Raw genomic sequence first — 66022 nt, forward strand, 5'->3', positions numbered from 1 at the left:
ATGCCCAATCTGTGTGAAATGTGTGGTCCTCTGCAAATGAGGACAGCTTCAGTTTTTACACTTCAGGGTGGACTTGCATTTCTGATAAGATATTATTTAGTTATTGTTTTATGCATAGGTTTACCAAAGTGTAGATATGATCCAAAGGTCAGCGTGCAGTTTTGGATATCGAAGGGGAAAGTGTAGATTATTAATCTGCAGGTGCTGACCACTCTGACCGGTTTGTCATCATATACACGACCTGTGTTGTATAAGTAGAGATAGGGAGTCCGGGGAGATTTGTCCTCGTCCATGCTGGAAAAGAAGAGGAGGAAAAAAAAAAGGTTATTACACATTAAAATAGTAAGTGTTCCACTCTGACTCTGACTCTATTCATTGTTTCTCTAACCAATAACTAATCAATTCCGCAAATGTGTAAAACAGGGCACAGCTATTGTCTGTATTGTTAACTTATTATTACATATTAATAATAAACAATTATACAAACTACAGTATAACTATTTTATCTTTATCTATTTTAACTTACAACTCTGAGATGATGACATCTGGGATCCAAAGCTTTTCTCGAGGGACCGAGACTCTTTTAGTTCCACATTCCTTCTCATCCCAACTCAGTCCCTCGATATCCCACTCCTACATAATACAGAGGAAAAAAAACGATTTTAATGGTGTCACTATATTTTAGATACTTTAACTTACAGTAAAGGATAATCTCTCTCTCTCTCTCTCTCTCTCTCTCTCTCTCTCTCTCTATATATATATATATATATATATATATATATATATATACGTATATATATATATATATATATATATATATATATATATATATATATATATATATATATATATTATATATATGTGTACAAATCCCATGGAAAGACCACACCAAATAATTTATGTATAGGCCGGAAATACAGGATTCCCACACATTCCCATGCATACAATTCAAAACTTTTCCATGACTTTTCAAGGATAATCAAATTTCATGTTTTTGTTACTGAAGAAAGCAATGCACTGTTATTTGTGTTTATTCCACATATTTATTTTGTGTGTATTCTACGCACGGGTGTAGTACTGGGGGGGAAAGCCAAATCTCCATTTAAGGAGGCTGGTGGATTCCCAAACCATCACATTTTGAAGGCTAAAACCAGTCATGCAACGGTAGTTTTTGTGCCTAAACCTAACCAACAACAAGAGCAATCGTTGGGGTCCACTTCCGGTCTGTCACTGTCTCTGGATCAACTTCCATTCCCCATATTGTAAGATATACAAATTTTTGTGCAGAACTTTTTGTACAATATCCTATGAACCTGTTGATGAGAATACATTGACAAGTTGCATCAGTCATTAGAGCCTTTATATATTACATGTACTTAATGTATGTTATTCAATCAGATCAGGTCAGATTTAAACTCTAATCAAACATTAAATTAGCTGACTGGCTTACATATAGGGAGAAACTTAACGAGGGGAGACAATTAAAAAACGTATGTGACAGAAAATAAAACTTGTCAGCATTGACACATAATAAGTCATGTTACATCAACAGCTACAGATATAAATTCAATGTTATGTTACATAACGTAAAGGTTATTGTACCAATTAAATTAAACATAACAAAATTCTATGACTAGATTTTAAAATTCCATGAGTTTTCAGAGTTTTCTATTACAGGCCGAACCCTGTAAATGGCTTATTCCTCTCTGACTAAGAGAGCCAAAGTGAAACTGGAACTTCTGTTTTCTGTTCCAGTCGTAACAAACAGCTGTAAGAAACAATAAGAAGCCCAGCCTTGGGCGTTACTCAGCAGTATGTCATGTAATGGTAACGTCATGGTAATTTTCTTTTAATACAGCATTACAGTATAACATTACATCAGAGATTACATCAGTTATGACTCTTTTATTGTTTTCCAAAAAAACACTGAAGTACGGTTGCAGTCGATGACATGAAACATGCAAAGAACATAGACACTTTTATTTATTTTTACTGTTCTTTCGCCTTCAATAATAATTCAAAATGACTAAATGGATGGAAAATTATAGGATATCAACTTTGTCTTATCTCTAAGCAGAGAAAAACATGTTGTATGTAATGTTTAACACATAATCAACATTTGATCAACTTTCTGTTGGACTATTTACATTAGTAAAAAGAAACAAAGATCATTCTTGTGCTTGATTTTGCCTCCTATTGTATGTCTCAGCATTTTGACAATTTTCAGAAGGGAAACAAACAACAATTCTGAACCAAATGCTTTGAAACTTACCAGGACTTGCCATATGAATGTGGTCAAGGACTGGGCTTTTTCATCCTAAGAATAAGACATGTTGTGATTATTAATGATGAATACAATTATGTTTGTTTATGTGCAGGCATGAATACACATACTCATGGACTCACCACACCTAAAATTCCTCTTAGAGTTACTTCAACTGTTATGTTCAATGTATCTGAAAACTTCTTGACGGGTCGCAGTAGTTTTCTAGGAAACAGTTCCCTCTCAAATGCATCAAACAAGGCTTCAGGAGTTGGACTGGTACAGTTCAACGCGGCAACAAAACCTGAGTTAAAAAATAGAAATAGTACATTTAAATTCATGAGAAAGACCAAATAAATGTATCTTAATGTTTTTTGTATTTTCTCAAATGGAAATATATCTTTGCTGTACAGAATGGATGAACTGTTATCAAAATTCTTAATATCAGTTGCACAGTACACTGATCCATTTAAAATTGAATATAACCATCATTTACACTTCTAAACGCTACAGTTTTTTTTCTTCATTTTTTTTAAGTGATCCGGTAGATTAGATTTTCTGTTTCTTATTACTGTTGAAGTTGGGAAAAGACACAGACAATTTATTGGGTTTCAGTTTAGTTTGTGTTTTCTTACATATACCTTAAAACCTAAAATGTACCACAGCTCTCCAATAGAATATGTTCCTTCCAGCTTTTAACAGAACTTTTTAGTTTTTCTTTTTCTTTAATTCAGTAGTTCAAAATGATTTTTCCTTACCTTGAAGCAATGAAAAACAGATGACAATGAGCGCGGCTTTCTTTGATGCTGACATCTTGTCTGTCAGCTCAACCACCTTCATAACTTTCCCATAATTTTCAAAGCAAAAAATAAACAAATGGCATGTGTGGTTTTTCCTTCAAAATTACTTGTGACAAAGAAAACTAACAAAGAAGGGAGTGTCAATATACCTGGAGGGTAACATGAGTTTGGTCCTGTGTGTGTGTGTGTGTGTGTGCTGTATTGGTCTGTTTGCAGCTATTTGTGTACAACGGGATCCATCTGCTTAATATTTTTTGTGCACATGTATGATTGTATGCTCAAGGACCTGTTTGCAATAATTCACACACTTTGTAAAACCTGTTTCATTGACCGTTTTATACCATCATTGACTGCTAACTCCCCATTCCTCTTTACTGAATGGTAGGGGCCTCAAGATATCAACAACAAATCACAAAGGTAAAAACATTTCCTTAAATCGGCTTGGTTAAAAACAAGCCCCGCAAAATCTGTTGCAAGCCACACTTTGGCCTTTTTTGTGGCTTAAAAATTGACGTTCATAGAAAAGATTATCTTAATTTGCAGATTAATCCCACATGTTATGATCCACTAAAAGTAGATATGATATGAGATTAATAAATCCCTGTTTTTGTTAACTTCACTGCCTTCCTGAGCAGAGAGCTGGGACAAAAAGGGAATATTTTTTTCGAAACTTTGGCAAGACTGTAAATAGGACAGTGGCAGAAAGTGCTGTAGGGCAGCGCTTTCACAAGGTGTTGGGAGCGTACATAGAATACAGGGGCGGCTGCTTTGTTGCGCACCATTCGGCAGGCTTCAAGTAATACCTTCGTGTCCGACAGCAGCTCACATCAGTCGATGTCCTTTTAGGAGCTACTGGCCGGGGAATGTCAGAATCAGGTTTATATCTAAGTATGTTGGACATACAGAGATTTTGACTCTGGCTTATGCTTTGCTCACAGTTTCCAAACATTTAACAGGACAAACCTAAACATAACAATAACAATAACATTTACATAACAATAACAGAACAACACAGAACAATAATTTAAGATAAAAAATAGAGGTAATATTAAAAATAGGTTAACAAGTAAATATGAGAAATTTAAAATAGAGAGATAAAATAAGTGTGTAAAGTAAAGTGACCAGGCTGTTATAAATATCTTTGTTATATTTGTTATATGAATGTTCATTCAAAACAACAACTCCTAAAGAGGTAAGTGTTGATGCTGCAATAGCATCAGATATATCTGAACTGAAGAGTATTTCTTAATTGAATGAAAGAGCAAAGCATAGCACTGAAGGCTTTTGGCTTCAAACACAATAGAAAATTGTTGAGACAAAGCTTTAGATTGTAATGGATAACGTGTACAACTTTATACAGTCTACTCATCTGGTTTTACACTTCTGCTCTGCATTTATTGAGTCATCTATCTGAATGTAATCCAAGTAAATCCTGTAAACACACACACACAATATTATTTTCATAAAGACCAAGGTGGCTTGCTTTATTACTCTCAAAATTAATATTTTTTCTTAAATGGCCAACATGTCACAGTTCAGTCATCCAGCCCTCAGTAGTTTTCCATTGATCCACACCCACCTCGTCAGTTCACTCTACTCACCTGTGCACACAGCTGCCTCTTATCACATGCAATCAGCCCAGCATATAATCACCAGCTCCACGCTCACTCCTTTGCCAGATTGTTCTATGCCATGTGAGACTTTCCAGCATTCTTCTGCCTGTCTTCCCGGTACCGACCTCGCCTGTCCCGGATTCCCTGCTTTGTCTGCATCCTGGTAAATCGACCCAGCCTTCTGTCCCTGACCAAGAGTTTAGCCTCACCTCTCCGGATTCCTGTTTAGCGTTTTCCAAACTGTTTGCCTGTCTGAGTAAACCCTTGAACTTTTACCACTGTTTCTGAGTCCTTTGTACTGCAATTGGGTCCATACACCACCCGTTACACAACACAGTTAAACTGTGTTATTACATGTTCATATGAATAGGAAATGCAAAAGAATAACTGGGACAGTTTATTTTCATAATGTATTCTCTCATATCCTCAGCCCTGGCTCCCGTTTTCCAATAACAATCGATCAGAGAAACAAGAAGAGTGTTTTCCACTCTTGAGAGTGACACTCATTTATCTACATTCATACATGTCATCAAGAATGGCTTCAGTTAAAATGCTTTAGAGCTTTAAACGGATTTCACAATCATTTAGCCATACAGTAGGATCATTTTGTTGGTGGAAAATATAATTCTGAAGACACATGAGCATTGATCTGTTTATCAAGAACATCCAGGGTAGACTGATCACCTTAGGTCCAATGTTTTTTTGAAGAATACAAATGTTAATTTGTGTGTGTATTATGCTTGTCTGTCAATGCACAAGACGAGTCAACAGGAGTGTAAATATCTGGGAGATAATTGTTTCTGAGCCTCAATTTACCTTCATATCATTTAACACGATAATTTTATACAAAGGGAAATAACACAAAACATTTAAATTCATTTTGAAAAGGGCAGTTTAGGTGTGATGAAATATTACTTTTCAAATTAAATAAAATCAACCATCTTTTCTTATACTAAGCTTATAATTTCTTATAAGCTTAGTAATGATTGACTTAGAATTGGAATATGAGGACAGCATATTAACAAATACTAATTCAGAAAAAAAATCGTCCTCAATAACAGACAAACTTAAAAGCAAAGTCAGGATGTGTTGTATGACTGCATCCAGATGACGATGATGGTAATGAAGCTGACTGATATAAAGAGGATGTAGAGGCTGAACAGCAGGCGGTCAATGATGAAACCCACTTGGATCCACTCCTCAGAGCTCTGGCTTCTGCCCAGCTGCTTCTCAAGCTGGAGGCGGATGGCTTGGATGTGCCTGCCCAGGTTCTTTAGCTCTTGCAGGGCCTTGACCTCATTCAGCCTTCCCTTCTGTTCTGGAGCCTCGCTGTCCTCTGCCGCCAGAGAGGAGACTGTCGTTTCTGTTGCACAGGAGATGAGGAGGGAGGTGATGGCAACCGTGACTGTTTATATTGGTCTGTGCAAAGATTTTCTGCATTAAGACTGCAGCTGTGTAAAACCGCATCCCAGGTCTGACATACCTTGTGCGCCAGAATTTTGGATGACTGTGTCTTCTAGATCTCTGGGCATTGGAGAAAGCCATACCAGGTTGCCAAGGATGTGAAGAACAAACACTCTGACCCAGTGAGGGACTGGAGGGTAGTGAACAGAGCCACACAGCAAGTTTGTGATAAGGATAGTCTCCAGTAGACTAGCCACCATCAAAGCCAGGCACAGACCAAGGAACACGTCTGGGATGAAAATAATAATACATGCTTTAAAACTAAAAATTGCTTAAAATCTTTTAAAATCTCCACAAAGCTGAGTCACAGACAAGTTAAATCCAGGCAGACAAGTCGGCACACTCTTTTTAGATACAATTTTTCAATCAATTTGCTGTCTCTCCCATGTACCCACCTTAAGACCCGTGGGGATCGAGCTTTTGAGTCTGTAACACCTGAACTATGGAACGCGGTGCCTGCACCCGACCAGTCTGTGGTTTCTTTTAAAAGGCGGATTAAGACATACTGTACCTGTTTAGACAGGTGTTTAGTTGACTTGTATGGAACAGGTCTATACTTTGTGTTACTGTGTAATGTTATGTATTTTGTTACTTCCATGATTGCCTTCTTGTAAGTATTTTTATGCCCTTGTTAACAGCTTTGCAACTTATATCTTTAAAAATAGGGCAATAATAGGGCAATTGCGCCATCAAAGCAGCAGCTATGGACTAACACTAGCATTTATTTAGAGTTGTGTGTCTGTCCTGATGAATGTACGTCCAATATTCATTAATTTGCCTTTTGGCTCTGCTTTGGTTCCCATCGTTTGAGGGAAGAATTTGTCACTTTAGCCGCTAAACTTGACTATATTTAAAGCTATTTGCTAGCTTTTTGAAAATGGTACACGAGAGCAGTGAAAATTAACAAAAATTGTAACTGGAAAGCAAAACAAAAACAAAAATGAAAAAAGCCTTAAGCATTTGAGTTCATGACTACAATTATAATTTATGAGTCTTTTAGGAGGATCCTCCTAATATAGACCCAAATGTGAGAATGTGATCCAAAATGACATAACTAGTGACCATACTAATACCATATCATTTAATTTTCTGATTTTTAGGCTCCAAGGGATTTTTGCACTGGTAGAACGTATTGTCAACTGACTTATGAGAGGTATGGTGTTTCCAGTCGTAGGCAGTAGGTCATTCATAATGAGAAGGAAAACGGTGTAGCCCAGGATGAGGGTCATCTTGAACAGGGACCGGTCCACACTCTGTGGAGGCAGCAGGAAGCTGAAGAGGTCCACTGTGATGAGGAAACAGCTGGGGATCAGGAGGTTCACCACATAAAGGGTTGGTCGACGCCTCACTGACACCTGTAGCAGTGCCACCAGATATACAGCAGCTGTTAAACCTCACTTCTCAAGTTTTAATTTCCACAGTACATCTAGTAATTAGCTTATATATTTTTGTATTTTCTCCATTTTACACTTCCTGTAAATATTTGTAAGTCTAAGAAGTATTAATACGGCAGAAGTATTTGGAAAATTATTTTTTCAAACAGGATTTGATATAGAAATTTAAACCTATATTTAAAAAGCAAGACAGCATAGGTAAAAAAAAAAAAAAAAACATGTGGACTGTTTAATGCCTAGTATAGGGCTTTTCACACTGTACTTAGAGACTACAATGTGAAAAGCCCTTATAATGGTTTTATAGACAGTATTTATGTGCAAATGACTATGTATGAGGTGTAGGTATATTTTATATCGTAAAATATTTGATGTAGACTAAAAGACTTCCCAAAAGACTTCCAAGTCCTTTCCTCCTTCTGAATCTTTCTGTTATCTTTCTTGTGTGTAAGTAAAATAAAACACTACAATAAAGTTACAGTCTACACTCAATCTCCGAACCTGTCGGCTATGGCTATTTATCTGATGACAATTTAGCCTTTCAATAACAAAATGATAATAAAAAGATAAATAGACAATAGCTGATGGGTTCCAAGATTGCACTTTGGCCAATGTGTTTCTCTTTTGCTCTCCACATGGACTGTTTAGCTGCATTCAACCAAAGCCTTCTCAAATGTGATTGGTCAATACCACTTGGGCAACAAATGCTACCCAAATCTTGTTCTGTTGCCTACAGATTCTACATTAATATATGTTTAGAATCTGTTTATGCAAATTGGTATACAATATTTCCTTACAAAGAAGCGAATCTCTTGGTACATTTCTTCATCCCCAGCTGGTAGAAGGAGTTCCTTTACTGTGAGTCCAACTAGTTCCCACTCACCCATAGTCGTCATCACTTTTTTAGAGTATTCTAACATATACTCTACAGTGTCTTCTAGGTTAATCTGCAGATCAGTCACTGTAAGAAAAATATAATACAGTCAATGCTTTTGTGTGATTTCATCCATTTATATTGACAATTACGAAAATGCTGATCTGCACTATTTAATTTAGATTTGTATTAAAAAAGATGACCACAACATATCAATCTGTAAATCTCAAGTATCAACACATCCTCATTAACTACAGACTAGATTGTTTGCCACTGATTCCCAAAACGGTTTCTATGACTATAGGCTAGTATTACATCTTGTAAAATGGTCACACAGAGCCAGTTTTAAACACGTGACTGTAACACGCAATCATTCAATTAAACAGGGTTAACCGCGACTATACTTGGCCGGGTTTGAAAAAGATTAACGTTTGGCTTTAAATTAGTACTTTTGTAGTTGAAAACTGAGAAAAACCATTAATATCAACTTCCTATTTCACAAGCGGAGGGATTAATAGTTTAGAATGTCCAATTAGTTTTTTGGTTTTATTTAAGGTTGGACTTTTTGATTCCATTTTATCTTATCTTTAATTCGTTTCCATAGTGTGTTTGTTAGTTATAGTTTAGTTTAATTTTTTTAAGAAATGTATGTTTTTGTGAGGGCCAAGTATAATGTTTCAGAAGTGTGTAGCTACATATAGATAGAAAGTACATGTTCGGAGAATGGCCTTAAGGTTTAATGCTATATCTTAGCCTTTAAAGCTATTTTAGCCTGTGAAGCAATTGCAGCAGAGCTGATTTATTTTCAGCATAGCTGGTTTAATTTCTTCGGTTTAATGTCTCGAAAGTCTCCTTTCTTCAGTATTGAAATATTATAGCTAAAAAATAATAATAATAATTTCAGTTATTTTTTTATTCATTTTATCAGTTTTTTAACCTAGCAATATAGTTTTCGTTTAGTTTGATTTTTATTTATTTAATTTTTTTCACTGCTTTTTTTCTTTTTTGTTTACTATAATAACCCTGTAACAGTGGTTCTCTGTGGGGAAAGTCATGTTTGTTTGACCCATGGACTGCCTAGACCTCCTAACTAACTACACACGTAAATATGGGTCATAGGCTGCTTGCACGATCAACCTATACAGCTTTTTGGGGGGTCAGGAGCGGATGGAAGTATTGTGTAAGTTCAAGACAAAACAAGATTTGGATCAGTTTCTACTTACCCCGATGTAAGTAGGAGTTGAAGCTTAAACTACAGTTTTGGATGTCAAATGGAAATGTGTAGATGTCGAGCCTGCAGGAGCTGATTACTTTTACAGGCTGCTCATCAAGCACAAAGCCATCAGAATACAGATACATGTATGGGACAAATGGAGCTGAGTTCTTCTCCATACTAAGGAACGGGAAAAGACAAAGAAGCCAGTGAATATGATTGGTATTATTTACTTTCTTTGTAAGAAAAGGAATGGCCAGCTTTTAGTAAATAGACTAAGAAATAAAAAGTTTTTAAGTTAAAGGAGCTCTACTCGAAATACTGGGGAAAGTTGCTTCCACACAGATATCACCCCAATACATGAAATAAGTAAAGGAGCTTCTATCTCAACAAACAATAGAAACACAGAGGGAGTATGACTTCATTCTCGGCTGAGGTCGCCATTACTTTACTATATCTTTCCATAGAAAATAGTTGTTTGCTACTGTACATTAATGCTTTGAATGACAAGTACAGCCCCTTTAATTGTATGTTTATTTATTAAATTTGTGTTGAGTCCCCAAAAAAAACATATTTATCATGGTTATTCACCAGTATATGGTCAATCAAGCTCTGGCCAGTGATAAAGTCTCAATGGTACTTACAATTCATTGATGACCACATCTGGTACCCAGAACAGTTTCCTTGGAATTGTAATCCATGAAGAACCGCACTGTTCTGGGTCCCACCTGACAAACTCATTTCTCCATTCCTGCAGCACAGATACAACACACACACACACACACACACACACACACACACACACACACACACACACACACACACACACACACACACACACACACACACACACACACACACACACACACACACACACACACACACACACACACACTTCACTACATGCGTTATAAAACGACAGCTTGCAGGTGATGTTTGGTTAAAATATATGGGCTCTTCTTATTGTTTTTTTGGTTTATTACTGTAAATCATGTAATATCTAGTATTCTGTTGCTGGTATATAAGGTAGAATCTGCCCAAAAACATACACTATGACCCAAACTTTTGTTTTTAGGATTCTCAAGCCTGGACAGAGATAAACAATTGTATCATTGCTAGTAAACTAAGAAGTTGATTGTAAGGGAATTACTTACTAAATATTGCCAGATAAACGTTTTCAGGACTTGGGCCTTTTCATCCTAAAAAAGAACCAACATTCATATTTTTTTTTTGCATTCCTTCTTTACAGACATTTTCACACCATATAGAAACTCAAAAAGATGAAATCCAGTTAAATTGCTCACATAAAGTTAAATGCAGAGTAAGAGAAAGTTAATAAACTTTATAAAATAAAATGAATCAGTTATTAATAAGTTGATATGTTGATTAAACTCCTTACACTTGAAGAAACAATCAGACATGGTCTACCAGTGGTTTGATTTTAGATAAATATAGTGTCACTTACCACTCCAAAAATGCCAAACAGGATGAAGCCAATGCTTACATTGGTGGGGGTTGACGTATTCACAACAGGTCGAATAGAGCTCAGGCTGAGGACCGGTTGGAGAGCCTCCAAAAGGGAAGGTGGGTTAGGTTGAGAGCAGTTCAGCATAAAGGAACTGCACGGAGCTATGGAGAAAAAATCCATGTGTCATTATGATTTTTAACTAGACTGGCCGCACCAACTAGCAGCTAGAAAGGTATTTTTCTGTTGCTGCTTCACTGTGTAGATGAAACAAGTTTGTTTTAATAATCCATAACCTTAAGTAGGAAGGTTATTTACGGAAACCCGGAAAGCCAGATGAGAAGAAAAAACAGATGATCCATTTTTGAATCCTGATCTAAATTGTTTTCTCTCCTGTGTTTATGACTTAAGATCAAGTGAAAAAAAGATTTTGAAACAGGAAATAATTGTCTTTTTGGAGGTCAGGATCATTTGTTGTCCCATGACACTGTGCTCTGGGTGCTGATTAAAATACATTTTTAGCCAAATAAAAGACATGGCCGTAATGTTACATAACTTACTAACCCTCAATGTACCTTGTCAGAATGTACCTTAGCTAGAATACGGGGGTAGGGGTGCATGGAGAAAATGAAAATAATATAAAAACTTATTTAAGAAAGATTAATTGTCAAGATCCCTGTCCTGTCAGGCTCTTCCCTCTTCCTTTCGTTTGAATTTGTCTCCCTCTGTCTGTTTCTCCCTGCTTGTGTCTTTTCCTTTGTGTTGGTCTGGCAGAGCTGGTAGGCGTGGTTCCGCCCAGCTGTGGCTCATCCCCTCATCAGCGTCTACTGGATAAATAGCCGGATATGGCTCACATTCACACAGTTCCTGTTGGTCCACCACCCGTCCTTGTTTGTCTCCTGATCCCCGCGTTTGTGCTTTCTCATCTACACACGGACCCCGTACCTGTTTTCCCTGTTCCCTGGATATTGTTTGTTATTTGTTTTTCTATTAAATATTCATCTAAATCGTACTTGTGTCTGTGTCTGCATTTGGGTCTCGCTCCACGAAGTTATTCCCCGCACCGTTCATGACATTATCCTGGCAAAACCTTTTTGTCTTTAACACGGGAGAAAACATTTGAGATCAGACAGAAAATGGATCACCAGAATTATTTTTTTTCTTCTCACTTGCCTCTTAGGGCTCCTGTAGATAGACCAAATCTACTGATAAAATAAGTTATAATGTTAAATAAATATATATATATTCCTTGACTTGACTTGGTTTGCAGAAAGTGACCTCCTTTTGCCAAAACAGTACAATGCCTCACTTAATTCAAAACCTTTTGATTTCCTTTATATGTTAGGATACCAGGCATACTGGCTTGAATCATAACTGTGAGATAATTAACTAGAAATCGATAACAAGTAGGAGATTGATATATTTTCATGCTATATCATACAGTAGGAGCTGTACTTACCAAGCATGAGCACAGAGATGAAGATGAATAGAACCTTAGAAGGCTTGACTTTCAGCGGGCAGCACTAAAAACATTAACATTGGGTCAAAGGCGGTTGTTAGTTTCAGTGGTATGCTGTTGGTTAGGGCTGTCCTGTAACTGTCCTGTAGAGTTGTCTACACACATTTTAGGTGGCAAATCCAGACATGATCTGGATAAGTATGCAATGTCACTGTACTTGAAATGAGACATGTCTGAAAAGACCCAAATCCCACACAGTCCCAACACTGGAAAACCATCAGAATATATCCAGATATAAAAGAGGTGTTTTGTTCAATTTAAAATCCAAAGGTAAAGTGTGAATTTTCAAGATTGCCAACATTAATGGGAGATCAATTAGTGTGGATTAGTAGATTTTTGTATTACAAAACACTTACAGATATGTTGTTTACCTACATGCATAATGCTTACAATACATTCTGCCAGTTCTGCATATTCAGATAGTTAAATACATGATATTTATTTTAAAACTACAGGGTAGAATTTCAAATGTATTGGAATTTGTTTTTAGATGTTTGGAGTAGAATTGACTTATTAGGACATCTCATGGGGGTACATATATTTTATAGGAGTTTGGATACAAGATATATATAATATATTGCCAAAAGTATGGCAAATAGCCCTTGCCCTAACCTGTATGAAACCTTCAGACATCAGTGTGTGGCCTCACTATTTCCTGAAGCAATGTTCCAAAATTTTGTGAATGGTTGTCCACATGGTTTTGGACGTGTATCGTACCCTTTTTAGTGTGTCAAACGATTTGTTCACTCTGTGTTACTATGAACTTGAAAACAAATATTTATTTATTTATATTATGTAGTTTTAAAGAGTTGGTTTGTGTAAAACGAATCTATGATAGAATATATGATTCAATATCAATAAATAAATAGGAAAATAATTGGAACATGATTTTTTTGTTTGAAATGAATGTCAATCGAAAACTGAATAAACGTTTTGAAGTCATTTTATTTTTGCATACAAGGGTGTCTTCCATTTTAGAATGGCACAATATAACACAAATGGTTTAGAACTATGTTTTATTAATGTAGAAGAGTTAATTTTAATGTCCAATAATGATAATGACATTTTTTCTATGATTACCAGTAATACAATAACTTTAGAATACGTATAAATGTCTTGGCTCAAAACAAAACAGCAAAATGATCATGCGTTGATCCAAATTCATCAAACGTATGAGTCACTAGCAGAGCCACTTAAAACAGACAGCAGTTGATTACTGACTGTATGAGTTCGCCCAGATAATGACAATGGTAATAAAGCTGACTGATATGAAGAGGATGTAGAGGCCGAACAGCAGGCGGTCAATGATGAAACCCACCTGGATCCACTCCTCAGAGCTCTGGCTTCCGCCCAGCTGCTTGTGGACCTGGAGGCGGATGGCCTGGAGGTCCTTGCCTAGGCTCCTCAGCTCCAGCACGGCCTTGTCCTCAACAGCCTGACCCCTCTCCTTTGGGAGCACATCAGCACCTTTTGGCTGTGCCACGACAGCATTGAGTTTCATGTCTAGGTTTCAAGGTAAAAAGAAGGTTGAAAATGTAAAAATGATCATTACTTTTACTCCTTCAGTATGGTGGAGTGTGGATAAACAATCATATAGATCCATCCCATTTACTTTGAACTGTATATGCAGTAATTGTCTGTAATCATACTTTTCTACATTTCTTTCATATATTTAACCACCTGAATCTCTTTCTTCTTTAGGCTTGTATGGAAGGCAAACGAGACGGCCAAGAATTTGTAGAACAAGCACTTGGATCCAGTGAGGGACAGGGGAGAAGTCAGCCGAGCCACACAGCAGGTTGGTGATGAGGATAGTTTCCAGTAGACTGGCAACCATCAGAGCCAGGCAGAGACAGAAGAACACATCTGATAGAATCAGACAAGGGAGAGGTTTGACAGTGTGTTATATTATTTACTGTACATTCAACAGGAGGAGAGCTGCCTGTGCTCGTCAAACATGAACACCTCTCTGTGCCCCTTCTGGAAATAGATATGTTAATTACTGCACATGTAAATCTGAACACTGTATCTGTTTATGGAATGAGGCAGGGGAATCACAATTGCAGCCAGGTTTAGTACTTGTTCACGCTACCTGCCCCAAAGCCCCATGTCCTTATGATCTTTTTGAAGGGTGAATGCTTCTGCAATGAATGAAAGCTTAATTATGGCAAATGGTCCACTGAGGACCACAGATCCTTATTTTTTTTCCCTTTTAGACTCATGCAGATACACTCTATATTAATGGTTATCTCATTCATTGATTTGCGTGTAATAGTTTGAAGATAGAAGGCTCATTATGATTACATCATTCTTTGCACTTGTGACCATAAGATTGCTGGAAGCTTACACACCTCGCACAGCAACTTGAGGAGTCAAAAGATTTATAATTATTTCCAGTAACAACTACAGCAACAACAGAATACAACAATCTCATTTTAAAGCAGGATACATAAGTAAAATGTTTCAATAAATACAGTTTGCCTAATCTAAATACCACTTACTTATAAGAGGTATGGTATTTCCAGTGACAGGCAGCAGGTCGTTCATGATGAGCAGGAAGACAGTGTAGCCCAGGATGAGGGTCATCTTGAAGGAGGACCTGTCCACACTCTGGGGAGGCAGCAGGAAGCTGAAGAGGTCCACTGTGATGAGGAAACAGCTGGGGATCAGCAGGTTCACTACATAGAGGGTGGCCCGGCGTCTCACTCTGACCTGCAGATTGAATTAACAAAACAGTCGGGTACCTTTTCTGCGCATATTTGAAAACAAGAATTTTTTTGCTGTGAAATACTGTTCTCATGACTCGGTCCCCATACAGGATCTTTACTGTAATTGAACAATTAAGGATTTGAACGGCAGTGCTGTTTCTAAGTGTGTTGGACAAATGCGGGTCAAACGTTTTAGACGAAATAACCAAATAAGAAATTCTAAAACATAGATTCACTTCCAACCCAAACATATATTCTTAGAATCTGAGGCTGAAATGCAATTTAAAGACATTAATGTAAACCTACATGAAATTCAAGTGTATCAATGTCAACACCATTTATAAGTCCTGGGTCACTTTTGTGGGTGTTAATATCCAGCAGCTCCCACTCCCCCATAGTGGTCATCACATTCTTGGAATTCTTTGTGATGCTATCTCCATCCCATTTAGGATTCAGAAAAATCTGTATGTCCCTCGCTGGGGAGAGAAGAATAGAGAAGTATATTATCCCATTAAGTCAAGGCCACATTACAGAAGTATAGTATTTGCCGTCCGTCACTGGCAATAGATAATCCTCCTTCCCATCTGTTCATCAATTAATCATCCAAACTCTGAGGTCACAAGGTCAATAATTTTTTTCAGTAACTCTAAAACAGCATTTATTTTTACTGCATCAACAATAAAACAGTTGTCCAGAAAAACAGTTAAAGTATAACTTTCAGTTACTTCACCAAAAACAACTTTATTAAGCACAATACACAAAAAATGTACTCTTGGTGTCCCAAAATAGAAGCTGACATCAGACATGGTGTTTCAACATGCATTATTGCTTACATAAAGGAAAAACTTACTGCTTCTTACATTATTTTGTGGATTTTGTTCAAACTGGCATGCAGAAGTTATTGAAGTAGTCAGTAACTTTTTTTTTTGTTCTAATATATGCTGACACTGTCACTATATCCTGACAGCACTATGAAATCATAGACTGTATAAAAAATGGACGTAGCCTCTCCGTCGAGGTCCGTTCTCTCAAATTGATCCAATCATAATCGCCTCGGGAGACACCCTCCTGTCAAACTTTGACTCATTTGCCTCATTTCCTCTTAAAAAAAAGAGAGTGGGGGGAGGGGAGGGAGATGTGTCTATTAGGCCGAGCCTCAATTTATTTATGACTTTTAACCTCCAAAAAAATAAAAACTACCTTGGTACAAAAAAATTCACCCTCCTCGGTTTTGTCATGGAGATATGGCCTATGAATACAGACTAGAATGTTTTTTTTGTACCAAGTCTTGAATAAGTTTAATTATGCTGTGAAAACGGTCTATTTAACATTGGGGTTAATTAGAAATTGCTCTATTATGAGACCTGTCCCTAGCGCACACTCGTTGAACTGCAATTTTTGGCACTTTCTTATTGGATCAACCAGGAAATCGCTGTGGTTGGGGCTTGTATGAGACAGAGTATCTGTGAAAAAGTCATGCACCTCTTCATCCACCTGCTGCTCCCTGAATGATCCTAATGGCATTTGCAAGATTCAACCACGATGCAGTGTTAATGACTGCTTGTGAAGTCCGATTTAACTGTGAAACTAGGCAGCGCTGAATAATATGAATCAACATTCTATTACTGTATTGTCTATTTCTGGTGTATTCTGGTGTTTTCAGAAACATATTTTAGTGAACTGCTGTGAAATGAGAAAGTTAGTGACAAAATCAAGCCAAGCCCTGCCCACTGGTTGACCAGCACAAATGAGTCATACGGTACATAATACATAATCTTGATTTATATTTGATCAGTGCTGCCTAGTTTGACAGTTTGATCAGAGTCCATGAACAGTCATCGATACTGCATTTGAGACTCCTCGGCTCTTATGGTTTATTTAAGGGTGGCCATGAAGATGCCATTATGCGTAATCAGAGAGCAACAGGTGAAAGCAGGGGCACATGAGTTATTCACAGTTTCAGCTTCAACTTTACATGAGCTGTTCCCAGCATTTAATACATTATAACAGCAAACAAATATTTTCTATGTAAATTTATAGTGGAGTAATGACATATTGAGCAGAGAATTAAGTCACTCTCTCACACTCACAAGCTCTGTGTGTGTTGCAAGCCAAGTTTCTCTTTTGTATATAGACAGTCCGGCTGCATTTGCATGTAAGTGAATGGGAGTATTTCACAAACTGAGGAACAGACTGTGAAAGCTGTGTGTAATTCCAGCCTACTGTTTTTCAGTGTTTCAACAGCTCCTTTAAATACAGGAAAAGAAACATCGAGTGATGTGGCTTACCATAGTGGATGTAGGAGTTGAAAGTCATAGTGCAGTTTTGTATATCGAATGGGAAGGTGTAGATATTGAGGTTACAGGAGCTGACAACTCTGACCGGTAGAGCATCGTGCACCCTACCATCGCTATGAAGTTGCACATATGGGACAGAGGGAGCTGTGTTTTCATCCATACTGCAAGACAACAACAAGCAGAGATCTTATGAGTAAAATTTCTCATCATCTTATAAGTATAACATGTTAAACCAAAACCTGATGTACTAAAAATACAGAAATGAGTCACCTGTTTTATCAAGTGACGTTTACCTTCTGTACAACAAACATGAGCACAGCAGTTTATTTTGAGACAATCCCACATACACCTTCTTGCTACCAGCAATCCTGACTAGAGTACCAAATGCGGGTTAATCGGCAGCTGAAAATAGTGTTAAAAATGCACAATTCACTCCAGGTTGAATAATGTTTGGAAATATATACATACTCACAATTCATTGATCACAATATCTGGCACCCAAAACTTGGTTCTGGGAAGAGAAATCATTTCGGTGCCACACTGGATTGGATCCCAGCTGACAAACTCATTCATCCACCACTAGAACAACAAAAGTGGTGTCAGTGCTCAGAGCATGTAACATCCCACAATTATCCCTACATTACTGACTAAGACAAGAAGATTAAGTAGATAAGTACTTACATAATTTAGCCAAATGTAAGTGAGCAGGAGTTGAGCCTTTTCGTCCTGGAAGAAAAGAAGAGCTGCTTTAAGGCACACAAAGAGTGGCAGTGGTTTCTAATGGGTTTTCTGGTGACCACACAAATCCAAAAGAAAGTCTCAGTGCAGTCCAGAAACATAAAGTGGCTTAAATCAGGTTACATTTGGTTTAAGACAGCGGCAGAGTAAGCCTAAACATACCACTCCTAGTATCCCATACATGGTGAAGTGTGTGCTGACGTTGGTGCAGGTGGTCATGTTCATGACGGGTCGTATGGAGCTCAGGTTAAAGATTGGAGTCAAAGCCTTCAGCAGGGCGGGTTGGTTCGGCTCAGAGCAGTTCACCTTGATGGCACTGCCCGCAGCTGAAGAGAAGATTCAAAACTCCCATCAAAAGTCCCATCATAAACATATCTTGGCTTATTTTCAACAAAACACGAACTAACAAAATGGATTAAAAATAAAGTCTCAGCTTCATTTTCTAGAACTAATTGGGATTTCGATTAACTCGTTTCATGCAAAATACAAAAGTATTAAATCTTCTTTACAATATTGCACACACTTACATTGTGTACATGCAGTACACAGTCCCCTGCACATTTTCATTCTATGACTTTAATAGTTATATTATTTGAGATGTTACCAAAAGGCTTACCTGGTATAAGAATGAAAAACATGACCACAGTGGGCCTGACTGATGGAGGGTGACACTAGAATAAAGCAACAATTACAATAATTATTTAAAGTGTTTATTTAAAACATTAAAGCCATTGATAATTAATTATTTACGGAAAAGGCTATCACTTACAGAGAGGATTTATCATGACTTGTGTTGTATTAAGCCTTGGAAATATCACTTCATAACACACAGGATATGCACCAGAAAGATACTTTACCTTCAGTGTAGTTCCCTTGGGTATCATGATGTCAAGATCTAAATATTTTTCTTTCTACAGTTATCAGATGGAAACAGGTTCCTCAGTATGTCTGGAGAGGACACAGAATAATGATCACATTGCTTTGTGGGATAATTCGCTTTTAGTTTTCAATTGTGTGAACAAGAGAGTCATCTATCCATAAATAACTACTGCCCAAGGCATACCCACCACTTACCTGGCAAACTCACCCTTGCAAGACTAAATTCAGCCTTAGTGACCAAGATATACAAAATGCCAGTGTAAACCGAGCGTGATGTGGACAAACCCCTTGCAAATTATTTGGGAAATGGAAAAGTCTGCACGGCAGCTACTTTCCCTGCAGGTGGTTTCATACAAAACAAAGATAAACCACAGTTAATGCATTGTACCGCAGTGTGTGACTTGCAGATGGTGAAGACTGACCACGGCAGCATCAATGTCACACCTGCTGCTCATAAGCAAATAAAGAAACATGTGTCCTCTGGTGTCACCCCAAACGTCCTGCCAGCCAACCCTTTTTTTCATTTTATATTAATGTTGTCTGTTGCTGTCAAATGAACCAAGCTGCACAACTTTGCTCCAACACACAAACCTTCTGCAAATCAACCTTTCTTTATGTAACTACTGTTCAACAAGTCATCACAATGTGATTCTCTAACAAACTTGGTGTTCATTACAAATGTACAGAAATAGTCAACGTAAGTAATCTAAATTAATTGAACCGTTGAGGCTATTCAAGTGCTGTTCCTGTCAGTCACATAGACAAACCACTGCAATCATTGATTTTTCTTTGAATCTGCTATGTAGTGTTAAATATGAGGAGGTGTGGGCGACACTCTTTCTTCATTTCTTCTGTTAGAAATTACATTGCTTCCTTCATACTATAGACACTTTACCACGTTGCTGTTACCATGCATAAAAAAAGAAAAAAAAACCTACTCTAGGAAGAAAATCCAGATTTCAAGCCTTATTTACACATTAAATAATAAATAAATCACACCAATTTATTTGAAAACAGAAAATACTCACACTTCAAATAACAAATACATTTAGATTATTTTTTATTATTATTGACTGCCAACAAGAAAAAAAAAGAAAGCTTATATGCACCTAATTTTTATGTAAATATGATACATAATAATATGAGGGCTCAATACAATGAAACAGAATGTCAGGAGGGAAAGTCTTATCCAACTAATACTTTACTAATATGAGTTTAGGCATAAAACCCAGAGAAAAACATTACTTTAAATTAGATTAAATAAACAAAGCTGCTGACTTGAAGGCAATGCAAGCTTAATTTCTAGCACAGATGCCTTTCATACAGGCCTCACAATGAGCAGGCTCATGGGGACTTTTGACATCCATGCTTATAAAAGGTCTGTGTCCTTCACCCAGGTCTTCATGGTAGCATTTAATCTTTATCTTCTTCACTAGATTCTCCATGAGGATGTCGATGTTCTCGGAGGTGATGCTGGGGCTCTCCATTGGAGCGTCGCTGCACATCTTGCAGTTCTGACGGAAGCGCCTCACCTTGACAATGCCCTGTCCGTTTGTCAGGCACATGTGGAAGACCACCATCACCCTGTTGGAAGGCCAGCCTCTCCCACACTTGGTGCATTTGAACCTTAAATGACAGAGGACCCAAATTAAAGAAAGTCTTAACTGGCCCTTTGACAAAATGAGACTCTTTCTCTGGACTAAAACCTATAGTCGTACCAATGACATTATTTTTTCTTTATCTCTAACATAACTCAGCTTTTGTCACACTGGATATGGTTTTAATTTACAATAATGTCCTTAATCCAAAACTAACTTTTATCCTTTTTATACTTTACTTTTATTAAGTTTTGTTTGTACACAATTACAGGTTCTATGTGTCCACCAGCATCTCAGACTAAAACAAATGGCTGTTGACATACAGTAGCAAATATTTGTTGTAATAATCCGCAATAACAGTAGCTGTAATATTGATGTACAACAAACAAAATCTCATATGTAGAACCTTTAAGTAGTACAAAGAAATATAATAACGTATAAGCCCTAATGGACCAAATGCAGCCATTATACTGTAATGTACATTAAACTCATATATACCATACTGTATTTAAACAACATCTACAGTGCTAACAGTAGTCCAGCACACTGACCTTGCACAGGTGTTCCTAATGTACTGCTCCCAGCCCAAGTTTGGGCAGTCGGGCACAATACTTTCATCAAACTGCAGACACCAGGAGTCTTCTGGTTCAAGATCGTTTGCTTTCATCTGGAAGAGACGTGTCCAGTCTTCCATCCTGCCAGTGTCAGTGGTGTCAGTGGCTGAGGACAGAAAAACAGAACAGATAGGACAGCGAGACAAAACACTGACAGCTGATCTGCACGGTATACAAACAACTTGTTAGAATGACTGGTGCCTACTGTAGGTTGAGAGACTGTGACTCAGCTAATATCAAATTCTGGGAAGTGAAACTTAAAAGTGTAAAACTGGTTTCCTTAAGTTTCGAGTCTTGTTTGTTTTGATTTGGTCACCAGACTGAACCCACAGTATATGCACACTGATGATGAGAAGCTCATGTCATGAAACTGTAACTGATTTGTGTGTGTTTGGGGAGTGAAGGTGCCTTAAGATTATCGCTGGCTTGAAGTCAACTAAAAGTTAACTTTTCATTTACTAATATCATACACATAATACATGTGATTAGTGTGAACTAACTGAAGTACAATCATTTTGTGTTTCATAAAGACTTAAATGCACTCACTAATGTAAGATTACATGAGAAAGGAAACTGAAATGTTTTACAGGTGTATTTATTCATGCAACACTGACTGGTTGGTGTGATGCTGCCTTGTCTACTATGTATGTATGTATGTATGTATGTATGTATGTATGTATGTACTAGATATATGTGCAATTTACATTTACAATTACAGTAACATTTCTTTCCTGCACATGTCCAATTATTATTTCTAATATTGAAAATATATTTAAACAATAGAATACTTATTAATTTTCTCATTTAAATATGAGTTGAGAAAAAAGTATTGTCCTGTTTACAGATCAGTTTACCTAAATAACTATTATATACCAATAGTCTAATAATGATTTAAACCTATTTATTTAAAAACAGAAAATACACACATAACAAATCATAAATCCATTCAGTTTATTGCCTGTATATGCTTTATTTATCAGAAACATTTCTGTTCACAAGAAGGCTGGTTTAATGTTTTTGCAGACAAATATTTTATAGAAAGAAACAACAAACATGAATATACTGTATATGAAAGCTTATATGCACTTCATCATATAAAAATGATGGGAGCAATACAATGTAACAGTATGGCAGGAGGGACTCCTAAACAGTACAACTGATGCGTTGCTCTTATGAGTTTAGACATAAAGCTTAATTAAAACTCTAGGCAGCCTATATAAATAAAATTGTATGTATTTATTTACAAAAAAGGCTGACTTAAAGGCAACACAAGCTTATTTCCTTGGACAGATGCCTTGCATACAGGCCTCACAGTGCTTAGGCTCATGGGGGTTGTTGCCATCAAAGCTTCTAAAATGCCTCTTCTTCCTGCCCAGATTTTCATTGTAGCATTTTATTCTTATCTTCTCAACCAGGTTCATCAGGAGGGTTTTGATGTTCTCTGAGGAGATGCTGGGTATCTCCATCGGGGCTTCGCTGCACACCTTGCAGTTCTGACGGGAGGGCCTCACCTTCACAGTGCCCTTACCGTTTCCCAGGCGCATGTGGCAGACCACCATCACCCTGTTAGAGGACCAGCCTCTTCCACACTTGGTGCAGTCGAACCTTGAAAATGACAAAAGAAATATAACATGTTGACAACCAACTAAGTTCCAGTGGAAGTTTTGGCCATAGAAACATTTCAAAGCGGAGATGCTTTGGCAAAAGAAATTATATCTGGGTTTAAATGTCAGATGGTTGACCCAAATCATTAACTTCCAAAGGTCACCAAAGGTGAATAGAAGGAGAAAGAGAGTGATTTGAGGTATCCTCCATCCTGTTTACAAAATGAAAATAGAATCTTTGTTATGACATTTTTGCCAAAATATTATATATCCTTATTTCTTTGGCAAAATAACTCTATAAAAACGTTCAAAGTGCAGAGTGCATGGCATGGCATTAACTTATACCCTTAACCCTAACCTTTAATTTAAATAGTGCATGTACATAGACAAACAAAGAAACTTAATAAACCTAATGCATCCACTATAAAGCATAAACCATACACACTAACTGCAGTATTCAACTGTAGTGCAACACACTGACCTTCCACTTGTGTCCACAATGCACTTTTTCCATCCCCATCTTTGGGAGTTATTCCCAAGAGTTTCATCAAACTCCAGATGCCAGGAGTCTCCTTGTTTAAGATGTTTTGCTGTAATCTGGAAGAGACGTGCCCACTCCGGTTCTGCCATCCTGTCAGTGTCAGTGGTGCTGATGGTTCAGCAAGAGACAAAACACTGTCAGCTGATCTGCAGGGTATACAAACAACTTGTAAGAAAAATGCCTGTGTAGAAATAATATGACTCAACCAGTAGAGAGAGGGGAAATGAAAACTTAAAGGTGCACGCTTTACTCCTTAGGTTTCACTAGTGAGAAAGTCTGCAAGAGAAATGAAACTGAAACATTTTCCTGTTTTATTCATGCAACAGTGCCACTTGCTGGTGGTCTGCTGTAATGTCTTCTATGTTTTCAGTTTTGAAAGAATTTTTTTTTTTATTCAAATACATAAAATTATTCTGTAGAGGTAATTTCACTTTACTGTAATTGGCTGGTACCATGGAAACATAACGTGACAGAAAATCATTGCCAAACCCATTAAAAAATATATTTAATTCAGACTTAATATATTGTTTTATGGAAAAGTTTTACTTTCATTCTCTACCCCTTAAACGCCCCGTGGGTGTTTTTTTTATTAGCTTCTGATAAAGATTCTACATATTCAACATTTAATTAATTGTATTTTATATCAAGGCCATTCTGATCCACACTCCATTTCACAGGGTGGCGGTAATGCGCACTTATACAAAAAAACAAAACAGGAAGAAGAAGAACCGGAAACAGGGCTTGTTGGTATGGTAACGGAGAGGCTCTGCGAAGATGCGCCCGTTAACAACCGTCTGACTTCTTTACCTCTTTCTCTTCTTATAGCAAGCGTTATATTATTGACATGCAATGGAGGGGTCCGATACATACCTTATACGACCTAATCACCAGTACAAGTGAGTTGATAGTTACATATAATTTTACAAGTAAAGTAACGTTAAGTGTCTTGTTAGCTTAACCGCATTACAAGTTAGCTACGACAGTATTTGGCGTCAATACTGTAACTTATCTGATGGACGTTTGTCAGAAACGTTAAACATAACGGTAATGCTAACTGGCTAACTATAACCAACACATGTTGGCACATTATGTGGTAATAATCCTGTCTGCTTCACTGTTCACCCAGGGTTAAGAAGGCACTCAGTTTAAAACACAAACATTTCAAATTAGAACATTACGTCAAAGTACTGGGTAAATATAAAAAGGCTACAGTATGTAAAACACAGGGTTCGCACGGGTGCTAGAAATCCTTGAAAACACTTGAATTTTAATGTGGTGTTTTCAGGTTTGAAAAGTGCTTAGATTTTGAACGACGTGCTTGAAATGTTATGTTTTTTTGATGGCACATGAAAATATGATATAATACAGAGAAAGAACATCTCCATATTTGAGAGATTGAAAGCAGCATTTTGTGACATTTTTGCAAGAAAAATTACTTTAGATGATTACCAGATGATCAAACAGTTGGTGATTATAATTCTGTTGATCTATTAGTGGAGTTAGTTTTCCCTTCATTCGTCGTCCTTCTGTAGAGAGCTGTCTAAAAACATAATTTTGATTGTTTATAGGACAATAACATCTAATTTAATGTGATGATCAAATGCAATAATAAGTAAACTGAAAACTGAGTATTGCATTGTATACAAATTCGTACTTAGTTTACCACAGCTGTAAGGTGCTGGAAAATCATGGAATGCACCTTGAAATGCTTGAAAATTGGAAAAGACATAAAACATATTGATGTACTACAATACTGTAATTAATAAAATTGTACACAACCATCATTGAGAGATTTCTACAGCTCTGGCGTCCATACTGAGAAAAGCTGATCACCAACTGTGACCATGTTATTGTTACATCTTCCAGGTTTAAGCCAGCTGTTGTGAAGGAGTGCATTCGTGAAGTTGTGAGGGAACGACTGTCTGGGATGCGGTACGACCCAGAGGAAGTCCCAGAGCTGTCACGTTCATTAGCAGACTGCATTAAGGACAAAGTGAAGAGTGAGTGATGCTTGTATCTTGAATTATTACACACTTGTATTTTTTTTTAAGAATATTTTTTGGGCCGTTTTTTAAAGCGTTTTTATTACAGAGGACAGATATGAAATGGGGTGAGAGAGAGGGGGAGACATGCAGTAAAGAGCCGCAGGTTGGAGTCGAACAAGACCTTCAGCCGCTTTACATGGGGCGACTGCTTTAACCACTCAGCCACCAGCCGCCCCAACACTGTTGTAAATTTAAAGTGTTGTTTAAAATAATTACTGTAATAGAAGTTAAAACTGTCACTCAAATGCTTATTTGAATAATAGTAAGAAAGGAGACGGAGCAACTTGGTTGTGTCAATTCAGTCTGTTGCCATTTAATCTTGAATCTTAAAACAGAGGCCGAATGCACAGTAACAAAATGGATCCTCAGACAAAATACATTTTAAACATAACTAGATTGTTACTTGAATTTGTAATTTTGGGCAAGTCTAGATTACTTAAAAAAAGGATTTATCGAAGATTGGATACATTCACTATCCTCCTGATTGACAAGACGAAAGACTAAAGATGTTCTCCCAATGATGAAACAGATTTCACTGGTGTGTCTGTCAGTACAGGACCAGGCTGAATCCCTAAGTAAATGCTACACATTAAATATAGCATACCAGTAACCCTCTTTGCAAAATGTTGCACAATTTCTGATGTAAATTATAAACAAAATTGCTCTTCAACAGGTGCAGGGTTTGACAGATACAAGCTTGTCGTGCAGGTTGTCATTGGAGAACAACGGGGACAAGGCATCAAGTAAGTGATCATTTTATAGTGGTTAAAAAATATCTGTTACAATTTGTAAAACTACTATGTTTTTGTGAGATACTCTCTTTGTCCCTTTTCATTAGCCTTTCATTAATAACTCTTCATTGATAAACAAAAAAAATGTGTGAATGTGTGCTTTATGGATGCTCAAGCTGCAATACAATGCAAAAGACCAGCAATGTAATAACAGCACTGTACAATATTTCACAGAATATTTAACAGTATTGACGCAATTTTCCTTACCTCACCACTGTCCCGTACTTGCATTTTTCACAGTGTTTGAGTGACACAAGAACTTTTACTTATTTAAAAATATGAACAAGATATTTCAAAATTCCAGGAAACAACCCATTTACTGACTCAATTTTCAAGTAAAAATGTAAATTGTAAACATCATAGAAACAGTGTTGATTAAATGGCTCTTCTTCTGGATTACATTACGTTGGCTTTTCAGAAAGTACTTCAGACCTTCAAAAATGAATCTGTGAACTTCTATGTGTTTTACCAGGATGTCTTCAAGGTGTTTGTGGGATGCTGACACAGACAACTATGCAGAAGATGTTTACATGAATGTAGGTGCCTTTGTTCTGTTCACTCCAACTTGTCAAAGACTTGTTTTTCTTCAATTAATTGTGTTTTACCTCTGGGTACAGGACAGCTTGATCTGTGTGGTGGCAGTTTTCGGAAGTTATTACTACTGAGGATGGATGACGGAGAATTCTTTCAGATAAAAAGATGTGAGGTGAACATACAAATGACACTTCTGACAGTCAGCACTTCGGGTCCACAGTGCGTTTATCTGAAGTAACTGTATGTAACTGCTGAATCTTGAGTTCAGGCCAGAATATGAGTGATGGATAACTGTGCTGAAACCGAGTCTAAAATATTAACAAATGTGTTTTAATATCAGATGTCTGATATAATTAAAAAAAAAAAAAGTTACCTACCTACTGTTCCCACAGATATATGGGATAAATATATACATATTAAATAATGTTAAATCTGTGCTGATGGATTATATTTTCCAAGAATTCACATAAAATGCCACCTGAGGTGATCCAGATTGGATTTCATTTTTTTTCTTCACATGCCCATCACACCTATTTCAACAGTCATGACTCATTGTGTGCTGGAGGACTGCCTGCCTGGCATGAAAATGGAGGATGGAGGACATATACTGTACCAGTCACACATACAGGGAACATGCTTTATGAATATAGCAGTTTCAGAAGTGAGCAGCATGGACAGTAGTATTACCCTTAACAATGTTAATGCAATAGTGTTGCTTTTATACATTGTGGGGGTTTGCTTTAAACATTTATTGGACTCAGTAGGACACAATTTCATAAAAACAGATGAGTCCCCGGATTAAAAATGGCATTTACAGCCTGTTTAGTAACCAAACTATTTTTAGAGTGTTTTTAGAAGGACATCTTGACAAACATACTATATTTCTTTATTAAACCGTCATTCAGCTATATTTTTTAAATGTGTGATAATCTAACAATTAGAGTTTCCAGTACAGCAGACTCACGACTCAGCTCCACACCTCTGCACTTTTCACAAGCTGTCGGGTCATTGTTTTGGGCAGCCCTGTTCATAAGACACACAGTAACTGTAGATGAATCCGGCGAGCAGTTTGTGTGTTTCACCATCTAGCAGTGCCGCCATTACTGTCATAATAACCTGTACTTTTTATTCAGCATTACTTATGACAACAATGACTAGGAAGTCGGAAAGAACCTGTGCAATTCACTGCTACTCCAACAGCAGTGGGTAACTTCAACTTTGGAAAAAAACTGAATGCGAAACTACACAAACCTTTACCTCATGAAGAGTGCCTGTGTCTGAGGCCGTATGGTCTACATCGATTCCCTGGGTGTGCAGATGTTCACCAGAATGGATCAAGAATATTAATAGAGGGGACTTTGTTCGCAACAGCAGGCTAAATTTTGGTTAACACTCATCAATCTCACAAAAAACTCTGTAATGTGTTGCCAAGAAAACTTGAAATCAGATCTAAAACATACATACATTATTAAGAAGATAATTCCATCAGTGAAACAATTGCCAACTTCTCTTCCCTGTAATTTGTTGGTGAAATTGAGAAGTTTGTGTTCAGTTAGGCGGGAGGTCATTTTTAGATTTATGTTTGTGTAATTAGTCATAGGTCAGTTCAGTTAATTTCAACAAATCAGCCCCCAGCTGGAAAACTACATATTTTTCAGACTTAACATGAAGACTAATGAGACAGAAAGTCATCAAGCATAGCTGAGTCAATTAGTTAAATGACTCATACTCTGATTACGTAGATGGCAAAGTAGGTTTTGCCCCTAATTCTGGTTGCAAAGCACATCTGTTTGTGAACAAACTTCTAGAAGCTCTAGTCTGATACATCACAAATCTGCTTAAACTATGGCAATTCCTACTCACATATATATAATATTTTTGCAGCAATGTGGGAAAGTTGGTAGTGTATTACTAAAAATATTATACCTTACACATAATCAGACTTAAGTCATTTTAAAGAAAAGCTTTAATTTTACAATCCATCGTACCCCAGAGCAGTTTTTAATATTGTCTTAACTATTCTGTGTGTGATGTACTATTATCGAATAAGAGTGACAGAAGAGGCATAAACCTGTTATTGGTTAATATTAATCTAAAATATTTAGAGCTACAGTCGGCAAGTCTGGCAGATCCTCTTTTGTCCTCTGAGATTTACCCGATTGCTGATGGATGTAGCTCTCAGCGGGATGTGACAGACGCTACAACAACACAGTGAAGTAGAGTAGTACAGTAGTAGAAGTAGAGACACTTTTATTCAGTGGTGTAAAAGAACGCAGCACAGAAAATGATCTGTACACAGATTCTGGATTGAATTTCCGACCTGTGGCCCTTTGCTGCATGCACCCCCTCCCCCTCCCCCTCTCTCTCCCATTTACACACAAATGCGCGCGCGCACACACACACACACACACACACACACACACACACACACACACGCACACACACACACCGTACTGCAGCGGGATGACAGCCTATCTGTCAACAAACACTTTTACAGCGCGTCAAATCTATAAGGTGGAGTGTTTTGTTTCATGTTACTTGTACATAAGTTGACATTGTGAATCATACGGGCCACCTTAAATCAAACTACAACTATTCTGTATTTCTCTTGAGGAAGAACGCGCTGCTGTATCACTGATCAGCTGATCACCGGCGAGCCAAACCCATTCAGAGTGATCGCACCCTTCGGTGTCTCCTAAATCCCGCTCGGACCTCTTCTTGTAATGGAAACACAGCGACTTTCTGGGAGGCCATTCTATAGGGCTAGGGGAAACACGCCTATAAATAGCAATTGCTAACGTCATTCAACTCTATTGTATTTTACTCGCAAATCAGTCTGATAACTCTGGAAAATTTGTAGAAGTTTGCCCAAGCGACCGAATCAATCAGCGTTGGTTGTGAGCCGGCTTGAAGTGTGACGCAATGAGAAGCGCCTGTTCAGTGTGGACAACGGCGGCTTCCGCGGATGAGATGAGTGCAGCTATCGAGCAAGCTGCTCGCTAACCTTTATTTCTCTTGGATCCTTCTGTTGGAATAAATTCACGTTACACAAACAGCAAATATCCTTTACTGACATGTTGTTTACTTTACCTCGACGCTCTGTTAGTAAGTCATACGCTTCGTTGATCTCATTGGTTGATTTGGCCTGTCTATTACCAACAAAGGTGGTGATAGACAATTGATTTATCCAATCAGCAATCAGTATTTTTTATCAAAAGATCTCCAACCGAGAGTTCCTAGATGGATATGCAGAGCAAATGCAAATTATGCGAATCAATCCATCTGGTGGAGTCAGGTTAGTGGAGCACCAGAAATTTTTAAAAAGGGATCTTAAAGCAGCCGTACAGGAAACGGGAGAAGTGCAAAAGATGTGGTATTTATTTACAAAAGAAGACACTCAAACAAAGGGCATTAAATGAAACGCAGGAATAATAATTAAACTGATGTAAATTAACATAAAACAAAAGAAAAACTCATGCACTCTCCCTGATAGGTTATTTATTCTGCTTTTTATATTGAATATTAAAAGAAATATACACAAATGAAAAATGATAATGAAAGAATGAAAAAGTCATAATCATCACGTTGGACAAAGCAGGATCTGTCAGCCTGACAAATTCAGAATGAATTCTAGTTTTCTGTAAAAAATATATAATTTGTTAATAGAATTTAAAAAAACTGAGTAAAGTTAAAATCCCACAGGCCCTTAGAAGTGTAGCCTCATATTGTTTCTCTTTTCTTTCAGCAGTCTGTAATAAACTTGTATGGATTATTGCTGATTGTGTTGGTGCTGTTGCACAGCAGCTCTTAACAATTCATGTGGTTTTGATGTTTTTTCATGTGACTGCACAATGACAGATGCTGACTCTTGGGTGTTAAGCAGTGATTGTGGCAGCTTCTGCATCCTCTTTATTATAATCTGCTCTGGAAGTACCTGGGGGATATTGTTTTGCTTAAGTGTCTTAAGTAGATTAAATGCTAACCATACTCAAAGTGGTTGTTAGGTGGCAGTTATTGGCAGAATTTGAACATATTGCTTCTGCAAAAAATTTGCCTTTTACATTTTTATCTTTTACAAGATTCAGACTAACTCCACTAAACACATTTTGACGGGCCATAATTTACTCCCCTGAATGAACAGTGGCATTTTACAATTCAAGCCAATTTGCAGAAACTTAACTAAAAACTCTCCACTCAGCCGATTTACCTCAGATTAGAGAATGTGGCGGCTGATGATGAGACCATAACATGTTACTGTAATAATATTACTTTTCCCAGTAACAAGTACAGTAAGGGATTACAGTTTCCAAAAAAGTAATTATATTACTCCAAGTAACACATTAAAACAGGCCAATATCACTTGTTAATAAAGAAGTAATATACTGTATTAATATAACAAGTTATGTAATTACTTTTGATATCAAGTTTTAAGCAAAGTGATGTTACTTTTAAAAGTGGTAATAAGTTAAAAGGAACTTCTTACACTTACTTAGTAACTTGACCAGCACTGCTGGTGAAATTCAGTATGTTTATTATTTTCAATAAATCCATTTAAAATACCAAATGACCAATTACTGAACAAAACTTTGTCCTAGACAGACAGTTTAGCCAAAGCATCTGCTCTTCCTCTATACCATAGAGCTCCATTGCTGAAACTGTTAAAAATGTAAAAAAAAGTTACACCATCTGATTGTTTGACATGTTTCTTTATTACAATAAACAGGGGTACCGAAGTCTAAATCCATCCCAAAATACATGTCCCACTGCTGTAAACACTCAGCAGCTGAAAATAGTCCCCCAAAAGACATATAAAATGTTTTATAATTGTTTTTAGCTTTTTTATTTAATTCAATATCAGAGCCCATAATTGGACAATCCCTACTTTGTATTTCCATCTTCAGTCCACAGTTGTCCATATTTCCACAAGCCTGCAGCGGTTAAACAAGTCTATTGATTTGTCTCCTAAGCCTTAATTGCTTTTTCTTGCTTAAAGCCAACAGATATCTTCAGTATATCTCCCCTTCAGAAGGTAATCCATATTAGCCCTTTACTATCTATATGTGAAGCTGAGTGATGTTGAGGGGAACATTCACTTCAGCCCCACCATGACTAAATTCATTTATTGAGTGAGAATCTCAAAAATGAAGAGACACGATGACTGTCACGGCCTTATTTCATGAATCACTTTTATCACTTGATGAACCGGTGTACCAGAGTGTCACATTACTCTCACAGGGCCCACTTGGAATCATTCGCAGCTACCTTTTCTAATTGATTCACACTGAGATTGAACATCAGTGTGTTATCAAAGACAGTTATTCCTTTTATCCTTTTATCCTATTCCTTTCTTTAAGATTAAAGATCTTCTCTGTAGGTTTTATGGCACTGCAGTAATTATTTACCTATTCAAAGGAATAACACTTAAAAGGGGGCTTGAGTTTAGGCGTGATGTGTTCATATGTTGTTGTCTACATAAATGTACAGCATCACTTATTCCGTCCCCTAAATTTCCTCAGATATTTTTTGCTGAGAGCGGACACTGGGGGAGTTACTTGAGATATATGGTTAGAGTGAGGTGACTGCCGCTTGTTCTGAAAAGACAAGTCTATTCTTCAGGGTTAGAGTAATAAAGTTGTTCACCTTTCATTTAGGTTTTTAAAAAAACTGAAATAAGTGCATAAAACACAGCAGGTATTCCAGGGTTATTGTCATGTATTCATAGATTAGGAGGCGAGAAGCATTTACAGAGACAGCAATGCCTAAATTTTATTTCATGCACTTTATACACTCCACACATAAACAAATGCAAATATCACATTATATGGAAATTAGCTTTTGTGCTTTGCATAATAATGGCAGTATAACAAAAGTAATTAGAAATGCTATGCAAATTGCTGTATTATCAATGCAACCTGTTATTTCTGTGCTGAGTGAGTTACTTTCTCCACCTGATAGGGAAGCCGCAATATCAGATTTTCACTACACCATTATTATGGCTAAATAATTCACAATAATACCGACAATGTTATCAAAGACAATTTGAAAAAATATATCATAATGCAATCATTCAAATTCATCTTTAACTTTGTGTATTTTGTGTCCTTTTTTGTGAATGAATTACACTCCATATATTAGTTTAGGGAGGTGGATAAAGAGTCTGTAACCATAATTGTACAAAATTAACATTCTACTCATTATTTTCATTGCTGACCAAATGGCACAAATCTATATTATATTAAGATGGGATGAATATCATGTTATTCCATTGCACATGGCCTCTGAGATCAACACTTTTAAGCACAACTACCCAATCAGAAACTCAGCCTTTGATTAGTCGACATGCAGACACATTCCAATGCATCATGGGACATCTTTCCCTTGGTTGGCTTCAGCCAGCTAGACCTAGACATCTCTTTATTGATCCCTTTGGGATGACTCCCAGAAAAAAATTGGATTTCCAGCAGCTTACAGAACATTTGTGTGGAAAATAGGGAGGTACAGTAGGCGGCAATAGCTCAGTCCATAGGTGACTCGGCTGGGAAACGGAGGGTCCCAACTGCTTGGGGCGCTGAGCCATTGGCAGACCCTCGCTCTGACATCTCTCCATTAATTGCATGTATATAGGTCCTTTTTGTGCATGTGTGTGTATTCCGGGCCTGTGTGTGTGTAACCTGTATAATAATAATAACACAGTGAAAAAATTGAATTTCCCTTGCGGGATAAATAAAGGAATTCTTCTTCTACAAAATATACAGTATAAGATAAACAATAAACTCTTAGCTAAATAAATATAGAAAATAAAACAATAAACATTAAACAATATACTCTTAGTTAAATATATAAGTAAACAATAGACAATAACATAAACTCTTAGCTAAATATATACATAAAATAGAGAGACAAATACAAGTAAAATAAAATTAACGGAAATTTAATGATTGCACTTAAGTGGTGAAGAAGAAGAGTGTCCAGGTATGTAAGAGTAATTATTAATCGCACAGTGAGTGGCTACCACTCCTTCCCTTCTGTCCTCTTTACCCTATTTCCTCCTCCCGCTGAGTGAGGAGTTGTAGAGAATGATGGCATGAGGGACATAGGTTCTGGAGTCTGTTGGTCCTACACTTGGGAAGGAGCAGCCTTCGACTGAATAGCTACTGAATGGCTACTTGTGTTTTACCAACATGATATCACTATTTCACATTGTCGATACCTATATATTGCTAGCCTAACTCTCCCCAGATGAATTTCGTTCGGCCTTGCTTCACCCATACATCTGGGATTGCTCCATAGGAAAGTGATTTCAGGAGGCCTTTATCAAAAATCCTTACATATGATTGGATAAACCGCTGATGAGAGCGATGCAGGGAAGCCAAACCCGGTCGGGAGAAGGGCGAAAACATCGTTTCCACCAACAAAATCCTTCAGAGCTGTTCTCTTAACAGGTGTTCTTTTAAAGAAGAAATGTTCTCTAGATTGGACAACACTGATGAAATAGCAGCATTAATAAACGAGCCGCCATTGTTGTCTGAATCACAACAGTCGCTTCTCCGCTATGGCACATGTATAAAAGCGCCGTCCGGCAGTCCTGATTGGCTCGACCACCTGAAATCACTTTCGAGCGACCCCAGATGGTTGAGTGGAGCTAGGTGGAGTCAAGGCAGAAGGAGGGTGGAACGAAATTCATCTGGCGATAGTCAGGTTACTATATCACCACACCACATGTGAACATTTTTATGAACTAAAAGCCTCTCTTATCTAGGTTTTCCTGGGTCCACCCAATGGTGTAGCTCAATTATCCAGGACCCCTGATCCAATTCCAACCATGAGGCCCTTCGCACACACCTATATAGGCCTACCACTCACGCAGATTTAACCCCGAAACTTCACATTCCTTGACTGGCTGGCCAGCGTCGCATTAATTCTATGTGCCTACGTTACATTTATGTATGCTGTATATGAAACAAGTATCATTATCGAAATAAATGTCATAGTGCTGTCTGATTACTGTCCATATTCATTTGTGTCAATATTTGTGTCTGTTAAGCAACTGTAGGTTCATTGAACACAAAGGGCTTATTTCTACCAGCGCTAACCAATACAGATATTACAGAACATACATTTTACATACAAAATTTTCCAAAATTTGTTCGGAACATCGAACATGCCGTTATAAAGAAATTAAATTATTTAGGCTGGGCCAAAGGCTACATTGGAGCGAGCATTGACAGCGGTCTTGATTTATATACATGTCTGTTCACCGCGACGGACATTTAAAAAGATGCAGATGCCGATCCGGTCAGTTGAAAATGTTTGAAAACAGTAGATCTAAACGAAATACCTGAGAGTTGTTGACGTATAAGCAACAGTCAGTCGAGCCGAGGCTTGGATCATTTGAAGTGCCTAATGTGAGTACAAGCGGGCCTGGGAAGAGGGGGGATCACATTAAAGGCTAAACAGATCTTCTGGGCCAAGTGTAAGTGCGCCCTTAAACGGCAAGTTGGCACTGGGCGCAGAGTGGGGCTCCTACCAGTAGGGGGGCCCCGCGCACTGCAGGGACTTCCTTGACGCCAGTTGGTCCACCCATCCATAGTGAAATTTTTTAAAATACTAATCGGTGCAACTGAGGCTTTTGTCTTCTTTTCACACTGTCATATCCAAATGAAAACCTTTGGGTCTGAGAAATGAGGTACCAAAAACTGCAATTCCTCTAGTGGCCACTTGAGGCTGGCTTTAAAACAGAGCATAATCCCCATAGACCCTCATGTTAAAATGCCAAATTTTGCAATTTTTTATAAACAGCCTATAGCTAATTTCCTGTTTATAACTGTATATAATGTGTTATGCTCTGCTAATATCATGTTCACATAACTTGGAACTCATAGACATGTACACAACTTGTTTCCAAGGCTCAGTGCTATGAGCAGATGTCTGTTCCACTGCTTCAGCTTCATTGTCAACCCCTTTTTTCCCCTGCAAAAAGTCTCCTGATGTCCATGCTTTAACTGACTCACTGTGTGTGAGCTAGGCTCAACCATGGTAACCCCAATATATCACATAGGGACCTTTCAGCAAATAAGACCCGAGTATTTCCATGTGTTATCCTGTACACCCCCTCTGATTGGTTTTACCTCCCTAGCGTTCATTGAAGATGCAAAATTACAACACTGCTGTCTTCTTTAGTGACACTAATTGCTTAAAGTGGAGAATTATTTGGGGCTAAAGAAAAAATCTTTGGGACTACAGCCCCGAATGTCCCTGGCCAGGCGATGCCACTGGTGATATGAAAGAGGTTACATCCACATTTTTCTATGATCATAACTTTTTAAAAGTCTTGTTTAGGCAGAATTTAATAAGCATAACAATGTAGACTGTCTCCTTTTTCCTCAGAACAGTGCAACGATAATTTCCCACTAAATTTATTTAGATACATCAACTCTAATTACCGGTCAACAGTATTTTCCGTTAATATAGTCAACATACTGATCAGCATTTTTTCCAGCCTGGCTATTAAGAACTGGTGGTTAGTATAATTAAGGATGCTTAAAGGTGCAATATAGTAATTATTGGTTGCTGTACTCATTTACGTGTGTCCTTAAAAGCACTTCTCAATCACTGATTGCTGAAAGTCTAAAGATGAAATTGTGCATCATGACTAACTGACCCTTAAATACGAAGTAGTTTATTGTTCAATGTCAGATTTCTCTCATGTAGAGCACCACTGCAACACTATATGGGGATTGTGCATTTATTACATAGTAATTCTAATGAACACTCTTGTGAATACAGTGAAATACTGAAAAGAACATAAGAACAAATATGAGGAAACACAAGTAGCAGACAGATAACCAATCAAAGATCCCGGTTATTGTTGTAGTAAGTATAATGTCAATTAACAGATGTATACATAGAAAAGGGCCTATACAGCTGAATTAAGTGTAAAAGGAGCTCATTTATATGATTATCTGCATCATGAGGAGATAAAGAATGTGTTTTGTCCCGTGTTTTAAAACCCAAAACATGTTAATTGTAATTCCTGTCACTATCTCAACAGTGGCGGGATGAGAATTGTGCAAACCATGTGTATGATTGATTGTGCTGTCAGTTGGATTTACTGTCACAGAAATTTGCACATTAGGAGGGGAATGTGTCAGTGACATCATCCCATTTATTACAAAGAGAATCCAGGGAAAATAGTTCAGATAAGGAACAGCTTCTTACTAATTATAATATGTTTAACCGCTTAAGTTGCTGCTCCCTTTTTCTACAAGGGTAGTGATGGGAGCAGGAGATGGTTCAGGTGAAGATAGCAGATCAACAGTAGATGCCACATAGAGGTGGTGAAAAGCATCTGACGATTAATTTGAGAAGCAGCTCATTCCTGTTTCTCAATGGCTTTTAGTCATAAATCTGAAATAAAACAATAGTTCATTAATTTATTTGTGAAAGTGTATAAGGGCTTAATACACTATGATTTAAGTCTATGAAGGCCATTCTCATGCTCACTGATGTCTCATAGGTTTTTGAAGCAAACACACTTTAGATTTTTGTACTTTAAGTATATTTTAAAAAGACCCGCATTGTGTAAACTAGTGAGCTCCTCAATATTTTGAAGAGAGCTTTTGGGAATAAAGGCAGTTTATAATGTGACGAAGAAAGAAAAACCTTTTAATATTTTAAACAGCATATAAGCCTTAATTTAGCTGTTGCTGCAGATCACTGGCAAACTAAGTTTCATTAAAAGTTTCAGCTTTAAAATAATATGACCGCGGGCATCTTTATAGGGCTGTGTTTTGCACCACCTCTGAAAAATCACAGAGATCAAGAGAGATCCACAGATTCATCCATGCTGTCCTCATTCACTGTCCATACATTTAACTACGAAAAAGTATTGCTCTGTAGTTTTTATATAATCCACATATTTATTACTGTTGAATTTACATCCAGAGCAATTGGGAAATTGCAACCTCATTTCTAGTCATGGCCAACCCTTCACCCTATCCCCCATCTACCCCCAAAAAACTTGCACAATGCAAATATTGTCCACTTCTTTTCCTTTGAGAATTTAGACAAGACGAACAGGCTTGTGTTATCTACTGTATATGACGTTAATATTCTTCTCAACGACCTTAGAGTAATGCTTTTGTTTGCACTCTTCCAGATGGGCCCAAGTGAAGGCTGTGTGTGTGCATTCACATTCTGCTGATGCACTTAGAGAATTGTGCCTGTGCATTGATGAGGCCTTATTTTCCGATCTTTACCTCCTCGTCAGGGAAGAGTAGGCTATAAGATGGTCACAGACCATCATTTACAAGATAAGTATATCAGTGGCACCCAATATTGTCCCCAGAGTTTTAATAATGTCTATCTATCTTGGCAAATGGTCCAAGGAATTAGGACATCTACTGCAATTCAAGTCATATATTGCTTGTGGTTTAATTTCAAACAGTTTATTGGCATTAGAGACTATATGTGTGTGTTATTCTATAAACTGTATTTACCAGCTGTGACAGCAACGCAGTATTGTTTTCTTCTTGTGAGTCTGTGTGTGTGTCATCATGGCAGAGGGGGCGATTTTAATTAGTTTGCCAGATGTCTGTCTGCGATTTTCTCAGATTGTGCGCAGCTAGGGATGCAATACACAAACTATGGCCTGGTTTGCACATGTGAACCGCAGTTTTTCAGTTCCACTGGAGGCAAGATGGGGGAAAACTCTGCACTGTCAATGAACGTCCACCAAAAGTGTTTTTGCCACTGACAGGCTCAAATTGTTTTTTGTAAGTGTCTGACTAGATTATGTAAATATGGAGAAGTTGTAGTTATTCTGCCATGCTTCAGTGTGTAGATTAAAAGGCAGGTTAACACAGTAAGTTTAGCTAACAGCATTAGCCTACCTCTGGTCTTTCTGCAGCTCTCCACTCCTGGAACAGCATTTTCCCAAGTTAAAAAATACCCAAATTCCGCAATTAAAACAATACATTTTTAAGTAGCTCTGCAATATGCAAATTAAGAGATCAGTGCTAAGGCAGTCAGATCACACTCAAGACTCAAGTGCAGGGTGAATAAAAGAATGGGGAAGATTGAGTTTTTTCTTTGATCTTTAAAATGCGTGTTGCAAGTCAACTTCTAACCACTCTGTGATTTCACATTCAAGGTACAGAACTTTGATTGAGAGCTGGATCTCACGACGTGTAAGTTGAATCCTTGTCAAGTGTTTGAGACGATCACAATAAACTGCAGCCTCCAGTGAAGTGCATTCATTATTCATCTGACCTAGAATGCAAGGTGGCTCCAAGATGGATATCGGTGCCATGCAAATGTCCTAAATGTGTCATTATTTCTGTTTGTATTTGTGAGCTTATGGTTAAAGTAGATGAATCAGCAGCATGCAACTATAATGATCAACTTCCTTTTTTAACATTTTAATTTGGTTACTGCACCTTTATTAGCATCATTGCTCATTCTGCAATGACAGTGTATACTAAAAAAGGAATGCCCACATAAAGTTTTTGGCAAGACAGGGCTTTAATTGTCCAGGTAAATTTATTGGTGGAATTTATTGTCCCCCACAGTGGAAGAATACATCTGTATGGGTAGGTTTAATCCTTCCCCTTTTTATATAATGTCAAGGAAATACGCATGAAAATAGCTTTCCAGAGCAGATTGTGGCCAATAGTACAAACTGGTGATGATGTGATAATGTGTATGGTCTAACAGCTCTAGAAAACATTGACGGTACATTTATTTCATTCTGCCTGAAGTGCAGATGTAGTATTAACTGCCGCTTAAACTGCCTTGAACTGCTTTCAGTGCTACTGCGGTTGTCCGCTCTGACAGATCGGATTGATTGCCAGAAGCTATTCCCTATGTGATTCTTTCATTAAGTGGCAGTCAATACCTGTGAAGACAAGTTAACAACAGCTCCAGTGGACCCCTGATTCTTCCGCTCGAACAGCTTTAAATTGTGATGAGGACGATTCCAATTTTATTGCCATGTCATCCATTTATATTGTCTGGTTAGCAGGAAATCTCTAAAACCTTATTTTTTCCCTCCTACTGGTCATGGTTACAATTCAAGTAAAACCTGGTTGCCAGAAAAAAATTACGTTGATAACGTTGGTATATTACAGGTTTTTAAACTTTTACGACTATATGCAATGTACTAGGCATTCAAATGACTCCAATGTAAAATTATAGATGTTAATATTACTCGTTCAAAGCAAGGGCTCCAGAAGTCCGTATAACAACCCTCAGACTTTGCTATGGGAGGAGATTGCTCACTTAATTACAAAACAGATGTACTTATTTTAACCCAGAGTGTCAGTATGTGACGAGAAGGGAATGAGCCCCAGCTTCATCAGGTCAGAAGTGTTGAGATTTTCAATGTATCTGTGGTTTACAGAAACATGCAGTGCCAACATTTTATTCTAACTACTGGTTTGTGACTCACCAATTTACTTGCAGAGATGTTGCGAATCACTCATCTTGTGCCTGTATTTTAGCAAATATCTGACCAGTTCTATAATAACACATGCAGCATGAAGCGCTGTCAGAGCTGTGAAAAATTAGAGAGTTTCTTCTACAGAAAGTGCATAATATCATACTTAAATGGGCAGACTTTCTTTCATCATACACAACTCAATGCAATCTAGACAAATAGTACACATAAGTCATGGCTGGAAACACAAGCATGTATTTTTTTTTTTTGTGCAGGGACATGTTTGTACAACAAAGCTTCATATTGGAATATTTCTTTTCAATATTTTTCACAATGAAAGATAACAGCACAAATTACACTTTAAACAATTATATAGCATTAAAACATTTAGCAGAAATAACTTTAATACATAGGGCGGACAAGCATTTTTCTTTTCTGAACATGACAACACAGTATACAGAATATATCCTTACAGAACACAGCAAGTGATAATCTTTGACATTTATAACACACATTTTTTTATTTAGGTATCACTGTACATACAGTGTGGCTCATCCCATACAGCATGGACAATTACAGTCGAAGATTTTCACTTTTGCATATTGTAGCCAATTTTTATTTATAATCCTCATTACCTTTTTGTTATTCTCATACTCATTGTGTTTCACATATTCTTACTGTATTTATAATACAAGTATATACCCGTTTTCAACCTCTGTGGTTCGGACCAACTTTTTTTATTCTCTTGTCTACATCCTTGACCACTAAATGGCAGGGTATTTGTAAACTTTGTAACTAGTCAATATTAAACACATTTTCTAAAACGGACAAAAAAAAAAATATTTGTATACATTTAACACTGCATTTTATCTATGCTGGAAAATTTAAGATGATAAAACTGTGTCCACACTCATACGATTTTGATAAAATAGGATAAAAGGATCTCCATCCTCTTGAGCGCTTCAAAAATAATCTCCATCCATACCAACATGTCTTAAAAAATGCATAGCACATGACCATTCAAGTACACTGGGCATGTGCTTGCTTGTGTAAACACAGCTATGGCTGATAACACTGCTGGACATGGTAATTGTCACACATAGCTTTCTTTCTGTGCATGTAAGCAGTAGTAGCATTAACAAAATGCAGAATTTAACTTTAACAACAGCTGCTAGCATCAACAACAAGGTCAGAATCTGTAGTTCTTTATCCATGTTGAATTAACCAGTCAAGGCTAATGTTGTTTGTTTTCTTCCAAAATAGGGCCACGTGATAGGGGCTGGACAAATCAGGGAATGACATTTTTTTTTTTTTAAACGTCTCTGTTTCTGCACATTAAACCCAATCCCAGAGTTTTAAAACATTTTTAGGGTTTCTAAAGTGTAGACACCAGGAGTAAATGTAGCAAAAGTTAAACTAAATAAACTATTTTAGGTCTCAATTACTTCAGGTGAGTCGTCACAACAAGTTAATGCAGCCAGAGACTGTATCGGGAACTACCCCAGGAACAGTTTTGAGTATTTTGCCAGGTGTTTATATTTCCATCTGTCCGACTATGATTCACTGATTTAGGAGCAGATGTGGGATTTGTAAAAAGCAGGGAGGACAGTAAAGTGTATGGTTTTATTAAAGGCATAAACTCTCATTTTAGCCAGAGAGGGGCCAAATTGAATGATTCATGGTCTGAGAAACCCCATTGCCTATATGCCAATGGCCTGGCATTAGCTGTCTAATTGTAATATTTACATTCTGGAAGACCCAGACCTCCATTGCAAGAGAGTATAATAAATGTTTTTTGAAAATCCATGTTTTTTTATAACCCCAAATAAAATCTAAAATGATTGTCTCGAGCTCCTTAAAAAATCAGCTGAGGTAAGAGACTCTTTATGGTATTTACTCAAGGTCAAGGTCCTCCAATATTCCATGCTGCATTTTATTGTATCAGTACCCTTTAAGAAATTTAATTTCAGGAAGTGATTTCTTTTTTTATTTTAAGTCATAAGTATGTGATGTAATCTTGAAAAACATTGTCTTGTTACACAAAAAGTGTAACAAGAAATACTGATGTATCAACCTTGATGTGTGGATGACTTCTAATCACAATCGCCAAAGGTACTTGTGTAATATTAAATGACAAAGGAGAAAGAAACTATTCCTGTCTCACATCACGATGTAAACTAAATGGCTCTGACGAAGTGTTATTTGTTACGACAGAATTTAGGGGGGGGGATAAATCATTTAAATCCAGTCCAGTCCACAAACAAATCCCAAATACAAACCTCCTCAGAGCTCTCTGGCCATCCAATGTCCTGCAGTTGCTTGAGTGTTTTTACCCCAGTCAAAATACAATATATTCAACAATCAATGCACATTGAAAAAAGAAAGCCGCCTGATCTGGGTGTATAATTGTTGCTATAGGTTCACTTAATGTGGTGGCCAATATTTTTGAAAAGATTTTCTGATCAAAATTCAGCAAAGAAATTGGCCTGTAGTTATTGGGATCCATAGGATCTTCACCCTTTTTTATTCTGGATTTGGATTATTTCGTGTCTGAATAGAGGTAATTGTTGGATGAGATTTAGAGGATACTCTGTCTAGGGATGAATCTAAATTTAAATTAAAACAGGTTTCATTTTTCATCTCGGCTCCAACAACAGCAGCTCCGTTGCTTTGCGGCGCATCACTCAGAGTGCTGCGGAGAGTCACTCGTGTGAGACTGAGTGAGTGTTTTCTGGGAGTGATGATATGTGGCCGATGGCACATGACCTCCTTGAACATTTCTCTAAAGCGTGTGGACATGAGGTTGTACAGAATTGGGTTGACTGCTGAGCTAAGGTAGAAAAACACTCCAGAGATGATGTGCACATACTGGAAGATTTCCAGGTGGTTGTCTGTCCAGTCATTGATGAAACTCCACATGAGGCGGTCAGTGTGAAACGGGGCCCAGCAGATCCCAAAAACCACCACTAAAACGACTGGAGAAACAGCAAGACAGAGGAAAAGACAATGGAAGAGATTAAATCACCCCACTGGGGTCTGTGTGCCGACGATGCAGAGCATATCTGTCATGGGTGCACACCCTTTGACTTCCTGTATATTAGTGTTGATTAAATCTTTCAGTTCATCATAGGAAAATGCTTCGCTGAAATAGGTGTTTTATATCATAGGTATGGGTTCCATTTCTGGACCTTAACACCTCTCCTGACCCTGTGACTTCAGTACATCACTAGAATAAAAATTCTGCGTAAAGATTAGAGGAGAACTCTCACAGTGCCAATGGAACTTTTTTGTTTTATTGTAACAGATTGCTGTAATATTTAAAAAAAAATGACCTAGGCCATGTGCTGCTTCCTGCAATATTCTTCAAAGTTTAACATTAGAGATTCAGGTTCAGATTGGCTATTAGAAATGATTTACTGTAAGATCTTAATTGGTGCAGCTTGTTAGAGCTAAATCAATCATCCCTAACCAGCCAATGTTTATGCAATCCCAGTTCCTCGGAAGTTAGTTTGTCAAAGTGGAGGTTTAATTTATATTTACATTTATGTTACAGACATGCATAATTCATTTGTAAAATTTCATTAGAAACAAAAATTAAGTATCCTTACAAAACTGATTTTTTTAAATATTTGACAAATTCTTTACAATGTCAGAATTTATTGAAATAGCATACGTTTTTTTTGACAGGTGGAAAGTCTTTCAAACAACCCACTGAAATTAGTTTGTATTGACATTTGAGGCAAATACTAGCATGATTCAGCATCAGCATGGTGATGATGCTGAATCGTGCTTCATTCTATCATGTTATCTCCAGTAAGCATTTACTGGAACATAGTATGGCATGACTACTTATTGGTATTGCAGCGTTTGAGAGAGCCTGTTTAAAAACTATTATGTTGTGCTAAAAAATATTGATTTAATAAATGTATATTATACTATATACTTTACATGTCACAGCACTTTTTCAGAGACCATCTTTGTCCTGAAAAAAAATGGTTTAGTTGAACATTCCAGTTCTTGCCGTTATACACATTTTCTCCCTGGCTGGTGGGATTTGAAGTGCCTGTGCTTGTCTGACCTTCAGGTTTCCTCTGACATTACATGATTTTAAATCTCACTCTTTCTTGACTAAATATTGCCTGGAAAAATGATGGTATAACCCTAAAATTCTCATTACTGATGTCTGTGTTAAGATATCTAGGCACAACTGTAAGTAGACTTTTTGATCTTAACATCTGTGCTTGTGCAGCCAGGCATCTCAGAGAATTATATTAAGATGAGGCTTAGATTAATCCCATCACACAGCTCATGTTTACAAGAAATTCACCTCTACATTTTCTTTACCTTCACCTCTGAGCAATACAAATACATGTGGGCTACTTCAGCCTATATGGCAGTCTGTGACAAACCCTGTTATATCCTCACATGTTTAGGTTTCATATGGAAGATACGTATGCAGCTTTTTATCATCACTAAGATATGTTGTGGGGAAATGTAATGCCACATGGATTACACTTTAATCAACATATCATATATCTGGAACATCCACAATATTGAGTGGTATCTTGTTCCAAGAAAGTGTTTCTCTATATTGTGAAGAAAGATGCTCATCTAAGCTTTAAAAATTCTCAAATATTAATGGCGGCCTAAAAACTCAACTATCGATTGGGGTCGAATCATCCCATGAACAGGATTGCTTACAGATGAATTAGGAACACAGCTCTGGCTAAGGTTAAAGGGAAATACTTGTTTGATACTCACACAACATTTTAGTGACCTGCTGGCGACGCGCCTTCTGCTGCTGTGTTCGGACATTACAGAAGCTGTCCTGTCCAAAGCCCGTCTTTGCCTCCAGTGTCTGGCGCATCTTCTCCCGCTTCAGCTGCAACCCGATGAGCATGTAGAGGCCACTAATGGTAAACATGGGCAAAATGAAAAATAGCAAGGTGGTCACCTGGATGGTCAGGTTGTACATCCAGCGTGGTTTCACCAGCATACAGATCGCTGAGTCAGGGATCTCCATGGTTACGTTCCCAGCAGGGCTTGTGGAGCGACTCTGAAGGACGACGATTCCATGCAGACTAGTGTTCGGCAAAGCAAACAACACAGACACACCCCACACTGTAAGGATAACGCGCTTGGCATGGGTGCGTGTTACAACATACTTTGCCCGTAGTGGATGCACCACAGCGATGTAACGCTCCACGCTCAGCGCTGTCACGTTGAGAATAGACGCCAAGCAAACAGTCTCAAATATAAACGTTTTAAAGTAGCAGCCACCCTTTCCCAGGAGGAAGGGGTAGTTCTGCCACAGCTCATACAGCTCTAATGGCATGCCGAGCAGCAGCACCATTAGGTCAGACACCCCCAGGCTGAACAAGTAGTAGTTTGTTGGTGTCCACATCACTTTGTTGCATGCAATGACAGTGCATGTCAGCACATTTCCAACCACGCCTACCAGGAAGATGACCAGGTAGATGAGGCAGACAGGAAGGAACACCGATGATCGACGGGGCCCCAGATATTTCTCCAGGTATCCTTCCTCTGTCAGACACGCATCATCAAGATCAATGTGGCTTCCATTCATTCCAGAGGTCAGATGGACACACTTGTCCCCCGGAGGACAAAGCCAGCCATCTTTTTCAGCCATTACATCAAAAGAGCAGTTGTAAGCTGACATCTTAAAGTAATTCGTCTCTATCTGGAGAAAAAAAGATGACACGGACAGGAGTATTAGTATAATGCAGATGTAGCACTCTCATCTATGTCAATAATTGTTGCATGGTCTTCCAGTTGCAAATATATAGTTATTTTATCAGTTTTTTACTTTTCTATGTTAGGGGAAATATTTTCAGTTGTGAATGAATACACATCTGATGGTGTGGACCATGTCGTTTCAGTAGTTTTGCACAACAATGGAGGACTCAAGATTCCTGTACACAGCATCAATTTAGTGTTAGTTTAGGTCTTTTCATGGGATTTATAAACAATGGGAAAATATGGATTAAACTTGTAATTTTTCTCATTATCTCATTTGAGCATTTATTTGAATTGTCCAATCAATGGAATAAATGGAAATGATTCACTTTCAGGAGCCCAGGAAATGGGACCAAGCCACATGGGGAGGCTTTGGAGCAAGAACATTTATAAAGACAGCAATGAGAGGTCTTTTGAAGTATGCTTGTTTCCATTACCTTGACCTATTAGTGCTCAGTGGGTGGTGATAGGTGCTCTATATTTATGTGAGTCACTGGAGATCCAAATTAGAGAAAAAATTATTAATACTTGATTCATTCTAAATTACTGTTATTTTTTATCATTCAGAATTTGACAGAATATTCGCTGTGGCTATACCCCTGCTGCACTAGCATTTTTAATTTTTTTTAATGACCAAAGCGCCTAACAATAACGTTTACTTTTTGAAAAAAAAAAAAAAAACAGTGAACAAAATAACAGTAACCACTGTCAGAAGAGAAGATTTAAACAATGCTTTCTTAGGGCTATATGATACACATCTGCGCCCACAGGACATCACTAGTTTCTCACACTGCTCTGGTTTGATCTTGGTCCATTCGTCTTGCAGTCTCTTCCACAGTTCGGTTTCTGTAGTGGGTTTCTTAGCCATTAAAATGGCAACATTACGACAAAGTAATGGCTAAGAAACCCGCTACAGTTACCGAACTGTGGAAGAGACTGTGAGAAGAATGGACCAAGACCCAAACCAGAGCAGTGTGAGAAACTAGTGATGTCCTGTGGGTACAGATGTGCTGAAGTCATTTAAACAGGCCAACCACTCCCAATACACAGAGTATGCAGAGTGCGTGAGGACCCAAGTACTTAGCAGCCCCCTCCCCCCCCCAAAAAAAAAAAAAAAAATTAAGGGTTAATAAAAAATGTCATTAAAATTATTACATTTCAAAAATATATAAATTCATTATGAACAGGACCATGTTTTTTTTTAATACCCTATCACTCAATTTGGGCAAATTAGATGTTATTACCTAATATATAAAAATGGGATATCAATTCTATTAACTGTAGTTACTTTAAACATTGAGGCACTAGATTATAACTGCTGAGGATGGTAGGTGTAATAGCATTATGTACCTTGTGTGCACATCCTGCGAGGACCAAATTCTTCTTCTTCATAATTTAGTTAATTGATATTCAGAGCAGAATCACTAAGCAACACAGTTACATACTATATATCTTCACCTGAAAGTTGTCCAGTAAAAAGTCCAATGTGTTGTGTAATTGTGTTGAAGAAATAGGTAGGTCCACAGTTTTGGAAATAAATTGCATAAAGGACACATAACAATTGTTGTTTTTCAGTTTTTCATAATTCCAGTTGCTAGGCAACCAGTAAAGACTCCTGGAAATGACTATTAAAGCCATTATATTGTTATGCACATCAACTAATTGTCAAACTGTTGTATGTACACTTTGGTCATGTACAGATAAAACACATGCGATGTAACGTGTCATTTGGTGAGCTTTGCTGATTGCCTTGAGACAACTGGGCTAGCTTTCTCTAACCTTTGGGCCACTGCTTGTGCATTACAGTGGCAGGGACAAGTCATCTGGCTCTCATAAACAGTAGAACCTTGAGATGTACAGTACTGTATCTGTTGTTCAGAGGAACACAAATCAGAAAGCAGTGACTCATAATATATTAAGTCTTTGCAGGCTTTTGAAGTTCCAGTTGTTTTTTTTTATTTCGGAGTGAAAGGCTTTATAGGAACTTAGTTAAACTTAGTAAGTTAAAAACATCTGTCATAACAATGGATATGATAATTCCATCATTAATTGACTGCAATAAAAAGTTTTATATATACCGTATGTATTACTGATTTATAAGTTCATATCTAATTAAGCTTATAGAGGAACTTCTTGTGCTCATGTCAAACTTGAAAGCTGACATAGGAGAAAATGAAACTGGTCAATTAGCTGAGAGTAAATTTCTGACGTGGAGGTAAAATGGAATGATATTTACATTTTTCCAAGTGAGAGCAGGATAATGAGAAGGAGGGGAAAAAGGTTTCATGACTGACTGTTGATGATAAGCTGGAAAAAAAAAATACATTTACATATGTCAGTCAGAGTCTTTTCTATCTCCAGCAGAGAGTAACTGTATTAAATATTTCATCAGGATGCATTTTGAGTCTGGCCTCCTGACATTAGGCGATTCATATTTGTCCTCTGTGGGCGACATGAGACTGAGGCTTTTATTTCAAACACCATGCATGCAGTACTATATAATGTACTGGGAAAAGCACATCCTGGGCTTTCTAGTGATGTAACACATATAGGGTTGTGACCAACAGAACAACATCTTCTTTCTTTTCCAAATAGGGAATTGCAGCAGTATACTATATATTACGATTTTAGAAGTCTATGTTTCATCATTCGTCTCAACCAATTTCCATAATTTGGTCAACAAGGAATGAGTGAGATGCAAAATAATCTGTTAAAAAGTAATTGAGGAAGGGTCAGGCAGAACCTTTTCTCTTTTTTTTCTTTGTGGTCTTAGGAGGCTAGAAAGACGGTCAGTGTAAAAACACATCGACTTAATTACAGCCAATGGCATACCATAAACGTTTCCCTGTGGTTTTAGAGTGCAGCCACCACTGTGCTGTGAAATACTACTTTTATCAATAGGATTTTCAGCACTGTCGCCTCACAGCAAGAGGGTTGCTGGTTTGAATCTTGGCTGGGGCCCTTCTGTGTGGAGTTTGTATGTTTCCCCTTTGTCTGCGTGGGTTAATTGATGATTCTAAATTGCCCGTAGGTGTGAATGTGAGTTTGAATGGTTGTCTGTCTCTGTTTGTCTCTATGTGCCCTGTGTTAGACTTGCGTCCTGTCCAGGGTGTACCCCGCCTCATGCCCGATGGGATCGGCTCCAACCTCATTAATCAATTTTTGATATTGTTATATTTTCATGCTAAACATAATGTGCTGTTTGTTTTTAAATGTTATTATATGTTGAATGATATCTTATGAAATATGATATTGTATTTAACACTGTGACCTTGATGGTTAAGTTTAGGAAACAAACGGTGACAGTTAAATATAGGCAACAAAAAGCCTTGGTTAAGCCATTTTTATCTCTAATAAGCAAACACCAAGGAATTTTGGCTTAGTGGCCTCACTCGGTAGTGTAGTACAATGTGATACACACCGGCACAAAAAGCAATTTTCCTTTTCACAATCACTATAGGACAGGCAGCTGTAAAACAGTGAATACATTTTTTTAGCACATTAAAAAAAGGTTGTCGTTTGGCTCAGTACTTCTGGCACACAAACGTTACATTATGTTTGGCTTAATGAGCCACCAGGACACTATGTTTGCATTGAGCAGAGATGCAGATTTGTTTCTTTGTGTAGATTCTGTACTCTAATGAAATTTTAGCAGTTTTACTCAAATTACACCCCCCCCCCCCCAATCCTGTTATGCTCAACTTGGCAACTTGACACCACTTTGGTAAATAAGGATTACAGACTAGACACAAATTAAATTGTATAGCCTCAGTGTTAGTCTAAATTATTTTATGTTGGTTTCACACACAAATATAAGAGACATATCCAATAATGTGCACTGTCCCAAATATTAAACATCAACGTATTTTCATGTAATTTATGACAAAATGTTAAAATAGAGTGCTTTTATAATCAGTATTTATGTACAGTAGATAGTCACTGCTTAGTTAGCCACTGCTCACTGTTGATACCATTATATTAAAAGGTGCTGTACTCAAAATACTGAAAAAAGCTGCCTCCACATTGTTCTCAAACACTCGTCATGCTTGTCAAATACCAACCAATAATCATGGCCCTCAGCGTTTGATGCCAATGCACAAGGCACTCACATGCACTCACATGCATTAACATGCACTATCATGCACGTGCAAACAAAGAAACTCAGATTAGAACACACACGCACACACACACACACACACATAGGCAAATTGACATATTTCTCTACTCAAGAAGCCATTACTCTACTATAGTTTATGTATAATTACATATAAATACAAATGTGCAAATATTTGTATGCTGCAACATTGTCCTATATTATGAATGTCGAGTACAGCCCCTTTAACTTAAGGTTGTTAAGGGTTTTTTATGTGTGATATCTAATTCCAAAAAGTGACAGTTAAAACAACCCAGGTGTTGAAACTGAAGGCAAAAAAAGGTGACTTAAAAAATAAATGAGTTGTTTACATGATAACAGTCAACAGGATCCTCCTACACTTTTGAGGCACTGAATCATGAGGTGATTTTAACAATACCATAAACATTACAGTGACTTATCCCTAAGCTCATGGTACAGTAAATACCAAAAGCTTTATAAACAACATAACTCTTCTTACCTCCAAAGTGTTCCCTTGTTATTCCTTGGTGAAGAAACAGATCAGTGTCTTGAGTGTTGTGTGAACAATGTGCTGCTCTCACAGTCCACTCTCTTCTTGCTCTGTTGCTCTCTCCTCAAGCCTCACTTACGATCACACACAACCAGTACACACAATCTCTCTCTCTCTCTCTCTCTCTCTCTCTCTCTCTCTCTCTCTCTCTCTCTCTCTCTCTCTCTCTCTCTCTCTCTCTCTCTCTCTCTCTCTCTCTCTCTCTCTCTCTCTCTCTCTGTGTCATTCTCCCTCATCAATATTCTCTTTAGACATACACCCATTTAAATCAAGGGCAAGTTGCCTAGGAACTGAAAAACGTGAGCAAGAGACCTGAGGTGGACAGGATGGACTGGAGGCATAGCAGAGGGCGAGCAGTAACCCTCAGCAGATGGGTGGAGCCCCTCTGGAGCATGACCAGACAGCAGAGTCGATGGGTGGAGCAGGTCTGGAGAGCCAGCAGGAAGCCAGAGTTGATGAGAAGGAGGGGGCAGGAGGACGACCACACAGCCAGGGCAGGAGGTTGCTGACGTAGACAGGACCACTCGGATGGACAGCCAGAGTCTCTGTCAGTCTCGCTGGAAAGCTGACATTGAGTGGCACTAAACTGCTGAGAGAGCAATGATTTTAGTAGCTAAGAGAACCACGCCGTCAAGGTGAGTTGATTCAAAGGATGGCCACTGAGTGTTAGGGTGGCTTCTTAACTTTTCCGTAGAAAACTCAGAATTCCTTGAACACAGGATACAGGGTGTAAGTTGGTTGTAAGTATGCCGGAGAGGAGACTGAAGGCTAGAAGGCTGGGTATGAGCAACCAAGACTAATAAAGTCACCCACCCACAAAGCAATAGCCATCTCTCCACTACTGTGCCACTGCAAGCTAGAGCTATCTTTGAGCAAGCCGGTGTTCAGGTCCTGGGCCGGAAGCTAGGAGAACAAAAACCAGTTGCCTTTAGACTATTGGGCCTATAGTCCTGCAATGTGTCTCTAAAACCCGCCCAAAACATGCTTCCTTCAAACTTCAGTGATTTATTTGGTGAAACCATAGACTGTATAATGAATGGACGGAGCTACGGTGACGTCACTCATAGATTTGCGAACCTCCGAAAAGAAACAGCCCCAGACGCTGCCATCTTCTTTTTTCTATGTCCACAGGGTGCTGCCATCTTTAAATTTTGCAACCGTGGAAAGGAAAGGGAGGAGCTTAGGGGGACGAGGGTGCATCGATTAGATGCCTGCCCACTTCTATCAGCAACCTGACGTAGCTAAGCCATTAGCAGAACATTAGCTTGTACAGCTTACTCAACCTTCATTACTGTAATAGTACTACGTTTGATAAACGTGAAAAATAACCGTTAACCCTGTGTTGTTATTGTAGCTGAAGTTACACTAAGCTGCCACTGCTGTTACTTGATGGTAGATAACGTGAATAATGTAACGATAACGGTATTGTAATAGATTATTATTACCTTTGGTTTGATAGTGATGTGCTGTTTGTTCAAGACTCAGGTTTGCAGATGAAATGAGCTAATTTAACTAGTTTACACCACAGATTACTGTCTGAGTACAGCTCAGCATTATGTGAGTGTGTTAAGGATTAACGTCTGTACACGTCCTTTCAACTGCATTATTAATATTGTTAATGACATTTAAAATATTTAACTAAGCAGCCATTGATATTACAATTTGATCCATTTCTCACTATTACAATGTTTTCTGTCCATCCGGCCAGTGTGTGGATTATAGGAGACTATGTCCGGTGATGGGCTGACAGAGCTACAGAGAACAGGGGAACAGCCTTGGCATTGAGGGAGCTGACATAATGCATATTGTATTTACTCTATGTATTTGTACATAGATACACTTGAATGTAAGTTTTGCACTAAATTAATTATTTATTTATTATAGGTCTTCGGTACACATTTAAGTATTATCTTTACGGGGTTTACATGGATAATATACTGTATGGTTGAAATTAATTCAGATTTTAATGTGCAATAAAAGTTCTTATGAAGGTCTAAAGTTTGTTGATGTTTTTTATGGTGCAGATTTGGTATAAATTTTAACATTAGCAACGTGTACGGTAGTGTAATCAGACAAGAACTCATTGATAAGCGTTTATGCCAAAACTTTTAATCTGTTACAATGCTTTTTATACAATATGTTAGCTGTTATCAACATTATAGAAATGTGTCATTTGATTAACCAAGCAAGAGCATTCTGTAGTTCATGTTAATAAACTCAGTACTGTAAAATCACAGCAGGAAAACAGTACTGCTGGATCATCATTTATTACATTTTTCAATCACAATTACTGTGGATATGAATAAAAGTATTGTGCACATTAAGGACAGAGAAAAATAAATAAATTGCAAAAACTGCAGTGTGTGATTTAAAGAGCTCACAACATGAACAGAGCCTAGTGAGCATATGTGATTTGGTGATGAAACTCCTTCACAGAAAAAATATTTTCTCTTGTTATTCATTAAGTGAATACAACTTGCATTCCATTGTGCAACCCTGTGTTGTAGAATGACGTATAAATGACCATCCATTCATCATCACCACACATTTGAGAACTAAAAATGTTGTCCATGCAGTCGCCCTTCTCTACAACCAGATGACCGACACCAAATATGCCCCATCCACAGATGAGCTCTTCCTTCTGTTGGCATTGGTCACTCGCTTTTCTCTGTGTGGAGACCCTTTACAGGTGTAGCAAAAAGACAAACATCAAATTAATAAATGATACCGTATAAAATAAAGAGATACCTCAAACGTTACCAGATGTTAGTTTTTACATTCACCACTAAGTATTGATACATTTACTGTGTGATTAGTGCATCATAATGCATCCGTCTACCTTCTTGTCTAAGAAGAACTGCACCACTGCATCAGCCTGCCACCACCACCTGAAGGAAATCTGTGTGAAAAATGTGTTAACTGTTGTGCATTCAGACTTTTCATTATAGTATAACATGTATATTCACATTATGTTTTTCACACTAACATGCGACCACATCTGCACTAGCATCTGCAATAAATATGAGGATTTTTTATGACTGTTGCATATCACAAAATGATGTGCAAATAAACTGTATAAACTAACAACTTACTACATCAGCAATATGCATCTGCTATTACATTGAACTTGTTTATGTTTATTTAATATTTATTTAAGCACTTGAATACATAATATATATGTGAGCCTGTGAATGTTCTCATTCGTCCAGGTCATCGTTATCCTCAAAGTGGACTGGTTGTTTGTCTAGTAGGACGTTTCACCTCTCATCCAAGAGGCTTCATCAGTTCATGTACGCATCTGACCAGGCTGGGACTGGTCCAACTAACTGGTGTGGAGATCCAGGTATTTAACACCCTTTGTGCTCCAAGTGCCCACGCCCGTCGTTAGAGTGACAGTCGTTGGTGGGCAGTTGGTTTCGACTTCGTTAGTGCTCTATTGAGTCTGAACGACAGTCGTTGGGGTCACCCGGGCCATGTGTGAACAGTTGTCCTTTGAGGTTAGATTGTTGAATCTCCTGGGAAGGGATGAAAGGGCGGCATTGTAAATTGGAGATAAGTGATGTCTCAGACCCCCTCCTCTGTTTAGCAATGGTTTCCCCACTTTTACATAGATGGCTTCTTTTACTCCTCTTTCAAACCATCTGTCCTCTCTGTCCAAGATTTGGACATTGCTGTCATCAAAGGAGTGGGCTTTCTCCTTGAGGTGTAAGTGGACAGCCGAGTCCAGGCCTGAGGAGTTAGCTCTCCTGTGTTGGGCCATGCGTTTATGCAGTGGTTGTTTTGTTTCTCCAATGTAAAGATCTTTGCATTCCTCGTTGCATTGGACAGCATAAACCAGGTTGCTTTTGTGGTGGTGTGGTGTTCTGTCCTTCGGATGTACTAGTCTCTGTCTGAGTGTGTTACCGGGACAGATTCAGCTATACAGGCTCATTTTAATTTCCAAAACAATACAGCGCATACTCACCGAGAAAGTTACGAACAACAAGCAGCTATTAGCACATAAATGACAACGCTAATCTTAGGTAAACATTAGCGCTAGCTTGGTGAAGAACGTGAATCCATGTCAACTGTGGTATTAGCTGTCATGCTAAGTTTGGTTAGCGAGAGTTAATGTTTAAAATAATCTGTAACGTCACATACCGGATAAACTGAACAGCAGGCTGCTTGGAGTGTCTTTAGTTCAACCAGTTAAACTGAAAACAAACTGCGAACACCGATGAACAACATCACGGCTTTAGGTTTCCACTGATGGAACTTTAGATTTGAGAGTCAAGATCTCTGAGACCTGTCAATCACAAGTAAGCCGCACCCCCAATACATCCCCTGCTTTATTGTCTATTTCACTCAAACTGGGACCGAATTTGAAAAAATTAACACCAGTGAGTATTGTAAAAGGCATCAAACTAACGATCGAGACAATAAAACCTCTACAGCTGGCTTATTGTAGCCACAGAGCAAGTTAGAAGTTGATCATTTTCACCATTCACTTGAATGCAATTGGATGTCTTCTGCAACCCAAGTATCGCTCCCTGCCGGCCACTGTCTAGAATACAGGCTTAAGGCACTTCGGCGTTGGTTTCCTTTTTCAGACAGGGTTGCCCCGTCCATTCATTATACAGTCTATGGGTGAAACATCTGTCTACAAACCATCTGATTTGGGCTGATTGATTTGCTTCTAGGGCTTAATGGACCATAAGAGGAAGCATAGTCGCAATAGGTGGGAAAATGTATATGCGATGTGCCCACTGGTGGCACAATGGTGGCACACAGCTGGCTGATGCTGCTCCTGTGGGAAGAGGAATGGAGTGGAGGTGTTCGCACGATGCCCTCATATATGTAATTTTCCCCTAGCCTTAAAAAGCAGCTGCAGCCATCATGCAATACATAACACTCAGTCACTGATAGTCAACAGGTGCAACCTGGCACAGTGCTCAACTACCTTTACATTAATTTGGCAAGAGATGGACCATAAAGAGCGAGTCATGACTCAAACTTGTGAGAATATCAGCCAGCTGCTGATCCCGAAAGACACGGGGAAGTTAAATTTATATGGCGTTTTATGTATATCATATTCATATTCCAAATGTGCCTGACCAATGCAAGTCCTGTATGTCAGGCAAATTGCACATGCTGTGCAGATTAATGAGTATCCATTAAACAAGACTAGTGTTTATAATCCTCAAAGAGATTGCCTAGTAGAGAGATTCAACAAAACACAGACAGGTGGATTTGCTACCCTGATGTTCCTATTGTTATCAACCAATTGAATGCCAATGAGGCGTATGGCCCTATACCTACTCTACCTCCTTGTCGGCTCAGTAGACTGTTATCATGTATTGTTCAGCTGGATAACCCATCTGCGTCAATAATAAGCCCCTTTCACATATACGTTGGAAACCTGAAATTATCTAGAGATTAATCTGCAGCCCTCATACAAAGACCAAGTAATCTTTGAGTGAGTGCTTGTGTCCACTCATTCTCTGGTGTATCCATGGAGTTGAATGTGACGTCTTGATGACGTTTATATCGTGCAACAGTACAGCGGAGGAATACAATCCTCCGACAGTAAATAAAATGAGGGATTTTCTCAAAGGCCTCAACAAAAATGTCTAACTGTTGAGACGACGAGCTTTGTGAATTTCTGTCAGAACCGACACCAAAATCATCAAACAAGCTCAAAGAACAGCATGAGACTCTGTTGTTTGTGACATGGTGTAATCTTTGCCATGTTCTCCCCACTGCATGCTCTACTCAGATGCCCCCCCTCTCCACTAAGTGTGAACACGCCTTAGACAGAGAATCTCCATTGGTGTGATGCTTGTGTGAAAGTGAAACTCTGGACCTGATTCTCCTGACATTGTACGGGCTTCATATTTGAGAACAGCTTTAGATGCTCATAGCAACTGCGCAAAGAAGAACCCCAGACAGTGTCAGGACAATCAGGTCTGGAGAAAGTCAGTAGTTTCTCTTTCATGCAGCACACAACCGGAGCGTCTTCATGTCACAATGCATTTACACTTACAATAAGCACTTAATTTGTTTTGGGGAGGGATGCAGGAGGGAGGAGATGATGGGGATTACATTTCTTATTTTGGTCATAAAAAAAAAACCAAGTCTCTTGCCATTCTTTGAATCTGTCTGATGGTTGTGGTGTCAGTGCGTACTGACCGAAGTTACTGAATCTTGTTTCCTCTCCAATAAGACATTTTCATTGCTATCTTTGTGTAAATCACCACTTTTCTTCACCATTGGAGGTTTGTTTTGCTCTTCTGTTTGCCGCAGCATGAAATAAACTTCATCGACGCTCCCCTTACTCCACAGGTAAAGACACCGGATGATGAGTGGCTGTATTCAGACATGAGCCCACTCAGAGATTACCCAGCCTTAGTACTAGGGAGCTGGCAGGGTAAACACCATTTGATGTCTGCTTCGGCTGGTCGCCAGGTGATGTCCAGATAATTTCAGATTTGCAGTGCATGTGTCAAAGGGGCTTAATAATTAGTGTCCATGGCTGTTAATCTCTCTGCAAATTAGTCCAGAGCTTTTTTCCCTTCTGACCCCGCAGACCAAGAGTATGTCTCCTGGACAGGAAAAGGCATAGCCTAATAGCCATGGGGTCACTGGCATAACCTCTTACCTTTGTTCACAGAACACAGTAAACAAATCCTTGCAGATTTGGCAAAAGGCTTTAAACAACTCCTCACACACCGAATAACACCTGTTCAAAATATGGGAACTTCATCCTGAAGCAGAAATCATGTGTACAGTTGGAAACACACTTGCAACGCTTTTAATTTAAGCAACAATATCAACAACTAACACTTTGGGAGGTATGCTTCTTTTGATCTGAGTCGAACGAGTGATTCTTACCAATTTCATGTGTGGACATCCAGTAGTGATCAAAATATGTGTAGCTCAGAGCAGTATGTTACTTATTTAACACACTGGAAAGAGAAATGTACAACAGATGCTGCGGTTTTAGGATGTTGAAGCAACATTATTTCTTGACCAGCAATTTGTGAGAGCAGCAAGGTTTCAACTGTGCGGATGGATGGAAATCTATAAAACATTAATTTGACCTTTTCCCGTACAACTCATTATTGTAGCACTAACATATACAGATTATGTTGCTTCTCATGCAGCTGGGCAAGCAGTCTTTGAGTTAAGCTAGCTATCTGCACTGGAAGAACTCTTCTCTGACAAAGATTAACTAATTATACGTAGCTGTGTTTGGCCATCTGCAAATGTTTACGATGGCAAAGAAATGTATTTCTCAAAATGTGACATTTTGTCTTTAATTAGAATCAGGAGTTTGAGAATAGTAGGTAATTATTCCAATAACTTTAAATCATTGTATCGTAAAGGCAGAGATGTATTAGGTTTGAAAAATTAGTTTAGACTGTTTAGTTTAGCATTTTACAACATAAGCTTCTGACAAAGAAATAAAGTAAAATTACATTGCACTTGGTTATTGGCCATTCTAACAGTGTGGTTCTAAAGTTGACAATGTTGCTTCGGTCCACTCACTTTGCTCCAATTAACAATAAGTATTGTACAAACATTCATTAATTCAGAGAACTCAGATAATTTCAGAGAATAAAGCCTTCTGACTTTGGAGATCCATAAACGTTTCCTCTAGCACCATATCAGTGCACCTCTAGCACTTTGTTTAATACTTTGGTTTATGACAAAAATACCTGTTTAGTGTTAATTAGGAAATGTTAGCATGCTACCATGCTAATGTTTAAGTATTTTTGGACTAATATTATTGTAGGCTATTTGACCCTGTGGAGTTAGATAAAGCCAGGCCTGTATTGTGTCCAGTAAAATAATTACATTCCTTTAGTGAGTAGATGTGGCAGATTTGTGAGAAGTGACAAAGCTACCTCAGTGGTCAGCAGCTGATTATTGAGCAGTTTGTGGGAAGATATTTTAATTTTACTTGCCTTGACTGACAGTGGAATTGATATAATAACTCATTCCAGCTCACTGCACTAGCAGTAAATAATAAGTCAAAGGCTTCTAGGCTGCAGAAGACAGAGGTGTTTTTATCAGGCACTTGCCCAAAGTTAGATTAAATTTAGACATAATATTACTCCTTGGAAATTGTCATTTTACAACCCTCATTAACATTAAATCAACCTGTTAAATCTGATGTTATTTCTGTTTGGGTTATTAAACACTCTTGTGATCCATCATTAACTCTGTATTCAGACCCATTGAAAGCAACTCATTATTTATTAAGCATTCATTTGTATGATTTTCCAAACATGTTTTTAGAAAAAATTACTGCAAACATGGACAAATACGGTTTGGCAGGGGCGTTATTCAATTTTCAATCCTGTTAATTAAAGTTATAATCTGTAAGATTTGAAATATGTTGTTTCTAGTGGCCTCTTTGGTGGTAAGATATAATTGCAGGCGAGCCTGTTCCTTCAGAGCCCTCCATCTTGTCACATTTGTGGTTGCAATGCATGTTGACTTTTTTTTTTTTTTTTGCTCTTTTGAAAACTTAATTGAGACACATTCGGCACTCTACTTCCAGTCCGTACCTTATACGTTTCCCTCTTAGATCCATACACACACATGTTCCTGTTACAGTCCAACAAGCCTAACTCAGAAGTTGAAAGTTCCCAATAATCGATTACAATGAAACGCAGCATCTCTGTGACAATCTGGAGGGAATGTCCCCACCGACACACAGATTGGAATACTCGGTAAAAAAGCAAGTACAAGTGTTTTCATTTGTGGGTCATATAATCAATCACCATTGTTTTAACTCACTCTTTGACAGATTTACTTCAAATACAATTAACTAGATGCAAATATTGAAACATAGAAAACTGCCTCCAGTCTCTGAATGATCAAAACACAGAAGATGAGGCAAGTCATGAGAAAGCTCCCAGTTCACTGAACTGAGACATAATTCTTTAAACATATTCCAGTAATCACACAGCCTCATAGAGCCCGATTGCCAAACAGTGGTAGATAGGGTTATTTCATTACCGGGCATGTTTCACAAACTGGGAGTGAATAATTTAACTGCATGTAGGTATCATATAGCATTTCTGTATTTCATGAATGATAAATCTCAGCTGAGCAGATGTTTGTGACTGATTCTTGTAAATAAGGGATCACTCTGACCTATCAGTATCATATAACTGGACGGCAACTGCTTGTTTCCAGTATCCATGTTGCTGGAAACTATTCTTTTTTCCTTCATGCAGCAATGACATTAGTTTAGCTTACCTGCCTCACCACACAGCATAAGTATTTTTTCTGATGCTGTGTGGTGAACTCTTCTAGCATGAGCATCTCTGAGGCTGACCACCTAGGCTGAAGCTGCTGGGTTGGATTGATCGTGAGCCATGGCTCATAAGCAGCTGCAATGATCTGAAGCAATCAACTGGAGTATTGCAATACTAAAGGAGACTCAGATAAGGGTCTCTCTGGTCAACTTTGGCCCTTTCCATTAGTGATTTGAGGGAAATCTTCATCCGTCTCTCATTGAGACCATTGCTTTGGGGATAGCGGTGCCTGATTTTGGGGCTAAACTCCCATATGCTGACAATGATTTCAAACCTGCTACACTTGTACGGAGGGGCCTTTATCAGATACAGGGATTAAAGTTCTCCATCGCTACAATGGATTCCCTTCTATTGGGCTCAGTGTGGGCCTTTTTTTATATTTGAAATACATATATTCCTGGGAAAAATTGCCTGAGGCCTAGCAAGTATAATACTGTATGTATAATGTACCACCATAATGGACGTTACATTGTGTATCAATCATCAGACCAACTTTATTAATGAAAAGCTTGTTAACACTGCGGCTCAGCAAGTGTCTGCTCAATAATGCACGTGACCGTGACCTGTTTGTGTTGTTTCCATCATTGGCGCAATCTTTTCTGCTAATTTGGCAAGTGTTTTACTAAAGTAGGTCAACTATGCCACATGACTTGCACAGTTTAGAGACCATGTGAGGACCAAGCGTTGAAAAACTTTAATCTTTATGGCTTTGAAACTTGTGCTTAGACTTGATGCAGTACAACAGACTGAGTTTCCGACTGAGGAACGGGTGAGCAAAAACGTATTGTTCTGTTTTCCGCAGTCTATTTTGGAGCTTTCAAGTTAACGTGAGGATTGACTTTCAGTAACGATTAGATTTGGTGTTCTTCATGTGACTCCATCTGGCTGCTAGCCTGCAGCTAGCTCATTACGTTGTGTTTTTAGCATCTTGTTGTTGTTGCTGTTGTTGTTGTTGTTGTTGTTGTTGTTGTTGTTGTTGTTGTTGTTGTTGTTGTAGCCTACAAGAAAGGCCTCAAGGGCAAATCACTAAACTGCCTGAACATTGTCTGATTTATTTACAAATTTACATAAATGTCAGCAACGACCTAAACACCACTCTCCTTGGTAATGGCCTGGTGAGAGAGATAGAGATGTGACAACAGAGTGGAGAAATAATAATACATAGGCTGCTTTACCTGGCCATAAACACACGGCACATTAGATCTACTTGAAGAGTGCTAAATTTGAGTATCAAAACACAGTTGCAGGTCAACTATCTAACTTTTAAACGAGTCAAAACAAACTGCTTGTGTGTTTCGAGTGCCGTGAGCTCCACACTTTCCGGCTCCCTCATCCACTTCATCTTTCCTTCCCACAATGGGTGTTAGATACATAAAAGAAATATACACATCTTTCCCCTTTCTGTGGTGGTTTAATGACCTTACAGATAATTGTTATTACTATATTGTTTAAGAAAAGACAGAGAAAAGTGAAGACTTAAGTATTGAATAATTGTGAAACATTCTACTGAATGATAGTTTCTAGGGGAAGACAAGACTCACCCAGAAAACCTGATGCTTGCACTAAACATTGTATTGTGTGGATAGTAAAACATTAAGATGGTTAAGTGGATTTCAGATCTTTAGTGTTTAGTTGTTGTTTGGTCAGAGACAACGAAAGACACCAAACAAAATCCACCTTGCTTTAACTTTTGGGTGTTTTGTGGAAATGTGGATCTTTAAAACCAATTTTTAAAAGAAATTCAGTCAGAAGATTTTTTTTTTTTTTTTTGCTTTAATCCCTGCAGACACAGCAGTCTCTGATTTTCCCTTTCTTGTGAAGGCTGCTTTTAGTTCTGAGTAGTTTCTCAAGATGGAAATATCTGCTGTAATAGTCCACTGGGACCACAAAGTACTCTGTGTTCCCTGTGAACAGATCAGCAGTGAATGTTTTCCTTGGCCTGTATGGGATTTCATGGTTTATCGTGGGCTACTGCATGTGTTTTGGACAACATCTCTGAGGTAGAGATGAAGATTTTCTCACCCTTGAAAATGATGTAATTTACCTGTGAAAGCTCTGCTTGATAGTTCCAGTATATTGTGCTATGCTCTGAGGGCACATTCTCCTCATTATTCTAAATCAATGTATCTGTCTGCCTTTCTTCGGGGAAGAGGACAGGGGCGTTCATAAATCTCAGCTGTATTGCAGGACGATCTGACCACAGAAGAAGAGTTTTACATTATTAATAGATTAGGATAAAACGTGTCATGTGTGGGATCTCTGTGAGATAATTTTTATATTAAGCAATTCTTCACGTATGATCATGTTACATTATGTACCCGCTATTCTATGATTAACAGGAATCATTTCACCCACCCCAGGTCTGTTGTTAACATCAAATTGAGGGGCACGATTACAAGTTCTGTGTGTTATTTATATTATGTTGAGAAAAACCAAAATAATTGAAAACCATAATCTGTTAACATAAATATTCCATTCATAATCATGTTGTGGCAATAGAGATAGAAACCTTGTCTAAAGGAAGGCATATTGGAAGCACTTCCTTTATATCCTCATTCCCAACGTTATGATTGAGGAGATTGTATGTTCTTGTGTTTCATGTAAGTGTAAATTGTGCCCTTTGTTTTTCCATGTGACATATTGCTCTGTGTCTGGCAATAAAAGGTCTAATTGGAGTGCTGTCCTTGTCCTGCTCTTTCAAACTAAAGCACTCATAGTGCAGCACTAACAGGGTGACAGACTAAGCTGAATGGGTTCAGTTATTACTACAACAGTAGTATGATAGATTGTCCTTTCAGGAAATTCCATTGTTTCTGAAATCATTTCACAAAACGGCTGGCTGAGAGGCAAACTGTCAAAAACATCAACTACACATGTATCAGAATTATACTTCAGATTCCACAATTAATGTAACATGCCAGTTTATAAATAAATCAATTACTTTATGTCGTCACTATTTTTTACAGTGGACAAGATATTCTTTGGCCTCTGCTAAAGAAGCCTATTTTTCCACATGTAAAATATTGTCACTGTAATCATAAAAATATGATGGTTAGAGAGACTCAATAAAATCGCACTATAATCTGCCACATGCAGTAATTAAGTTTGGTTGGTTGAAGGAAATTGTTTACTGTACTTCAATGCTTAATCTCTCATACACTTATGTATAACTGGTGGATTGATTGCTACTTTATTTCAAAACTTTTGTGGAGCCATATGCATTGGGAAAATACTGTTTGCTTCATTTAAATAATGCAAATTAGACTTGAAGTGAATATTTGAACTCAACGGATCTCAATCAATGTGTTTTTCGAATTTATGAGGAAAAGCCTTATTAGCCAACCAATAAGAAAATACTTGTGGATAAAATCATAAATATAAACAAAAGACCTGCAGACTCAAAGAGATGTCAACTTATATCAGGTGCTGCTTTATGATTTCTGTAAAGGATATACTGTTCCTCACCCTGAAACAACCACAACATAGAGAGTGCAACTGTTATGTTCTAAAAACTGCACCCACAGAGATGAAAACCATGGGCCCCAAAAAAGGGAACTTACCATTCGTACCGTGCCCAAACACGATTCACGGCTTAAGTATAGTTCGTTCGACCTTGACTTGGTACAGTGCAATGTCTTGTTCTCCTAATGATGAGGATATGACTGATCTGATCTAACTTCTGGGAATGAGTGCAGCTAGGGAACATTTGACATGACACTTAATTGATATGTCCAGATGTAATAAATGAATAGGCACTAATTGGAGATTAACAGGAAAAATATTCTCATAAATGGGAAATTACAAAGACACAGCACAGCAGGAAGAAACATGAGGTTTGCCAGATATGTGCTTGGCTGGAAAAGAATGATGACATAAATCCACATTGAAAACACCATTAGGCATCTGTGCATTTACAGCTGTGGTCTTTTCAGATCGTATTTAAACTCTTATTTCTCCTTGACAGGTGACACTGATGGGATTTACAGAATAACACACTATGAATATTTATTCTTGCAGCAGTTCTTTTAATAATGATGATAAAGATGATAAGTAGGTTTAGAATAGTAACGGAATATACATGAAATGATGTTTCGTAATTTATAATATTTTCTATGGATGCAGTCTTCTTTTCCTCAGCAGAAGTAAGTAGACGAAATCATTCAAAAAACAAACTACATATTGGCTTATATTGCTTAATGACAGTAATTAGAACCTACCACAACCATGGTATTGCCTCGTTAATATTCTCAACATATTGAAACTAGCATCTCTCTAACTGTCTGACTGGTAACTAGAAGTGATTTATTCTGATTAATAGCAGATGGGCTACAGTTGGGTTAAATAAAACATGATTATAATTTACATTCCCTGCTGTCAACAAGGAACAGTATCATGAATTCACTGAATATTTTACAAGCTTAGAGTAGAGTTCTGTTTCTTCTGTCAGTTTATAACCAAAGTTTATATTTTTCCTGTTTAAATGTCCCATGATATTTGCTGACGTTACATTACTGCGTTCATGGAAATGTTTACAATTTCTGAAAGCAGCCTCCCTTATCACTAGTAAGTACTAAGTAAATCTTTAAAAAAAACTTCTCTTACATCAATACAGTATATCATTTAAAAAGCATTAGCCTACAGGGACTGCTAGAGGGGGAGTGAAAATACAAAAAATAACTAATTTGGTGTGTATGAGTGGATTTGAGTGACCTCAGAGGCATCATGAGTGGTTGCATAACCGTAGAGATGAGCCACAATTTAAGCTTTAGTCCTCCAGTAGTTACACAAATAGCACTACATCCCTGAATTATAATACATAAAAAGTAAAAGCATTCAATTGAAGTTACAGGGAAAAAAACAGATCAGATTACAGATACATTTAGTAAAATGGGGCTTATGAGCAGGATTGGGATACAGTTTTAATATACATTTTAAAATAAAGAACGGTATACTGCCATGTGCATGCATGTATTATGTTTTACAGACATTTGTAGTTAACTAATAAGATAAAACATTTTGCTATGCTTAATTTGGCTGAACTTTCACTTCCATTTGTATCATGCGCCATGTACTTCATTCGGCATGGCTTTCTTGCCCCTAATTAAGCCTAAGCCTAATTAAGCCTTAAAGTGTATCTCCTACATGCAAAATAAACAATGCTTGTTTTTTGGCAAAAAAAAACCCCAAGACAAGCATGGGCTTCAGGGCTTCTGTAAAGATGTGCGCAAAAAAGGGAAATAGATATACTCACGCTATTCACAAAAATAAAGTTAGTTTAGTCTGTTTCAGAACGGTTTCATGAATAGTTTAATACAACTATTATTAAGTGCAAACCCGTATTCTGGCAGTCATGGATTCAGAATGGAAACCAAATTCATGGTGGTCACTTTCATTGGTTAACAGAGTATATAATAAATAATAATAAATAGTAAATACGCAGCACTAATGCAACAGTGTCAGTTTCACAGCTGCCATGTCAGACACATGTTACTCATGGAGCATTTTCTCAGGTACACAAGTGAGGGCGAATTGTGTGATTACTGGACAAGACAAAGGTCATATCATAAATATGAGCAGGATGGCAGATGGAGGCCACAAGCAATGCATTTTAATTTTCACCTTTTTCACCTGACACACTCTAAGAAATGAATTAGTGATGTTGTTCATAATATGTAACTTTGTTGTGTTAAAATTACTATGACTATTGAGTTTTTACAGAAAAATTAACAAGGTCTCATTGGAATAACTTAATAGTAAGAGATTTCAAGGCTACAAAACACAGAAGATTCAAACGAACATAACCATCTCACTTGAATCATACACGCACGCAAAAAAAACTCTAAGACGCATTCTCATACATGAGCAGTAACCACGGAGCAAGGTAACCACGGAGCAAGGTAACCAACG

The 66022-nt window shown here is 37.9% G+C and overlaps 4 protein-coding genes across 4 annotated transcripts; 1 reads left to right on the forward strand and 3 right to left on the reverse strand.

Moving 5' to 3' along the window:
* Positions 1–5755: 5755 nt before the first annotated feature.
* LOC310945043 (5-hydroxytryptamine receptor 3E-like) lies at positions 5756–14103 on the reverse strand (the record flags this gene model as incomplete). The annotated part of the gene is made up of 8 exons (XM_083910984.1): positions 5756–6039; positions 6160–6369; positions 7285–7495; positions 8329–8492; positions 9629–9725; positions 11084–11247; positions 12097–12181; positions 13867–14103. The coding sequence occupies 8 exons, from the start codon at positions 14101–14103 to the stop codon at positions 5756–5758; spliced, it is 1452 nt and encodes a 483-aa protein (XP_083767110.1).
* A 171-nt stretch (positions 14104–14274) lies between these two features.
* On the reverse strand, positions 14275–19229 carry LOC310945044 (5-hydroxytryptamine receptor 3A-like; the record flags this gene model as incomplete). The annotated part of the gene is made up of 9 exons (XM_083910985.1): positions 14275–14468; positions 15104–15314; positions 15617–15786; positions 17599–17768; positions 18080–18186; positions 18289–18333; positions 18508–18671; positions 18962–19016; positions 19203–19229. The coding sequence occupies 9 exons, from the start codon at positions 19227–19229 to the stop codon at positions 14275–14277; spliced, it is 1143 nt and encodes a 380-aa protein (XP_083767111.1).
* Positions 19230–24337: 5108 nt separating this feature from the next.
* dynlt2b (dynein light chain Tctex-type 2B) lies at positions 24338–27360 on the forward strand. Its single transcript, XM_083940357.1, has 5 exons — positions 24338–24477; positions 25448–25581; positions 26300–26369; positions 26890–26953; positions 27035–27360. The coding sequence occupies exons 1-5, from the start codon at positions 24431–24433 to the stop codon at positions 27080–27082; spliced, it is 363 nt and encodes a 120-aa protein (XP_083796483.1). The 5' UTR covers positions 24338–24430; the 3' UTR covers positions 27083–27360.
* A 15549-nt stretch (positions 27361–42909) lies between these two features.
* On the reverse strand, positions 42910–46066 carry nmur1a (neuromedin U receptor 1a; the record flags this gene model as incomplete). The annotated part of the gene is made up of 2 exons (XM_083910986.1): positions 42910–43361; positions 45148–46066. The coding sequence occupies 2 exons, from the start codon at positions 46064–46066 to the stop codon at positions 42910–42912; spliced, it is 1371 nt and encodes a 456-aa protein (XP_083767112.1).
* Between the last annotated feature and the right edge of the window lie 19956 nt (positions 46067–66022).

Source organism: Echiichthys vipera (assembly GCF_963691815.1).
Source record: "Echiichthys vipera genome assembly, chromosome: 3".
Lineage (NCBI taxonomy): Eukaryota > Metazoa > Chordata > Actinopteri > Perciformes > Trachinidae > Echiichthys > Echiichthys vipera.

Coding starts and splice junctions, on each gene's coding strand:
- dynlt2b (XM_083940357.1), top strand. CDS start 24,431: ATGGAGGGGTCCGATACATACCTTATACGACCTAATCACCAGTACAA. Junction 25,582..26,299: donor CATTAAGGACAAAGTGAAGA/GTGAGTGATGCT, acceptor GCTCTTCAACAG/GTGCAGGGTTTGACAGATAC. Junction 26,954..27,034: donor CAGAAGATGTTTACATGAAT/GTAGGTGCCTTT, acceptor CTCTGGGTACAG/GACAGCTTGATCTGTGTGGT.